This window comes from Microcebus murinus, chromosome 3 (genome assembly GCF_040939455.1).
Source record: "Microcebus murinus isolate Inina chromosome 3, M.murinus_Inina_mat1.0, whole genome shotgun sequence".
In the NCBI taxonomy this organism is placed as follows: Eukaryota; Metazoa; Chordata; class Mammalia; order Primates; family Cheirogaleidae; genus Microcebus; species Microcebus murinus.
In genome coordinates this window covers 74,253,997-74,326,085 of record NC_134106.1, presented here as the reverse complement: position 1 = coordinate 74,326,085, position 72,089 = coordinate 74,253,997, and the positions used below count along the sequence as shown (strand labels likewise).

Genomic DNA, 72,089 nt, shown 5'->3' with positions numbered 1-72,089 from the left:
ACTGTAGGCAACTGTAACACAGTGTTAAATATTTGTATATCTAAACACATCTAAACATAGAAAAAGTACAGTAAAAATATAATACTATGATCTTATGAAACCATCATCATATATGCAGTCCATCATTGGCCAAAACCTCTTTATGCAGCACATGACTATATTTGTCCACCAAGTCCAACATCTAGGCCTCCTCAGGTACAGTTGCTGTTTTTTCCTGGGTATGGAATAACTTTCTTGTTTACTTGTATGTTTCATATATTTTTGCTGATACTAGATATTTGGATTCTGATGTACCCCTCTCCCAGAGGTGGTTATTATTACTGTTTGTTTAGTGATTTGCCTGGATTAATTTTGTAGATTGTATTTCCTCTGCAGTGTTTGACCACAGCTGTCTCTTAGTTGCTTTTTTAAATTTATACTTGCTTTTGTTTTTAAGCCTAGCCTTCAGCAAAGCTTAGTACTAAACAAATGACTGGTTGTGTATTGTGTTTAAACATCTTGAGGCAGCAATGAGACTTCCACATTTTGCTTATGGATTTGTCTGTGGCTTGCAGAATATACACTGAGTTCAGGAAGTTTACAAGTCAGCCCTGTATTCATGAAGTTTCTTATTTAACCAGGGATGCATAGTTCACTAAATGGGAATGGATTAATCATTTCAATCAAAAGACAGAGATTGTCAGGCTAGATAAAAAGGAATGTATATCCTAAATATATAAAGAACTCTTGCAACTCAACAATGAGAGGACAACCTTATTTTAAAATGGGCAAAGGATCTGAATATACATTTCTCCTAAGAAGGTTTACCAATGGCCAATAAGCACATAAAAAGATGCTCAGCATCATTAGTCATTAGGGAAATTCAAATTAAAACTACAATGAGATATCACTTCACACCAACTTGGATGGCTATAATCTAAAAGATAGGCAACAACAAGTGTTGGTAAGAATGTGGAATAAATGGAAGCTTCATACATTGCTGTTATGCACTGAATGTATCCCCTCAAAATTCATATGTTGAAGCCCTAACCCCCACCTTATTTGTATTAGACGAGGCCTCTAAGAAATTAATTAGGGTTAAATGAGGTCATAGGGTGGGCTCTGATCTTACAGGATTAGTGTACTTATAAGAGGAAACTCCAGAGAGCTCCTTTGCGTTCTCTCTCTGCACATGCACAAAGGAGAGGTCATGTGAGCACACGCTGAGAAGGTGGCCATCTACAACCCAAACAGAGAACCCTCACCAGACATCACCCTTGCTGGCACCTTGATCTTGGGGAGTCTCCAGAACTGTAAGAAAACAAATTTCTGTTGTGTAAGCCATTCGGTCTATGGTATTTTTTTTAAGGCAGCTATAGCAAACTAATACAATTGCTGATGGGAATGGTATAGCTGCTTTCAAACTGTTTGGTGGTTCCTCAGAAAGGTAACACAGAATTACCATATGACCCAGCAATTTCCCATCCTAGATACATAGCCAAAAGAATTGAAATATGTGTTCAAACCAAAACTTGAACACAGATGTTCATAGCAGCACAATTCACAATAGCCAAAAGGTGGAAAGAACTAAATGTTCATCAACAGATGAATAAACAAAATGTAGTACATATGTAAAACAGAATATTATTCATCCTTAAGAAGGAAGGAAATTCTGACACAAGTTACAACATGGATAAACCTTGAAGACATTATACTAAGTAAAGAAGCCAGTCACCAAAGGACAAATATATGATTTGACTTATATGAGGTTCCTGGAGAAGTCAGGTTCATAGAGACACAAGGGAGAATGGTAACTGACAGGAGCTGGGGGGGAGGGGGGAGGAGAGAATGGGGAGTTAGTGTTTAATGGATGCAGGGTTTTAGTTGGGGAAAATGAAACAGTTCCAGAGATGGATAGTGTTGATGGTTGTACAACAATGTGAATGTACTTAATGCTATAGAATTTGTACACTTAAAAATGGCTAAAATGATAAATTTTATGTTATGCATATTTTACCACAATAAAAAGTGTTAATTTTATGATATGTGAATTGTATCCCAACTAAGCTATTATAAAAAATAATGAATCATACCATACTAATAGCATAATGGGGGGAAACCCCACATAATTATCTCAGTAGACACAAAAAAAGCATTTGTAAAAATCAACTCATTCATGATAACACTCACAAAACTAAATGTATATAATTTGACAGAGATTTCCCTGAATGCCAGGGGCTGAACCAAACAAATAAAACTCAAACACACAATAAAAAGAGAGAAGCAAAAAAATACAAAACAAAAACAAAACCCCTCCCTCAGTCTTTGCAGGTTGGCTCTGTGCCGGGGCACACTTTCAGCACTTACCAAGGCTCACTGTGAGCCTAACGTCAGCCTGGAGTGAGTGCTTCTCAGATCTATGTCTAATAGACCTGTCTTCTCAGGTCTGTTTTGAGCATGCATTTTGCCTGGGCATGCACATGGCTTTCTAAATTCCTCGGCATACACTTTTGCAAGTCCTAATTTCCCGAAAGATCACCCCAGCATCTTCAGGCCTTTGATGGTCTATTATATGTCTTCATCCTAATGGCTTGCCCCAGGCATCTGTGGGTTGGTATTCACCTTGCATTTTATATGAGTGGAGCCCACCATTTTCCTGCCTGAGTTCCGAGTTAGGAAAAACAGAGAGAAGTACCTTGTGTCACTCCTTCAGTTATACCCCAGGCAGGTTAGAACAGATGTATATAGTAATTTGCAAATAAGGTCTGCTCTGCCCTCTCTGGGTTCAGAGAGACAACTAGGAACCCAGCTTCTGCAGTTTTAAGACCAAGACTGCCATGGTACCAGGATGAGAGTGGGGCAAGGGTAAAATTGCTACAAAACTTTCCAACCCCTTTGAAGATATCTTTTTCTCTGATTGAGCATTTTCTTGGTTACTATTAACTTTGGGCTGTTTTTCAGAGCACCAACAAAGTTGATGCAGACAGTTCCTGCTTGTTTTATCAATGTTCTAGAGGGAGGGACAAGACCTTGGAGCTTCCTAGTCCGCCATTCTGTTGACAGTACTGTCAATTTTGTTTTTCAAAGATATTTCTTCTGGGTATAGAATTCTAGGTTGAAAGACTTTTTCTGTCAGTGCTGTAAAGATGTTCCCCTACTGTCTTGTTTGCTTACATTGTTTTTGGCAAGAAATTGACGTCATACTTATCTTTTTTGCATTATACCTGTCATTCTTTTTCCTGACCCTTTTAGGAGTTTCTCTTTTCATTGATTTGTGCAATTTTACTTATGATGTGCCTTGATGTAGTTTTCTTCATGTTTGGGGGGTTTGCTTGTTTGTTTGTTTGTTTGTTTGTTTGTTTTTAATCAAACTTCTTGGATCTATGGGTTTATAGTTTTCATTAAGCTTGGGAACATTTCAACCATTCTTTCTTCAAATATTTTTTCTGTTCCTCCCCTCTTTTGGGGATCCAATTACAAATGTATTAGACTACTTGAACACTCACAGATAATCCATTAATTTCTTTAATTATTTTTTCCTCCAAGATTTTTGTTATTTTCTATTCTTATGTCTTCAAGTTCACTAATCTTTCCTTCTGCAATAGCCAATCTGGTATTAATCCCATCCAGTGTATTTATCTCAGGCATTGTATTTTTCATCTTTAGAAATTTAGATTTAATTACTTTTTCTATTTTTCATGTCTCCACTTAACTTTTTGAACATATGGGACATAGTTATAATAATTTTGAATACCTTTTCCTGCTCATTCTAACATGTCTGTCAGTTCCAGTCAGTTTCAATTGATTTACTTTCTCTCCTTGCGTCCCACGATATCCTGATTCTTTGCATGTCTGGTAATCCTTGATTGGATGCCAGACACTATAATTTTACTATGTTGGATGTTAGAGATTTTTGTATTCCTATAAATATTTTTGAGCTTTGTTCTAGGACATAGTTAAGTTACTTGGAAACTGTTTGATTCATTTGGGTGTTGCTTTAAAGATTTGTTAGTTGAGACTTGAGCCCTGTTTAGTCTAAAGCTAATTATTCTTCACTATTGAGCCAAGATCTTTTTGGGTATTCTACCCGAGGCCCTCTGTAGGAAGTTTTCTAGGTTAGCCAGAACAGGCACTTTCCCAGCTTTTTGTGGTGCTGTTTCCTCTTATTCTTTTTGCTGACTGTTTCCTTGGTCTCATGTAGTTTCTTCACGTGCAGTGGCTGATAAGTTCTCTGCTGAAGATTTGAGGGATCTCAGGGACTCTCTCACTGTACTCTCACTCTCTCCTCTCCAGCAAACCCTAGCTGCCTTGTCCACGCCGAACCACCACTCTGTCTTTGTAACTCAGGGGATTTGCCAGGCTCTGTGTGGATTCTTCCTCCCTGTGCTGCGGCCTGAAAATTATCTCAAGTCAGTTAAGAGGAGGCAATCACGGTGCTCAACTTTTTTTTCTTCTCTCAGGAAAAACTGTCTTTCATGGCCTGATGTCCAGCGTCCTGAAAACTGTTGTTTCATATATTTGGTTTCATTTTGTGTTGTTGTTTTAGGCAGGAGGGTAAATTTGTTGCCCATCACTCTATCTAGCAGGAGTCTTTCATACATTTATTATAAACTTTTTATTATGGAAAATTTCAAACTTCTAATAGGCAGAATAGTTGTGTGACTGCCCATATATCTAGGCTTTTAAAAAATGACCAACGGAGGACCCATCTTGTTACCTCTATGCCCCCACTCACTTCTCTCCCTCTTCTATTATTTTGAAGCAAATTCCAGACATCATATAAGCTCATCTATAAATATTTCAGGGTGAGTTTCTGCAGGGGTCCCTGTCAGTGCTCGCTCACATCTGCCCTCTCTGTTCACTTCAATATGCCTGAGCTGACTTGCAGCCAGCACCGTCTGCGTATCTTTGCATGAAGACTTTCCTTAAAACTAGGAAGAGCCACCTTGCTTTCTGCTCATAGCAGGCTGGGACTGCCAGTGTAATTGGTGCCTCCCCCAGGGACAGCCCTCTACCTCCCAGCTCCCTCCCCGCTGTGTGAGAGAACTCTGAGGCCTTGGTCCCAGGCCTTTCTCTAAGTTCCTCTATGGGCCTATGTCCATTCGCCCACAGCGGCAGCTGACGAGATAATACCCCTTTACTCTGCCCTCCCTTCCCAGTCACATTGGCTTACTCCCTGGATTAGTTTGCAAGGACTCGGTGCCAAAACAAGGTACCGAGACTGCATGGCTTAGACAGCAGAAATGTATTCCCTCACAGTCCAGGATCAAGGTGTCAGCAGGGTGGTTTTATTCGGAGGCCTCTCTTCTTGGCTTGTAGATAGATGTCTGTCTTCTTGTGTATTCACATACATGATCTTCCCCCTATGTGTGTCTGTGTCCTAGTCTCCTCTTCTTATAAGGACACCAGTCATATTGGATTAGGGTCCACCCTAATGACCTCATTTTACCCCAATTACCTCTTTGAAGGCTCTGTCTCCAAATATAGTTATATTTTGAGTTACTGGGGTTAGGACTTCAACATATGCATTTTGGGAGAGACACAATTCAGCCCATAACACTCACCTGCTGGTGTTTACTGCACCTCCCAAATAAATCACTGCCACTCAAACCCTTATTTCATGGTCTACTTCTGGGGGAATTCAAATGAAGGAAATCTCTAAAAGACAAAGGCTTTGTTGAAAAAAGTAACCACACTACCCCTAAAGCACTCCTAATGTCCACACTTCAGGACTTTACCCATTCTGCCTTGTATTCCTAGCTCTTCCCATGAGTGTCCCTTCATAGCAACGGCAGGGACTATGTTTTATGGATCTTCTTATCTAGGCAGTGCCTTGGACATAGGGGATACCAGATGCTGCTTGACTTGCTTAAGTAAATGATGTTAGTTCTAATCTTCCTTGGAAACTAGTTTATAACAGTATAGAAAAAAATCAAAATAATAAATAGTAGTAATTGCTCCTTAATAATGTAAAATCCCTGCTGAGTCCCTAGCTAGCTGTACAATTGTGCAATATCTAGGCACGCAATGTTTCTGGAATAAATGCTTTAATGGTTTAAATTAGAGGCACTCACTTGTGTGGGACGTTGGTAGTGGGGAGAGTTTGTTAAGGGCAGGAGGTATATGGGAACTCTCTGTACTTTCCGTTCAACTTTGCCATGAACCTAAAACTGCTTGAAAAATAAAACTTATTAATTTAACGATAAATAAATAACTAGATTAGAGATATGTATAGCATTACCAATTGAAGTTAGAAGGTGAAAACTAGATTAAAAAGATCTTTAAGGAAGACACAAGTTTATATAAAATATAGTCGATCTGCTGGTGTCACCTACTGGTGGGAATTGGCTACTGTTCTAGAAACAATTCTATTTCTTAGTGCTCTTGAATTTTGGTGGGGTTATATAACAAGTGTTCTGCATGAAGTATTAGTAAACAGTGAAAATTCAACACAATAGAAAAATAGTTATATATAATTACAAGTTGTATGTGAGGAGGAAATATCAGAGATAAACTTTCAGGTTTATATATACAAAAGCCTCAACTCAAAACCAAAATCAGAAAGTATTGATTTAAAAGGGAAAAAAAGGTTCAGTGAAGGTGTCTGGAAGTATGTGGAAAGGGTGCTTTTTATAATAACCTTTCAAAATTTCTCATATAATCCAAATATTTTAAGTAAAAGCAATAAATCAAACATATAGCCTTTTATGCAAAAATAACACTTTTCATTTTTGGTGTTACCCATACCCTGAGATCTCTCATTAAACAGCATTGAATTTCAGGCTCTCATGATGCTCCATGTTCTCAACTGCCTTTTCATTTCCTCCATAGCAACCTCTGAACTGTGACTCAGTTTTATAACAGCTGCAATAAACTCTCCTAGAGGAAGGGCTGGCCTAACAGTGGGGATCTTTCCGTTCTAGTCTACAGTCAGATATTGACAAACTTTTGTTTATTTGTTCCTTGGACAATTTTTGTTTGTTCCAAGATTTAATTTGATAACTTAAAAAGTATATGGTAGCTAGTTTTTTAAAAAATCCCGTAAGACTCAAAAGAGAATGAGTAAAGCACTTTGATTGACAGTGAATCAATTCATTTTTACCAAGTAATCATAAATATTCCATCCACTGTGGAGAACATCAATTTGGATATCTGTATGGGATTTGGGGGACATAACATACTCGTCTTCTTTTTCAGTTTTGGAAATTTTTATTTTGAAATGATTTCAAAGAAAGAAAAGTTGCTAGAAGAATACAACGGACTCCTGCATACTCCATCCAGATTCCCCAGTGGTGAACACTCACCTCATTGGTTTTTATCAGTGTTCTTGATAGACAGATGGTATATTTTTAATATATATGAAGTTTATATATATGTTAAATATATACATTTTTTTCTGAACTACTGAAGAGTAAGTTCAGACATGATGCCCTTTACCCCTAAATACTGCATTTCCCAAGAATAAGGACACCCTCATAATGTAATAACAGTTGGATGCAAGCCAGCCTAGGGAAGGGTATGGTCTTAGGTGAACTGACTCTGCTCAGCTGAGGTCATTCTTGTAGGAGGCTGAGAGCAATGGCTTTTCCTGCCAGCAGCACTTGCAGTCTTGGGGACAATAAGTCCTCCCTTCCTGAATGGGGTCTGGGCATTAGAGCATACATGACAGCCCCACTCCTGGGTTGAATCAACTACTTTGTAGTAAGTTCTGGGAGCAGATCCTCCAGGATTCTGGTGGGCTTCTCTTCCTGGGGAACACTTAGAAGAGGAAGCTTGGTGAAACCAAATACAACCTCTGCCACTGCAGCTGGTCTCAGAGCCACAAATCATACTCAAAGTTGCCTTCACCCACCCCCCACCCTCTGCTAGCACCTATGCTCTTCTCACTGGCTTACCTGGTAACCTGGCCCAGACACTCATCCGGGAGGGGTTTAAGCCCTTGGTCACTACACCTATCTCAGACCATGGCTGGTGCACTTGAAAATTTACCATCAAAATAAGGCAAAGGAGTATCAAGAGGCACCCAAATGGGTAATCATGGTGCCAAACATATTTTTCCCTGACCCCAAGGTAACAGCAGCCTTGCCTCCTACTGGTGGTTGAGGTCAATTACCTCTGTCTGCCGTGGGTCCCTGATGTGAGGAACCCAATGTGTTCACATGGCAGCCATTGCGTATAGTTCAATATGTCCCCTGGGAGAAGCATTCACCCTCAGAAACGGGACCTTCAACTCACAGAGCCCAGAACTGCTGGGACAGGAAGTACAAATTAATGGATGACTGGGAGGAATGTTATGTGAAGCCCTCGTGCTTCTACATCTTGATTCTCGAACCCTTGTATTCTACCTATTGGGAATGAAGAACCAAACACCAGTCACTGATTTAAAATTTATTCTGTGTTGTTAAGGATGGCACCCCATCCTTGCTAGGCATCTTTCTCAAGGTGGCATTTCTGCAGTGCCTTTGATAGGTCCTTCCATCACTTTAGTAGGCTAGCAGCTTCTGGGTGCTGCGATATGGGATATGACCAGTGGATCCTATGGTCACAGGCCCACTCTCTCTCCTCCTCTTACCTCCTTGGCTGAAAAGTGAGTTCTTGGTCCTATGCAACATTATTTGGGATTCTATGCCAATGATCAAACACTCTGATAGTGGTACTGGCTGAATATGTGTGTATACCCACCAAAATGCATATACCCACGCACCTTTTAGGCTGGAAGAGAATATATTAACAGTTAAGTATCTGGTTAGTTTCCAGCTTGAAGGATGATGTCATATTGGAGACATAAGTGCTGGCGAGTTAGACATTTGTCATTGTAGTAGATACATTATCCTTTGTAAGTGGGAACCTTGTCACTGGGCTCATGCATAGCCTCCATCCTTGGCACCATGGCTACTCCATTCATATTGTCATTCAGCACTGGGAGGGCTTATTAAGAGGCTGGCTCATGTCAACTGACCAACTGTTTCTGTCACCTATTTAGTGCCCTTTCCATTGCAGGTATTCTTTGATGAGCATGGGAAAGGACACAAAGTGGACTCACCCACACACCTTATGCCAGACTTCCTAGTGCCCAGTCTGAGGATCTTTCTCCTTTCAGGTCTCTGACCAGCTGGCTAAGTCCTCAGAAATCCATGTATATTCTAATTTTGCACAGCTTCTCCATCCACAAAAAGTGGATGACCAGATGCCTTTCTTGAAGCTCTGTCCCTTCCCTGGGGACATTGTGAGGACTTCTTCCTCATTTTTGTCTTTTAAAGGCATCGAGTGGGGCTAGACTGCAGCTGCTGTCCATTTTCAGTTTCCATACATACTGAGTTGATCCATCCACCAACCAAGCTCATGCTTCCTCCTTCTCCATCAGCTGGTCCTAAATAGGATCTTTCGTGCAGCCATAGGTGTCAGCTGAGGGAGAGGCACTTGTGCAACTCTGGTGGCTGACAGTGGGGGTTTGGGCTACCTGTTGGTGCAGCTTGCTTGTGCCCTTTGGTTCTGTGTATGACTGATTTTGAAGGAACCACTTCCATTTCCTGACAGATTGTGGCTTGGCAGATAGTTCCATATGACATAGTAGGTCTGACAAACAGAACCTATATTATGATAGTTTCACGGTGACTTGGTGCAGAATTTAATTTCAATCAAAGTCCAGTAGCATGCCCAGAGTCATTTCTCAAAAGTTATATAATTCTTTGACATTTGGCATGGCCATGCTGCAGAATCTTAGGGGTTTGTTTGCATTGTGTTTCTCCCACTGGGGATTGTCATATACTCCTCAGGGCATATTTCCCCTCCACTGATACCTCCGATATCAGAGGATTGCCTGCTTGCACCAAAACCTGACCTGCTACAGAGTCCTTTCTTGATCTTGACTCCACTCAAAACTGGCACCCTTCATGTTACCTGGTATATGGGTTAAAGCTACATTCCCAGGGGTAATACATGCTGCCTCTAGATCCTGGGGAGGTTTAGCAGGCATTCTGCTTGTGTGTGTGTGTGTGTGTGTGTGTGTGTGTGTGTGTGTGTGTGTGTGTGGTAGGAGGTACAAGATATAAGATCCTTTTCTTTCTGGTTCCCACAACCTTCTTGCTTAAAAACCATCATTGCCTTTCCAATATTCTTACACTAAAGGTACCATCTTTCTGACTTCACTTACACATGCCTGCATGTCAGGTACTGTTTAAATATTCCCAGTCTTGCTACTCCCCATCTCACATCAACATCCAGTCACCTGGAAGGTCTTTCCATTCCTCCAGCTCATGCTTAACTAAAACACTTTCAGACCTACCCCTTACTCCCTCAGGTAACTCATCCTTAACTCCTCTTGTAGAGCTTAATTAAACCTTAGCTATTGTTCTCTCCTCTGTCACCTGACTTACTTCATAAACCTCTGGTGGATGTTCCCCTGTAATCCTGTGACAAACAGAACTGATCACACTGCTTGCTGGGAAGAGCACAGATAGACATGCAATGCTATCTCTAGTGTATAGTAGGTCCCCAATAATTACTGGAGAATGATTAGAGGGACTGGGAAAGCAGCCCAGGTCTTTTTGACTAGAATCGATCCTATTTTATGTTAATGACAATATTAATCCAGTATTCTATTCTCCCCGCTGTACATTATTCACATTTGATAATGAATGAGCGAGCGAATTCTCGTTGACAGCAAGACATGACACAGTCGCAAATGTCAGACAAGGTATACGATAGGACAGATCTAAGTCATGCCCTCCTTGAGCTTTAAGCAACCAGGCCAATGTATTTGTTTTGAAAATAAGTATAACTGTCCTATCAACGTTAATCCTCAAAGCACAATACCTTGTGTTCAACTGCCCTGACCTCGAAGCACTTTCTAGGCACTTTTTATGAATTTAAAGAACGATTTGTTACCCCAGAGGTGAGCGGGTCGGGGCAGGGACAGGTGCAGAGAATCCAAGAAATTGAGACACCCAGAGCAGAAGAACTTCAGCTCGCACTCCACTCACAGCTGAATGGGAGCTGAGCTTTACGCTTCGGGAGGGCGCCTCCGCGCCCTGGCCCGGACCCTAGCCCCGCCCCCACACTCCGGCCTGGTCCTGTGCCCCACCTCCACGCTCCGTCCCCGCCTCTAGCTCCACGCCTAAGCCGGGCTCTGAGCCCCGCCTCCACGTCCCGGTCCCAGCTCCACACTTCCGCCTGGCCCCGAGCCCCGCCTCCATTTCCCAGCCCCGCCTCCCCCCGGCTCCACCTCCATCGCTCAGCCCCGCCTCCACGGTAAAGCCTAGTCCTCGGCCCGCCTCCCCAGCCCCACCTCCCTGCATCTCTCGGCCCCGCCTCCCCGTCCGGGCCCACGTCCATCTCCCAGCCCCGCTTTCCCGCCCGGCCCCACCTCCATCTCCCAGCCCCGCTTTCCCGCCCGGCCCCACCTCCATCTCCCAGCCCCGCCTTCGCGCCCGGGTCGACCTCCATCTCCCAGCCCCGCCTTCCGGTCCGGGCCCACTTCCATCTCCCAGCCCCGCCTTCCCGCCCGGCCCCACCTCCATCTCCCAGCCCCGCCTTCCGGTCCGGCCCCACCTCCATCTCCCAGCCCCGCCTTCCCGCCTGGCCCCTTCTGTACACTCGGGCCTGGTTCTCAAGCTCTCTCTTCCATCCCGGGCGCCCTCACACTCCGGCCTGCTCCTGGGCCCCGCCTCCATATTCCGGCGTCCAGCCCTCCCTCCCACGCTCCGTCTCCGCCTCTAGCTCCACGCCCGGGCCGAGCCCTGGGCCCCGCCTCCATGTTCCCGCCCCAACTCCACCTCCCAGCTCCCATCCTTCCCCTCCATGAACTCTACGCTCGCGCCAGTCCCTGAGTCCTGCCTCTCGGTCCTGGCCCAGCTTCCCAGGCCGGCACTGCGCCTGCCCGCCCCGACCCAAGCCCAAACCCCTCCTCCACATCCCGGGCTGAGCCCCTCGTCCGGGACCCCGACACGCCTGCCGGGGCGGAGCCGCGCCAGGTGCGGGGCCCGGGGCGTGGCAGGCGCCTCGGGGCGCCAGGTGCGGCTTCCGCGTCAAGATGGCCGCCGCCCGCCGCGCCGGGGCCGGGCTCCTGCCGCGCCACCGCCGCTGCCTTCCCGCCGGGGCCCCGCTGCTGCGTGTCGCCCTCTGCCTCCTGTGCTGGGCCCCGGCGGCTGTGGGCGCCGTCCCCGAGCTCGGGCTCTGGTTAGAGACAGTCAACGACGTAAGTGGAGTGTCGGGACTGAGGCGTGGCGCGTCTCGGGTCCTTAGGTCCCCATGTGCCGGGCCCCGGGCTTGTTCAGTGGGCCTCGGCCGGGTCAGCCCCAGGTCCCCCAGCACGCTCCCCGAGCCTTTTGTCTGTTATGAGCAGTGGGCCGGAAGCGCCCCCTCTCCCGCTTGTCCTAGGCTGTGGGGAAGAGCAGTCAAGATTGTGCATGGGACTGCTCTCCCTTCTAAGCGCCCTCACTGGGATCACTATCCCCGAAGCCCAGGCCCCTCTGCTCCGACATGTTCTGGCTAGACCAGGCCCTCGTTTATTCAGACCTGCGACTGTAATCTCTCGGCACACCTAGCAGCATCTTTGGGATTCCATCCCTGCTCCTGCCCGATATAGCCACAGGGGTCACACCCGTGAGGCCGCAGGGAGGATTTTCCAGCGCTGCGTTTTAGCTTCAATTTAGAAAGCGCGTATGCCACTTCCATTTTTTTCTTTAAATGAGGAGGGGGACATACAACAGTCATCCCCCCTCTCTTTCTCTTTTCTTGGGTTCCTGAATTTCTCTACAGTTCCCATCACGGTTCCAGGACTGTGTGTTGGTGGGGCGGGATGTGTGATTAAGGAGTGCTGGAAAGGCAAGTCTGGAGGCATGAGTGGGTGGACGCTCTTCCTTTCCAGGACAGGCCATTCCAGGAGTTAGATGAGATGATGTGGTAGGGATACAGGCGTAGAATTATGGATGGAAAGTCTTGCAAAAGAGACAGGAAGTCTGGAAGAGGCATTATCTCCTGCTCTCTAGGGTCAGATGACTCATCCAGCTGTGTTTGGGATGGGTATTTTCCACATGGATTGAAACAAAGTCCAAGTTCTAAAGGTGAGACTTATGTTTTGATTTCCTTAACCAAAAAAAGTAGTACCAAAGGCTACAAGTACTTCCTACAACACAAAAGCTACTCAGAGGAGCAACCCATGTATCTTTCTGGATCTTTAAGACCTAGTGCAGCCATTCCCTCCAGTATTCTCCGTTGGTGATCTATTTTGTGCACCCCTTATATAGTCTGCACACTTCCGCAGCACCTAAAGAACAAACTTGTCTTTTTCATGCAGGAAGCAAAGTCATTCTTCCCCCATGCACTCTGGATTCTCACTATCCAAAGTATACTTGGCAAAGAAAGTAGTCTAACAATGCATGAGGTGATTCACTTCCAATATTGTTATGTTACCCATTCACTATAGTAGCTGCCGGAAACCACGGGTGTAGTTCACTGAGTTTTGCTTTTTCCTGTTCAGAGAAATTCAATAACGGAAGTGTGCAGGCTATATAAGGGGAAGAAGAAGGAGAGGAGTAGAGCAGCAGTGTAGGAAATTCTTGGTGTTGCTGTTATAGGAAGTTCTGGCCGGGGTATTAGAGGGGACTCGGTCACCATAAGCCTTCCATGTCTGTGCATGGCCTTGAGCCTGAGGCCAGGGGCCTGAAACTCAAGGACATGTGCTGACCATGGCAAGTCAAGTCATGTCATTGAGTGGAATGAGCTAGGTTCCATAAGGAAGGAGGTAGTGGGGAATGTGGTATACCACAGATTGCATGCCCTGTCTGAAGAGGGCAGCTGCCATTCAGTTCCAGCTTATTCTATGGGTACTCTGTGGCAGAGTAGGTGCAGGATTGATATGTCATCTTTTTTTTTTAAATAAAGCAGGAATCCATATTTTTATTATGTCAACGAAAAACTTTAAAACAACAACAAAAAAGAAGACCTCTTTTGGGCCTAATAAACCACATTTGTGGGTTGGATTAAACCCCCTTGCTCCTAATAGTTACTTGAGGGTGTGAATGAGGCAACTGTTGAAGGATTTTAGCCAAAAATACTAATCACTTTGGCTGTAATCTAAGGACGAATTATAGGCTAAGGTCTGGAGGCATAAGCTATTGCAGAAGTCTAGGAATTGCTGAGGGCCTGAATTAGGGCAGTGGTGGCAGGAATGGAGAGGAAGAGCTAAATTTGGGAGGTGTTTGTAAGATAAAGTAGGTATACCTTGGGGATTGGGTGATGGAAGCAAGGGATTGGAAGGAGCCATGGCTTGGGTTACTGTAGCTGGTACCATCTTTAATCAAGGTGAACAGTATAGGAAGAGGTGAGCAGAGAGGACTGTGTAGTTCAGGGCAGGTTAGTGTGGTGTGTCTGTTAGACATCACTACATGTGTCCTTTAGGCAGTTGGGTATGTGGATCTGGAGCTCGGAGGAAGGATCCAGGAGGGAATTTTTGTTACTGTTGGGGAGGTGGAGGAGGTTACTGCTTGTCCTGTCAGTGCTTTTATTTTTCCTTTAAATTCTTAATCACTTACTCATTTAATGCAGTCCCTTCTCACAGGATTTTTATTCTTGAGGAGATATTAAATAACTAATCAATTATTGATTGTGGTAATGGTTGCGAAGAAGAACAGGTACTAGAGATTGTGTATAAGAGAGGGTCTGCCCTGGTGTGGGCCACGGTGGAAGAATTCTTAAGGAGGAGGCTTTTGGGTTGCCCTTGAAGGATAAGAAGGATGTAACTAGAGGAAGAAAGAAAGGGAAGGATTTTTAAGTAAATTTTCAGGTTGACCACTAAGATCCCTGAAGGCAGGAAGGAATATGGTTTTCAGGAACTGAAAATAAGTTGCTGGAGAGGTGGAAAAGCCTTAATTATTTGGTGTCATATAGGCTTGTGGGAAGAATTTTGGTCTATTGTAATTGCATTGGTAAACCATGACAATTTGGGGCTCAGGGTAGGGGAGACAATTGTTTATCAAAAGTACATTCATGTTGATACCAAGAGAACAGCATGCAGATACGTGGATAGGTCATGTCATGTCTGAGTGGCACTAATGCACTGGCAGCAGCTTTTACTTATGTGTTGATGGCCCTCAGCTAAGACTGCTAGTGGCAGGAACCCTCCTGCTTCTTACATCAATTGTAGAGAGTAGACAAGTGGGACAAGGTTTTAAGCAAGTGAGTGATGTGATGAGGTTTACATTTTAAAACATACTCAGGTTAGAGGGAGGAGTGTAAGGATTACAGCTCTATATGTTGGAGAGTAGAACTACTCATAAATAATAGAGAAAAAATTTTTAACAAGATTTTTCTGTATTTGTTTTTCATTTTAGAAATCAGGACCTTTGCTATTTAGGAAAACTATGTTTAGCTCAACCGATATCAAATTTTCTGGTAAGTATAATGAAATAGAATACTAATATAAACAAGTAACAATGTGATCTATTATAAAAATGCATTGCTGTAAACTAGTGTAAGAGTTTTATATATATTAAACTGGAAAATGTTTTGCTTTTAAGTGGTTCTGGCATTTTAAGGTTTTCTTTTGTTTCAGTCAGGATTTGGTTATTTGCAAGAATAGACTTTTCTAGTCCTTTTTCAGAAAATGTAATATAAATCATTCTTTTAAAATCATAATAAGAATCTAATAAAGTAGGCCTCAGCAAAATAACATTTGGTTTCTGTGAAATTTAACTTTGAGTCCTAGATTTTAAAACTAGATAAACTTTAAAATGATAAAGTTTAAAGTGATTAACTCTTTATGCTCCTGAAAATTTTCTAAATAGATATAAGATCATAATATGAAATAAAAATTGCTAGATGCTAACATTTTAATTTGAGTTTTAGGGATGTGAAAGTGAAAATATTTGTCTGATGTACCACAGCTACCAAGGGTTTTCAGTATTTTTAATGGGTTTACATTGGATCATATATTCACTGTGTTCTAACTCTTCTTCTAATTTCCAGTAACTTGACCTAGGAAAATTGGTTGCCATAGTTAAAGTGTCAGGATAAGGAGTTTTTCTTTGGGTAGAGCAAGCTGGCTGCCCCAGGATCCAAAGCCATGCCACTTTTCTCTGACACATCATCCTCTGATCATCTTTTGGGGGATTCTACCTGTTGTGGGTCTTTCCTGAGAGAAGTTAGGGCAGCCAGCAGCTAGAAAGCAGAGGTGGTTTAGAGCAGCTCTGTGATATCATAGATCATAGTGGTGATAAGAGCTTGGTAAGAGGAAATTGAATTGCAAAGTGGTTGAGGAAAACATTTTGGCATCTGTTTGCTTTAATGAATTCATGTCTGAAAGTCTAGACAAACTGGATTTAAAAGAACCTCAGAGTGATGTTAACAAAAAGTTATATGGGGGAAAAAAAAGTAATGTGGGCCCCTGAAACACAGAATTTGATTTTAAAAAATCATTACATAATGCCTGAGTTCAGCCTAAGGGTAGACTCCAGTCAAGACAGAGTTATTAACATATCTAAAGAATAGGGCAGTGCAAGGGATTTAAGAGTAAAATCATAACAAAACTAGGGTTTAGTCAGGCAGAAGCTGGCAGCGTGAGACAACACTGCTGGGGAAGAGGTCATCTTGAACCCTTATTACAGCTGTGACATGTGGTTGGCAGGTGTGGATGCAGCGTCCACTTGACCCTCCTTGTTCCAGTGCCACGCTCACCAGGCAACCGTCTCATAACCTTGGGCTTTCGGGGAGGCATGTGGAAGGCAGAGAGTTAGTTGATCATTCAACATCTAGTTTACAGTTTCTGTTCATTGTAAGTCTGTAACAGCGTTCTAATTTATACATCTACATCTATTCTGTGGGGAAAAGTGAAACTGAGTATCTGTCTTACAGAACCAGATTTTAGTGCCTACAGAGCTAAGGACTGATCCCTTGGATATATATGTCCATGTTGTTTGGGGGATCAGATGGTCTGGCTTTCCCTAAGTGACCCCTCTTGCTATCCCATTCAAGATGCAGTCATGTGGAGCCTGTGTTGAAAATCTCTCAATGTAATTCACCATATTAACAGAATCAGAGAAATGCACCATATGATCTTCTCAATATGTACAGAAAAAGCATTTGAGAAAATTCAACACCCATTCAAGATAGAAACACTCAGAAAACTAGAAACAAAAGGAACCTCAACCTGATAAAGAGCATCTGTGAAAAATGTATGGCTAACAACATACTGTCAGTTCTCCCCAGACTGAGCTATAAATTCAATTTAATTTCAGAATCCAGGTAGGCTTTTTGTTTGTTTTGGTTTGGATGGTGGATAGTGTGAATTTTTCATTCTTTTTTTTTAATTGAGGAAGAGTCTCACTTTGTTGCTAGAGTGAGTGCTGTGGCGTCAGCCTCGCTCACAGCAACCTCAAACTCCTGGGCTCAAGCAATCCTCCTCCTGCCTCAGCCTCCCGAGTAGCTGGGACTACAGGCATGTGCTGCCATGCCCGGCTAATTTTTTCTATATATATATTAGTTGGCCAATTAATTTCTTTCTATTTATAGTAGAGACGGGTCTCGCTCTTGCTCAGGCTGGTTTTGAGCTCCTGACCTCAAGTACTCCACCCGCCTCGGCCTTCCAGAGTGCTAGGATTACAGGCGAGAGCCACTGTGCCCGGCCTAATTTTTCATTCTTGAGTGCTGGATGTTATATATCTTTTAACATCTTTGTTCTAGCGGACATTTAGTATCTTATGGGTCGGTTCGATCCTTTCCAGTTTTGTTTTTAAGTTCTTATGGATGGATCTGGAGTAGTCTTTGCTCTAAGGCTAACTTAGCAGTACTTGTGTTGTGTGGTTTCTGTTTACTGAGGCCTCTCCCCTCTGGCTAGTGGCAGGAAATTCACTCGTTTCACAGCTCTGTGTGTAAGCTCTGAGAACTGTTGGGCTTATCCCTCTGTGTGGCCAGGTTGCCCTCAGCCAGATACCCAAACAGATCACTATGCAGATTTCTCTTAACTCTTTTTCTGTGTAGCTTCCATCTCTTGGGTACTCTGCCTCAACCTCTTGAACCTTGAAATTCTATAAGCCTCAACCTCTTGAACTTCATTCTATGAGCTCAGTTTGGATTCCCTCTTTATGGTTACCAGCCTTTAAGATGACTGGCAATGATCCTTGCCTCCTAGTATTCGTGACCTTGTGTCATTTCCTACTACGTTATATCAAAGTTGCTCTCACAGACCCGTAGAATATTGCAGAAATAAAGGCATATCACTTCTGAGACTAGGTTATAAAAGATACTGTGGCCTCTTTGCTCTCTCTCTGATTACTCTTTCTGGGGGAAGCCAGACATGTCCATGTTGCCAGGACATTCCCAACAGAGCTTTCTCTACCTCCAGACTTAACCCCTTTCAGTGTTTCTTACCACGTCACCCTATACCTGGATCATTTGGTGGTACTTTATGATATTTAAAATAAAGGCCAAACTCCTCAGCAGAGCATAAAACCTCTCAGGAATTTTCCTAGGCACCTTTCTCCAGCTTAAACTCTTTCCCCATTCCCCAATCTGAGTTCTAACCATAGCAGACTATTCACACTGTGCTCGCACTAACCCTGGGCGTTTGCATATACTGGCCACCTTCTTTCCCTGGCTAACCCCTGCCTTTCCTTCAAGTTACAGGTTTCCTCTTTCAGCAAGCCCGGCTGGAACCTGTTCTTTGTGGTCTTCTAGGCTGTTAGGTGACCTGCGCAGTGCTCCCTGTTCTCAGTCCCTTAGGCTATTAAAAGTGCTTGTTTAATTGTTAACCACCACCACCTCCCAAATACCTTTTAAGTCATGTACAAGGAACTTGTTTACCATTATATCTCTTCCTGGAACACAGCAGGGAGCTCATTCAGTATATTTTGAATGAATAAGTAAGTGAGAAGAACATTTTAGAGTGAAATAAGCGGTGACCCAGCATATCTGGCTACTCAGTTGATTTTAACATTAGGCTTACAGATGTTATCGCAACTTTTGGTTAACTACAAAAATTAAATGAATTTGTCTGTCTCATTTTACAATGACTTTTTGGAGAAATTAGGTAATGTTTTATTAATTGTTAAATTAAAGTAGCCTGTTTTAATTGCATTCGCAAAACCTCAAGTTTATACTAGTGTATATAATATGTATTATATATAATAATTTAGTATATATTACTAATGTAAAACAAGACATATTTTTTCTAAACAGTTAAGTCATTCAGTTGTTCCGGGCCTGTGAAGTTTACCATAGAGTGGCATTTGAAGTATCATACCTGTCACAATCAATATTCTGATCTGGAAGTAAGTAAAACACAAATCTTTAGTGTATGTAAAGCTATTAAGGAAAACTTATGAGTATAAAGATTTATTAGCTCCTCAGGTAAGGGGGCTAGACATAGAGATTATAGTTTTAGAAGTGCATAGATTAATTTTGGGACTTAAGGCAGTAAATCACAGTATATGTTTTCTGAGAAGACTGCAAGCCTTTTAGTTCTCTTGTGAATATATATTTTTTTAAATGTTAAGTTAATGTTTAAATTGGACACGTAGGAGCCATTGATAAAGGGACTGTACACACAAAAATCAACTTAGTTTGAAAAAGAAATTTAAAGGTTTTACTTCATTAAAAATATTAGTTATAGGAAACCTAGAACTTTAGTGAGTACAAGTAGATCTCAGAAGGAGGTGAAGAGAAGAGAGGAGACGTCTGGGGAAAGGCAGAAAGTGAGAGAAGGAGAAAGTGGCTTATTCTGCCCCGGGCTCTGGTGTGCTGGACGCCTTGTGTCACTCAACAAGGTGTTTCTTTTGATGATTCTCGTGAGGGTTGCTTGGAATTGTCTCTTTTCAGATCCTCTGTTACTTCTCTGGCTATTAGCTTACATAATGTATGGGTTTCCATGTTTTTATTAGTATTATCTATTTGGAGTGAAAGATGCCATTTTATTTGAATTGCCTTTTTGATTTTATCCTAAAATATTTTACCTCTTCACACTGAATACTTCAATGTGTATTTCCTAAGAACAGAGATATTCACTTATATGACACAGTACAACTACCAAATGTAGGAAATTTAGCATTGATATAATATTATTACCTGATATACAAACTTTATTATAATTTTGCCAGTGTCTCAGTAGTATCTTTTATAGCAGTTTTGGTGGGTTTTCCCCCCCTGGTAGAGACACCAATCCTGGATCACATTACATTCTCCTTTCTTATTTTGTTTTCTTGTTTTTATTTGCTTATATCTGGAATTTTTTTTTCCTCCTTTTTGGTCTGTCATGACATTTGATATTTTTGAAGGGTACAAACCATTTATTTTTATAAAATAATCCTCAGTGTGAGTATTTCTGATGTTTACTGATGATCAGATTCAGGTTATACGTTTTTGGCTGGAATACCACAGAATACTGGTTTGTTCCATTTGGGACATGGATGTTCATTGGATCTGTTGGTCAGGGAAGTATCTGCCAGGTTTCTCCACTGCACAGTTATCACCTTTCTCTTTGTTATTAACAGCTTTTGTGAGGAAATACTTTTGAAACTATGTAAATATCCTGTTTTTTCCATCAGACCTTCCTCCATGTGTTTTAGCATCCTTTCATTATTATTCTTGCCTGACCGAGTCAATTTAATAACTGTGATGATTGCTAAATGGTGATTTCCTAATCCCATATTCTCTTTTACATTTGTTAACATTCTACTGTAAGGATGAGCTCTCCCTTTTCCTCTGTTTTGTCTGTTGTCAATCATCAGATTGGACTCATTGATTTTTACTGTTGTATAGGTTATAATCTATTACTATTTTTATTTATTTTGTTCAAATTGTCACATGTTTGTCTGTGAGAGCCAGCTTACCTTTTTCTGATGACTGGAGCTGCATTAAGAGCCTGGTTTATTCATCCATTCTAGGATGTGAGGAACTTCAGGTGGTGGATGTGTAAATGAGTGAGAATCTCCCCTTACACTCAGTTGGGTTAGCTACCTTTGCTCTATGTTATTGTTTGGTTTCTCTTTCTTTGTAGTTAAATCCTACTTTGTTTCTCTGAAATCTCTTACACATGGGATGAAATAGAAGTATGTTTTATTCCCAAGATAAAGTATGTTTTATTTCTCTGGGAACTATTTTCTTGTGGTAGTAGCTTAGTCACTTTTCTTACTATAAGATTATGCTTATGTGTTACTGTATCTGAACACACTAGAGTGGCTAAAAGGGTATAATTATCTCAGTTATCCTTAAAATTACATTGAAAACATTTTTTCTTTGGTATTTTATTCTATTGCATATTTTTAAGTATTCTAAACTGAATAAACATTTGGTAATATTTAGATATTAAGTTTTATTTATCTTCTAGGATAAGAAGTATGGAAATAAATTATAACATAGAATTTTACCTTGGGTAGGACCTGTTTCAAAAACATGAACTTGGTGTTGATGAAGACTTTTGTGGCCATTATTTCAAGAACACTGACTGTTGGAAAACAAAAACTGAAAACTTAGATTGCAACAGTGATTTACAGGTGTTTCCCTCACTGAATGTGAGTACCCTTCTTGTCCTGTTAAAATAGTTTATTTTATTCCCAGTGAACACAAGTACCAATGGAAATAATGTTTTATCAATATTTTGATGAAGAAAGGTGTTTAATTTGTTTATTTTGTATGTGTGTGTAGCAGTGTATAATTAAGATTTTGACATTATTGTTCCATTTCTTTGTACCCCATTGCAGCAACGTCCTTGCAAGACTCTTTTATGATCCACTGTCTCCAGTTCATCTCTTTTTCTCTCTTCTATCCACTGCAGTCACATCTTTGCTTCCATCTTCCCATAAAAACAGCTCTAGTCAGAGTCACCAGTGACCTCTATGTTGTTAAACCAGTGAATGATCTGTTACTCTTCCGAAGGTCCTTACCTATCAGCATTTAACACACCTGCAACTCCCTCCTCCTCTAACCTCTTTCTCCCTTCCGATTTGAGAGATTAAGTTCTAAAATGGTTACAGCAGTCATCCCTGGGTAGTGAAGTTATGGGCACTTTAACTTATTTTTTGTTCTTCTGTAAATTCTGAAATGAAAATATGTCTTCAGTAAAAGTTTTAAAAGAGCTCCTTTTTAAGATATGTTAAAGTGTAATAAACTTACAGAAAAGTAAATATAAGTATACACCTCAATGAATTTTTAAAAACTGAGCACAATTGTGTAGACTCAGATCAATTATAGAACATTTTAGCACCTAGGGCCCCTTTTGGTTCCTGACACTTCCTCATGAATGGTAACCCTTATCCTCATTAAGGAAGTAATTTTTCAAAAGCAAAATTTTGTTGCTCATGTTCAGTATACAATGAGATTTATTCTCTGATATTCAGCTTTCAGTTATTTTTTCTAACACATTTTATAAATTATTAAAACAGTTTTTCCTCATAGAAGTGTAGCAATATAAAATGAAATTATTTACTCTTTTTTTCTAGAATAAGGAATTAATAACAAATAGCAGAAATGTTTCAAACCAGGAAGAATCAGTGGTAAGCCATCTTATTTGTCTTTCAATCAAATATACACAAGTTGTAGTAAGAATGAAAAAAATCTGATGGATAGATATTTGGAGAGTTATAAGTTATAAAATTGCAAAAGAAAGAACCATTGTTTAATATGTTTTCTTCTATATGCCTGTGAATTTTGTATATACTATTTCTTTGTTTAAAAATCTCTTTACAGTTGTGATTTAAGATTAATGTCTGTGCAGCCTTTCTTTAAAAAATATAATTTCACTTCTAAATGTACAAGACAGCATAACAATGGGATGCTGTTGTCATTAAAGATTTAAAGAAATAGAAACCATTAATGTAGCACAGGAGGGAAGTCAATTTTTGTATTTTGGGGAATTACTAAAAGTCAGAAGATTAAGAGGTGAAGAGGGTTAGAATGAGTTAAAAGTAGGGACTGAAACCAGGTTTGGGAGATCTTAATGTTTGCTTTTTTACTGTGACTCTTCATGTTTTCTCTTCAACCATCTTAAAGAAAAGTCTGATAATGGAAAGACATTCACTCTGCAATGGCTGGAACAAACTCTGCATGAAATCTGTTTCAGGTGGAGGAGCAGGAAATGAAGGGATAGGAAATATTCAGGAAGGTGGACTATGAAAAGTCTTTGTCGGTTGTGTTGAGGGCATTGGAAGATTCATAGGCATTATAGTAGGTGGTTTTATTCCTTAGTGGGACTGCTAGTAACATAGTATCTTAAGGAATTTGAATCATTTAGCCTACATATTTAATCCGAATTATTTCTGACAATGTTATCTGACTTCCTCCTCCCTCAATTCAATTTTAAAAACCACACATATTTAATTAAAACTAAATGCTTGATAATATTAGGATAAAGTATGAGAAGAGTAATATTAGAAAAATATTTGAATGATAATATTAAACAATACATAGGATAGTACTATTAGGTGGAACCTATAGAAATACAAAAGGTAGAAAACATTGAAGAGTGAGAAAAACTTTTTTATTTCTTCACCTTTTGGTTCAGGGAAGATGCTGGTTAAAAAATTAGGGAAATGTCTGTCTTTCCACTGCCTACCATTCCTTTTCTCTCTTTTGTTTGTGTTTTTAAAAGTAACCCAATTCAGTTACCAAAAGTTGTTTTAAAATATGGTGAAAAATTGCTTAGCTATCTTTTATACCAGTAGCAATTTGTTTAAAAAAAAAAAAAAAAAGGATTTTTTCCCCTCTATTTCAGGATGTTGTGGCCAGAACACAGAGAGATGGTTTTCATATCTTTATTGTTTCTATTAAAACGGAGAAAACAGATGCAAGCTGGAATTTGAATGGTACAGTTAAACTGCATGCATGTTTACTGCCTGCATTTTCTGTATTCTATATTTTTTGTCACTGACCTGAGTCAACATTTTCTGTTACTAACACATTATTCAAAAATGAGGGCAGGTGTAGGTGGTGTGCACGTGTAGTCCTACTGCTTGAGAGGCTGAGACGGGACGATCACTTGAGCCTACAAGTTTGAGATTACTATACTGTTATTGTACCACTGCACTGTAGCCTGGGTGACAGGGTGAGACCTTGTCTCTAAAAAATTTTTTTTAAAAAGTAAACATAAAAAACAAAAATGAATTTCTGTTAATCACACATTTATTTGGGGGACTTAAAACTTTATGCTTATCTTAACGCTAATATTTATTTTCTTAATAGATTGAAAATTTTATTCTTCATTTAAGGTACATCTTTGAGGCCAGGCATGGTGGTTCACACCTGTAATCCCAGCACTCTGGGAGGCCGAGGTGGAAGGATTACTTGAAGCCAGTAGTTTGAGCCAGGCTGAACAAGAGTGAGACCCTATTTCTACAAAAAATAGAAAAAGTAGCCAGGCGTGGTGGCACGTGCTTGTAGTCCAGTTACTCAGGAGGCTAAGGCAAGAGGATTGCTTGAGCCCAAGAGTTTGAGGTTACTGTGAGTTCTGATGACACCAGTGTAACCTGGGTGACAGAGACCCTGTCTCAAAAAATAAATAAATAATAAATTTTTAAAATTGTGAACTTCACAGTGGGATATAAATTCTCTATCCTTTCAGATTAAAAACATTTTTTTAACATGTAGAAATGGGTAGGCAGCATATTAATTGTATTTGAAGTAGACTATATTCTCTATTTCTTTGAAATGGCCATCATCAGGGTTTTAAAATTTTTATTATTTGACAAATTTTATTTTAAAGGATCTGTCTAGTCTAGGAGTAGAAGTAGCATGTCTGCCAGCTGTGGCTTCCACAGTCTGCAAGGCACCCCCACAACCCTGACCTTCTGTGCCTCATTAAGCTGTAGTTTCTTAATGCCACGAGAGTGGGCTCACAATAAGCAATTTTTAAGGGAATGATTGCTGTCACATGTTCAAGAATGACTTTGGTTGATGTTTTCCTGAGTGGGATTATCTGCTGGGCCAACAGTCAAACAGCACGTGAAGGTCCTGGGTGTTTGCATGTTGCTCTCATTCATCTGCTGGGGATACAGAGGTAAAGCCAAAACTTGTCTCTGAAGAGCGCCCAGTCCAGTGGAGGAGGACGCAGAGACCAGTGAGGCCACATAGACATTGCTGCAGAGGAGGCACAAGGCTGGTGTACGGCCTGTCCCGTGGAGGGAAATTGGTGCTGGTGGCTTTGGAAGAATGTGAAGTAGGGCTTCTTCCTGGAGATGGCATCATGCATGGGCCAGACATTGCCAAATAAAGGGAGGAGGGGCCTTCATACCATTCATCTGTTGCTGGAGACTTAGGTTGATTCCATAACTTGGCTATTGTGAATAGTGCTGCAGTTAACATGGGAGTGCAGACATCTCTTCAACAGACTGATTTCAAATCTTTTGGGTAAATACTCAGAGGTGTGATTGCTGGTTCATAGGATATTTCTATTTTTAGTATTTTTGGGATCTTCCATACTGTTTTCGATAATGGCTGTACTCATTTACATTTCTACCAACAGTGTGCAAGTTCCCTTTTCTCCACTTGCTCGCTAACACTTGTAATCTTTCATCTTTTTGATAAGAGCCATTCTGACAGGTGTGAGATGATATCTCATTGTTGTTTCAATTTGCATTTTCCTAATGATTAGTGATGTTGAGCATTTTTTATATATCTGCTGGCCATTTATATGTCTTCTTTTGAGAAATGTCTTTGCAAGTCTCTTGCTCATTTTTTAATTGGGTTTTTTGTTTTTTTGCTATTGAGTTATTTGAACTTCTTGTCTATTTTGGACATTAACTCCTTATTGGATGTATGACTTGCAGATATTAGCTCCCAATCTGTAGATTGTTTGTGTACGCCGTTAATTGTTTCCTTTGCTGTACAAAAGCTTTTTAGTTTGATGTCCCATTTGTCTATTTTTGCTATTGTTGCCTGCGCTTTTGGGATCAAATCCAAAAAATTATTGCTCAGACCAATGTTGTATAGTTTTTCCCCTATGTTTTCTTCTAGTAGTTTTAGAGTTTTTGATCTTTATAGTAAAAGGTATCTATAAGATTACATAATCAAACAGTTGTTAATTGTCTAATACCTTGTGTGTGCTAGGTAAAAATTCAGCATTTGTTAGTGTGGTTTGTATTCTTGAAGACTTCTGGAAAATGAACTTACATTTTAAAGACTTAAGACTAATTTAACTCTTTTATTTCTTCTCTGTCCCTACTGTCAATGTTACAACCAGTTTCTCTTTCTATGATTGGGCCTCATGGATATATCTCTGCATCAGATTGGCCTCTAATGATTGTAAGTATTTCTCATCAATTGTTCCTTTTTTAAAAATGGATTTTATATCCTAATTGGAAAACTTTAAAGTTTTATAAATAAGAGCTTGGTGGCTAATGAGCAGCCACCAACTGGTGCTTAGTAGCTACTGCTTAGACATATTCTGTATTTCTGGTTCCAGAGTGACTGGAAAATGAACGATTGGATATTTGAATGTAGCAATGCCAACTTTCAAATGATCAAAAGGCTTAACTGACTAAAACTGCTTCTCTTCCTACAGTTTTACATGGTGATGTGTATTGTTTATATACTGTATGGCATACTCTGGCTGATGTGGTCTGCCTGTTACTGGAAAGATATACTAAGAATCCAGTTCTGGATTGCAGCCGTTATTTTCCTAGGAATGCTTGAAAAAGCAGTTTTTTATTCCGAATACCAAAACATCAACAGCACTGGACTGTCGAGTAAGTTTTGGCTGTCTCCGTAAATATTAGTATGACCTAAGAGTTTCCTAGCATTGTGATGAGAGCTGTGGGAGGCCACAGCCCGCTATACAGTGGTTTGGAAATTGCCATATTGTGGATGAAGAGGGGGGAAGCCAAGAAGAGAGTGTCAGAGTAGGACTCCTATCTGGGCTAGCATGTGTGTTCTCTTCATTTTCTATCTTCCTTCTTGCCAACTTTCTCTTCAGTTTTTTCCTGGGAAAAAGAAAATTTCCATCCCTAAGGTTCAGCTTGGATTAAAACAACACAAAGTTCTGGATATGGGGACTATAATCCTTATATCATATTTCTCCTTTTCTCTTCCTATCTTCTTTTTCCTTCTCCTAAAAAGAAAAGAAAGGAAATTTGATCACAGGGAGTAAAACCAGTGATACTGGAATGGATAGTGCCTGCAACCTTCTTGCGTTCTCCCCACCTCTTCCATCTTGCAAAGATCTTCATGTCACCAGTGGGGGCACCATCATAGTTTATGCAATAGAATGTATAAAGTAGGGAAGGCATAGAGTTGGGCATCCTCAGATGTGTCCTAGACTTCTAGAAGGTGGATTTCAAGAAGGCCAGAGAAGTAAAGGTACAACTCCACCACTGAACCTTTGGAAAGGAAGATAGCTTAAAAGGGTTGAAAGTGCCCAAGAGTGTATATCTGAGTGAATAGTTACAAATGATCTTGGTGCAGATTTTCAAAGGACATGGTTGTGTCTGCTAGTTATTTTAAGTTATTCCAGAAAAAAAAGTGAATTGCAATATAGAAACAAATTTGGCATAATGTTGATAATTATTGAAGCTGAGTGATAGATACATTGAAGTTCATTATACTGCTTTCTCTGTTAGGGAATATTTGAAATTTCCCAAGATCAAAAGTTTAAAAGGACATATACGAAAGAATAAAGAAAAGGTAAACATCCAGGGATGCACATTAATTATTATTAATATTAACACATTAATAATACATTACACTGTAAGAATTTTTTATGGTTTTTATGTGTGCATTGCATGTACTTGGAACCATATAATGGAGGGTAGGTCTGCTGCTTAGGATTGAAGCATTCTTGGAAGTCAGAGAAGACAGTTCAGCTCCTTTGCTGTTAGTGGTAGTGATCTCTTGTCTAGTGAGGGTAAAGGATGGCATAAACTTTAGTGAGGAGCAGCAAAAACCTGAGATCCATGAAGAGATGATAGGCCATTTGCCATCCTCCAGGGAATCCAAGTCCCCTGTCTGATGGCACTAGAGGGCTTGGAAGAGATACCTGGGCTGCTGCCATTGTCTTTAAGGAGTCCTTTCCAATGGGAGAGGTGCTGGAAGACTGGCCATGAGCTGATGGCCTTTCTGATCTTCCCAAGTGGGAATTCTGTGACATGGGCTCTCTTGCTCAGCATTGGTTCTGGAAGGATTGAATTTAGAAAAATTATTAAAGAGATGAGAAGCAGTGATTTTAGGATCTAACACGGGTACATTAAGAATAGATAATGTCAGACCTATTTCTTTCTTCTGGGCTGCTGGATTGGCAGTTAGGAAGATGTAGTAAACTTAGTATACCTGGACTTTTTAAAGGCATTTGACAAAGACTCTTGTGATGTCTTATGGAAAAGGTGGAGAAGTATAAGCTGAAAACTGGCATGCAACCATATCTAAAGAGTTCATGCAGGTCTCTGCCTATCAGTCTTGTCAGTCTAGAGCTGACAAGTGTAGTGGTAGCTACAAGCCACATCTGGCTATTTAAGTAAAATAAAAAATTTAGTTTCTCAGTTCTACTAGCTGCATCTCAAATGCTCAGTAGCCACATGTGACCGGGGGTTACTGTATTGAACAGCACAGATGTAGACCATTTCCATCATCACCGACAGTTCTATTGCACTGGTCTGGAGCAATGGTTCTCATCCCCGGTTGCACAGTAGCATCACTTGAAGAACTTTAAAATGGTGCCAGAGATTCTGATTGGGGTAGGCCTAGGAATCGGGTCTATTTAGAAGCTTCCCAGGTGATTCTAATGTGTGTCTAGGATTGAGAACCATGGTCTAGAAGGAAATTTTGAATGGTTTCTGTCTCACAGATTTTAGACCTTGTTGCCATTTTATTCTTGTTGTGAAACCTGTTGGTTTGTTCAACTAACATTTATTGTGCCACTATATGTTAGTGGAGAGCATTCCTTAAAATTTTATAGGGGATATGAAGCTGTTAGGAGTTGTAAATACTTAGGAACATGGAGAATCATTTTAGATAGACCTTTTATTCATCTGAAGATACATGGTGGGAGGCAAAGAGATTTGACATCCTGAACAGAAATCAGTGGGTGAAATTTAATGCATAAGATCTCGAACTTGGGGTCGAAGTACAAATTGCAAAAACATAGAGGTAAAGTGTGGGGCGCGGTGTTAACGCCATTGCAAGATGGCGCCGACTTCCTGGTCACACCCATACCACAAGACTGATAAACAGGGTGAACCGCGCATGTGTAGGGGCTTTTTCCTGTCTCTCAGCAAGTATGCTAATGAGGGCTCTTGCGTGAGCCAATCAGATTCTGCCTAATGTACTTAGTGCCTATATAAGCCCGCTCCGAGAGCTCCTCGGGGTCTTCCGCTTTAGTTATCTTCAGATTCCCCAATAAAGCGCTGTCAGAAGAACTCCGGTTGCCGCGTCTTCCTTGCTGGTGAGGCGGGCGCGACAGTAAAGTTTTGAAAAGAATTTAGAACTTGAAGCTGATGGAAAATGAATTCAGCATAGGCGATTATAAGATGCTTGCCTCTCACAAGGTCCCACAACTTTGGATTGCAGCAGAAGCAGGAACCGTGAAGGAGTTGAGAATCCCACTTTGCAGGTCATGCAGTACCAGAAAGGTTGTATTCACATTGCTTCAAGAGAGATATAGACAGTTCAGACTGAGCAGCTCATAGAGTGATTGAAAACACTCCCATCCTTAAACATCTGTGATCCGAAACCCTGTCTTCACGTTCGGTACTCTCTTGGAGAGCCCATCTATTGTTTTCCTCCTAAAGCTTTATCTTCTGTGGAGTCACCTACTAAACATCTTCTGAATTCCTTTGCAGACTTTTCAATCTCCTTAAGGTAGAAATGGGCCTCATCTTTCCCCAAGCTTGCTGCTCTGCCAGATGTTCCTCTCCCTGGATGGCACTGCCAATAGTCCTCACGCCATCCTTCTTGCCCTCTTCCTCTAGTTCCAGATCTATCCTCAAGGCATTTGACAGGATCTCTTGTGATTTCTTGCAGAAAAGATGGAGCTGAAAACAATGTGAACTGAAAATATTAGGTAGATTCACAACTGGTTTTGCTACCATATCTGTTTTCTGTACTCTGATCATCTCTTACCTAGATTTCCGGAATAGCTTCCTGAGCATTTTTCTTGCCTGCAGTCTTGTTCCTCTCTAAGCCATCGTAGGTAGCTCAATCCTGATAAAATGAAGCCACCATTTTATTCCAGCACTGAGCAGATTTTTTTTGCAAAGGCTGTATAGTAAATGTTTTTGATTTTGCAGGCTGTATGGTGTCTGTTGTAACTACTCGGCTCTGCCATTGCAGCATAAAAGCAGCCACAGGCAACATGTAAGCACATGGACATGGCTGTGCTCCAGTAGAACTTTTGTCCCAAAACAGCTGTAGGGCCAGGTTGGGCCCATGGGTTGTAGTTTACCAATCCCTCTTTTACTGCCCTGTTTACCATGATTGACTTCCCACTGCCCTTGGCATCATCAAGTCCAGACTCCATAATAGAGCCCCAAGCCCCAAGATTGGTCCCTGCCTTTAGCACTAGACTCTTTCCTTACATCTGCCATCACACTCTCTGCTGCAGACATGTTGAACTTTTACTTCTTGCAACATATTTTGCTTTTCCTCTTGTCTCCTCCATGCCTTTGCATGTGCCATTTTCTTTGCTTTTTCCCTTCCACCCCTGCAAATACTTAACTCCTACTTAGCCTTCAAGTCCTGATTTAGATGTCACTTTTTTGAGCTTTTCTGGACTCACTTCTTTTTTTTTTTTTTTGAGACAGAGTCTCGCTTTGTTGCCTAGGCTAGAGTGAGTGCCGTGGCGTCAGCCTCGTAGCTGGGACTACAGGCATGCGCCACCATGCCCGGCTAATTTTTTCTATATATATTAGTTGGCCAATTAATTTCTTTCTATTTATAGTAGAGACGGGGTCTAGCTCTTGCTCAGGCTGGTTTCGAACTCCTGACCTTGAGCAATCCACCCGCCTCGGCCTCCCAGAGAGCTAGGATTACAGGCGTGAGCCACCACGCCCAGCCTGGACTCACTTCTACCTCCCCCAAGTGTAAATGAGATTGTCAGCCTTTTTAGTCCCTTGAATACTATGTTATGTCTAGCACTTAAATTCTATTAACCATGCTAAATTCTATGTACTTGACCTAATCAGAGTACAAGCTTCATGAGTGAGGGATCAAGGTATCTCTTTTACTGTTACAGCCACACAGTAGGAGCGTAACAGATATATTTTAAGTGAGTAAATGAAGAGGGCATCCTGGAGAAAACAGAACTCTAGAGGATGTTATGTTTTTCACATATTTACAGGACAAGGGGAGAGAGTGTTCTGAGTAGCCTCAGGGGAAGAAACAAGAACAAGCTCAGGGAGATAGGTTTCAGGTTGATATAAGAAAACTGCCCAAGCCGGGCGCGGTGGCTCAAGCCTGTAATCCTAGCACTCTGGGAGGCTGAGGCGGGCGGATTGCTCGAGGTCAGGAGTTCGAAACCAGCCTGAGCAAGAGCAAGACCCCGTCTCTACTATAAATAGAAAGAAATTAATTGGCCAACTAATATATATAGAAAATTAGCCGGGCATGGTGGCGCATGCCTGTAGTCCCAGCTACTCGGGAGGCTGAGGCAGGAGGATTGCTTGAGTCCAGGAGTTTGAGGTTGCTGTGAGCTGGGCTGACGCCACGGCACTCACTCTAGCCTGGTCAACAAGTGAGACTCTGTCTCAAAAGAAAAAAAAAAAAAAAGAAAACTGCCCAGTAGAGTTGATCAGATGGATATGGACTGAATTCATCAGAAGGTAGTGAATTCCTTTTCACTGAGGTTTTAAAACATCAGTTGGATTAGATGATTCTTAAATCAAATATGGCCAATTAGTCTGAGGTCAGAATGTGGTTGTATACAGTGCATGTTTAGAATCTTGGTTGGCTAGCTTCCAGATGTGCACAAAGTGAAGTTTTTCTTTTTCCTCCTCAGCCCAAAGTTTATTGATATTTGCGGAGTTGATATCTGCAAGTAAGAGGACGTTGGCTCGCCTCCTTGTGATCATCGTGAGCTTGGGTTATGGCATCGTAAAGTAAGTACTGATGGTATCGAAAAGTACTGAGTCTCCAGTCCAGCGATTCAGTCTGTCTGTTAATATGTTATGACCTTGTGAAAATGGAAACTTCTCAGTATCATAATGCAAGTCCCTTAGGGAAAAATATATAAGAAGATGTTAAAAGATTTTCACATACTGGCTATTTTATGTTATCTTCAAATAAAGACCCTGAATTTGAATTCCAGCAACTTTTTATAGTTAAATGAATAAATAATCAACTTTAAGGATAATGAAAATGTAAAATGATTCTTGAAGTTTAAATCACTTTCTGTTTTCTAGACATACAGTTAAGCTTTTTTTGATCATATTTGAGTGTTGTGAGAGAGAGTGGAGGAAACACCAAGTCAGCAACATTTCTAACTGGCACCTGTCCGTCCCTGAGGGCCCTACTTCTTCTGGGCAGCTCTCTTCCTCCTCACACCTGTGACTCACTGTCGTCTTTATCCTCATTGCTTTTTTTTTTAGATCTTTGTTGTTCCTTCTTCCCTAAAACCTCTGATTCCCAGAAGCTCAAGCCTTCAGACTGGATTGCCTTCTGCGTCTTATGGCAGTCACCCATGAGCTTTCAGATTTCTTCCTCGTCCCTTAACTCTGAGCACCTGCTTCACTGTCTTCCCCCTTGACATCGGAATTCCCTGCAATGTCAGCAGCCGTGTATGCCCTTCAAGTAACCCGATCTCACCTCTTCACCTCTCCTGTTCTTGCCCTTCACCTCATTTCAGCTACTGAGTCCCATGGTCATTTTCTAGACCTGATTATTGCATATAACTGCACCCTCTACATAACCTCAGTTTTAAGCAATCTGTTTTTTAGCTACTCTCTCTAATTTGTCAGTTTCATTTTTGACTCCAGTATAGTCTCTGGCCTTTTAACCCTAGCATGTTCCACTGTCCCTCCCCATCTTGTGGCCTCTCCTTCTGCCTTTAGCTTAGAGTCCTTGGCCCAGCAGGGCACTGGCACCTGAAGCCCACTGCCTTGCTCTTTGTCAGGCTTCTTGACAAAATTCCAGCCTGGATAAATCCAGCTTTCCGTCTGCTTTCAGGCTCATGCTTGAGCAGGGGAGTTTGCCCAAAGTGAACAGTGGGCTACACTGCTAGGCTCACTTTCAATTGATGACGCTGAACTTCAAGTGTGACTTTAGTGCTGCTGGCAATTATACTAGATTCCCTGGCCACTTGCTTTTCTCACACCCATCTCTGCAGATGACCATTCATCCCTTCTCTCTCCTCAAACCTCCTATACCCTATTCCCATCCCTCTCAGCTTGAATCCTTTCTCGCTGAGGACCTAGAAGCCCTCAGAAGGGGCTTCTGCTGCGTCCCTGTCCTCAGATGTTGTTATTCTCCATATGTCTGGACCATATGCAACAATTTCTTCCTCTTGAAGGCACAGACCCTCCCTGCTCTGTGCCTGCTCGTCTGTCAGAGAAACTGCTCCAGCAGTCGGCTCTGTTTCCTCCTGCGTCGTCAGTTTTTCTCTTTGGTGGGTCATTCCCATCACCATTTTGTTATTTCCACCATCTTTAAAAGCAGAGCTCTCCATCGGCTCCACGTGCCCCTGTCCTCTGCTTCTACCTTGCTTCTCTTCATTCTGTGCAGCCTAACTTTTCTAGCGAGTTGTCTGCTCCTGCCACCTCAACCTCCCTCATTCTCTTTTGAAAACACCCTGGTGAGGGTTTGCCGCATTGATCTGTTGAGACTGCTCTTGTCAAGGTCACATGGCCTCTCCCTGCCAGGTCACGTGGCCCCACCCCACCCTACTCTAGTGACCCTGTGGGCAGCTTCAGTTGAAGCAACCTGGTGCTGCTTCATATCAAGAGTTCGTTTTCTGTCCGCTCATATCCTCAGCTGCTCCTTCCTGGTCTCTGCTGGACTTTCCTGTGTCCCTGAGCTCCAGCATGGCAGTGCCTCAGACCTTTGTCCTATGGTCTGCGCCCCTGGGCCTCTCATCCAGTTCTGTGGCTCTATCTTCAGAGCACATCCAGAATGAGCCCTTCCTGTCCCTTCCAGGGCTGTCATACTGGTCACACCACCGTGTCTCCTTTCTGGGCCATTCAGTAGGCCCCTCACTAGTTTCCCTGCTTCTGCCCTTGCCATTCTTCCTGCAGTACAGCAGCAGCCGAAATGATCCTTTTAAAACGTACCTCAGATCTTGTTAATTCACTGCTGCTTTTACTTGGTAAAATCCAAATTCCCTTCTGCGGCTTTTCCAAAGTGGTGCCCATCTGTTTCTCTGACTTCATCTCCTGCCCTTCTCCGTTTTGAACACTCTGCTCCGTCCTGCTGACTTTTTTGTTGTTCCTGTTACTGAGACACAGCAGACGCTCCCGCACAGTGCAGTAAACGCCGCTGCCTGTGAGCCTCTCCCCCGATCCCAGGCATGGTCTGCTTCCTCACTTCTCTCCGGTCTCTGTCCCACTGCCACCTACCAGGGAGGATGGCCCTGTCAGGACTACTAACAGCACATGCCATCTGCCACCCCGTCCCCTCATCCTTTTTATAAGGCCACTTGATGAATATATTAGTATTTATTGTCTGTCCCCCCTCTCAATGTGAGTCCCAGGGAGTAGGGGCTTTGCCTTTTGTGTCTTGACCTCAAGGCCCCAGTGCAGTCCCCGCACGTGGCAGGCCCTCAGTGAATGTACATCGAATGCTTGCGTGTGTGCTTGTGAGCTTGGGGCTGGTGCAGGTAGCAGGATTTTAGCCAAGAAACCTTTTTTTCATTGTACTTTTATTGAGACTCCTTCTCAGATGCTTTTTGTGGTCTTAGTACAGTGTAGAGAACACAGAGACCTCTTGCTGGGGGATCTTGTACCTTACAGTTCTGGTTATGAACATCAGGCACCAATGGGTGCAGTGTTGTTGCTGGGAAGGGAATAGGAGGTTGAGCTAATGGGTAAGGGCACAAGCCCTTTTTGAATGAATCCCTTCACTGTTACTAACAGCTTGTTCAACTCTTATAAAGTGAGAGCAGTAATAATTCTGGCCATTTGGAGGTTCTGGTCAGCTGGTTATAATGAATCAGAATTTAGATTCATTAAGTAAATAGTCTTGAATATGAGCTATGCCATTAGTTTAATTTTTACTTAGATTTTGTTTTAAAATGACTATCTTAAATATTTTTTCAAAACCAGTTTTTTTTCCTAATTACTCTGAGGGTTTTTGAGTATCCTAAAATGTATGTGCAATAAATTTTGATTTGCCTATGTCATGAAATTTTTATTCAATTTTCAAATTATTGTAAAATCTTGCATTTTCCCAACTCATTTATATTTTTATTATTTTTCAATTTTTTTATTTCAAAATATTAAGGGGGTACAAATGTTTTTAATACCTGGCTTGATTCAGGGCTATAAATATGCCCATCACCTGAATAGTGTTCATTGTACCCGTTAGATGGGTTTTTGCTGCTCTCCTTTGCCCCCCTCCTCTTGCTTTATTTGCTATGAGTTTTACTTCCCTCTTGCACTCTGTGCCCATTAATTAGTTCCAATTTATTAGAGAGTACATGTGGTATTTGTTTTTCCATTCTTGAGATACTTCCCATTCATATTTTTAAAGAGTCAAAAATGTTATTTTAACTCTTTCAAGTTTAAAGAATGAAAACTAAATTCTATTAGCATTCTTGTTCTGGTTATTGAGAGGCAATGATCAGAAGAGAGCTAGTAGAGTTCCTTCTCCTAATATCCTGCTCTTTCTCTGTCTAAGTCATAAGGTAAGTGGATTGTCTCTATCAAGACATATTTTAGAATGGTTTGCAATTAATGTTAGTGAGAGAATGAAATTATAATCTCCGCCAGTGGCATGCAGAAGTGGGCAGTTACTTTCCTAGGTTTCATCAACCTACTCTTCCATTCTATAGAAATAGTACCTGGATTATGTTTATTATATTGCTTGGATTTCAGCAGCAAACTCTTCTGGCATCTTTGTGACCTCAAAATGCTGCTTCATGGACATCAGTACAGCTTCAGGTCCTAGAGGAAGAGACCCTTTTTTCCCAGGTCTGTTTCTGATATGTCATAGGAAATAATCACAAATGATTATAGATTATAGGAAATAATCACTCTTTCCTGAAATAAAGTACCTCATGGGCTGGATCAGACTGATTAGATTAGATAGTGACTTCTCTGGTATTGGAAATAGCACCAGTTACTGTATTCCGATGCAATGTACTTACCCATGTTTTTTTCTTTTTCTTTTTTTCTGTTTCTTCTTCCTAATTCCAGGCCTCGTTTAGGAACAGTTATGCACCGGGTGATTGGACTGGGGCTTCTTTACTTTATCTTCGCAGCTATTGAAGGAGTGATGAGAGTCATTGGGGTAAAAACTACATACATTATTCCACTACCCTTTTTGGTTGTTGCTGTAAAATGTGATTTTACTTTTTGTATCTCTTGAGATGAATTTTTAAAGATAGAAATTTGCAAAAAAGGCCCAATTTGAGTGTTTTTCAACACTTTTAGAAGGAAAAGGCTAAACAGAATACTGCTAGAAATGATATGATTGATTGTGAAGGTACAATTTGAAGTCATGCCAGGAATTAGCTCCATCCCAGAAATGTTCATGGTTATTCTTTATAAAGAAAATTTGTCTTTCTCATTATACATTTGATAGACATTAATATATCCTTGACCCTTGATGCATTTTTAAATGCAGCCAGTGAACAAAAAGTTAATTATGCCTTTCAGGCGAACACTACATTTCATCACTCTAAGTCTCATTTGGTTATCAGTTCTCTCTGACTGGTATGGCCTTGCTATTTTGGGGATTCAGTAGAACCCACTGTTGGGAGAACCAGGAAGAAGTAGTGTTCAAAGGGGAGATGACTCTGGCCATGTGCCTAGCAGCACTTTAGAGAACTGTTAATATCTTGTCTGCAAAGACTTCTAGATTTCTAGCTTCAGTTTTTCTTAATAAATAGTTGAGGACTGAGTGATTAAGAAGCTTATGTTATCTTACCTGATTTAAAGAACTTGTCATTTTACCCAAAATACCTTTTGGATTAGATGTATAAATCATTTAACTGTGCACAGAGTAGTTAATCTGTATGTTGCCACATTAGTTTACTTCACATATTTTGATCTCACCCTTAAAATAGGACATTTGTTCAATAATGTTAAAAAGCCTCATTTTTCTTTGTATTGTCTTTGATACATCTATAGTCTATATTAGGTATGCCTGCTCTTTTAATCTTAGGGTGTATTTATTTTTACCTTTACATAATCATGAATAATTCTGCATTTGTATATATAATTTGCAGGAAATTAATCTTTGCTAGAAAAAAATAGAAAAGATAAATATACCACATATAAGTATAGTATATGCATTGTATTTCTTTAAAATTTTACATAGTCAACATCTTAGTGACTGTTCTAAATATGATTAGTCAGAGCAAATATCTAATTTACAGTTTGTTTATACTTTTCCACATGGTTTCCTTGTGTCCTTCCCTTATTTTAGTTTTTTTTTTTTTTTTTTTCCCTTTGGTGTCCCTTTACAACATAATCAGGCAAGATCAGGAGTCCGTTTCATTAATAGCCCTAGCTATAGGTTTGGTATGGAGAGGAGAGGGAGTGAAGTGGTTGATCTTAGTGAAATTGGGGACATGGTGCTTTTCATTCACCATTGCACAATCCAGTTTTATGTTCCTATCATCAAATAAGTTGATGACACATGAGCATTTGTTGCTGCCAAAACAGATGATTTCCCTTACAAATAAATGATTCTCTTAGTATATAAAATATTTTATATGGCTTTGTAAAGTAATGAGGTAAGCTAAATTTTTCTGCATCAGATGGTAATTGCTATAATGTAATGAAACTTTTACATTCAGGTTTTTTCCCCTATTTTTATCTTTCAGGGTTCTAACCATTTAGCTGTTCTTTTGGGTGACATTATTTTAGCAGTTATTGACTCCATTTTTATATGGTACATATCCTTTACTATGTCCTTCCATAATAGTTTGTCATATTATTAAAATAAGATTACTTTTAATTTGTAATAATGATAGAATTATAGTTATATATTATTGTTACCTCAATATAGAGTTTATGGGGGTGACAGGGAGAGGAGAGTGGTCAGTAGTGGCTAAGCTGCAGAGAGATAGCCCCATAAGGCACTCCAGCTTTGGTCACTCCAGAGGTGGGAATTTAGGGGGTTCTGACAAGGTGAAGGGGCTGAAGCCTCATTACAGCAGAAGTTTTAGGAGCATTGGGAACCGGATCCTTGAGGGTCGTCCTCTTTGATTCAGTGACTCAAGTTGAGCCTGAGAAATCCCTGTTTTTTCTCCTCCGTGGCAGCACTTATGGAAATGAGAGGAATTCTAGAGAAAATATGACATGGGTAGAGCAGAATGCAGGGGTATGTGTATCCCAGAACATATTATTTTTCCCTATTTCTATTACATCTATGTCCTCTTTGGAATACTTTCCTGTTAGATAGGTTTCATTTTTACCAAATTCTTTTTGTTTCCATTGTCTTTGTTACTTATGTCTTTTAGCTTTTTTACATAAGGGTTTTTTTTCTTGTTTACCTTGTATTTCTTTCCATTTTACCATCTGTCATATAGGAAGGCCCAGAGGGCTCAAATTTCCCTCTGTGTCTCTTCTCTATAAGGAAGGTCTCCCTTTCTGCAGGGATACTAGCAAATGTAGCACTGTTAATAGGCTTTTCTGAGTCCCTTGTGGGTTGTTTTATAAGCCTTGTCTACCTGTTCTTTAAATTCCCTATTTGAATTCGCAGTATACTTCCAAGTTAAAAATACAAACAAAAAACTTTAAATTTATTGTCTTTACTCTTCAAAACAGTGTTTCTCAATCTTGTTCAAGAAATGGAGATGCCTTGGAAAATCTAATTAAAGCTGTGGAGCCTCTTATTGCAGAATATAGACATACCTCACACGGAAGTTTGTTGGTTTTTTTTTTTAATTTTTTTTCAGACAGAGGGTCTCGCTATGTTGCCCAGGCTGGAATATAGTGGCATCACCATAGCTCATTGCACCGGAAACTCCTGGGCTCAAGTGATTCACCTGCCTCGGCCTCCTGAGTAGCTGAGACTACAGGCACATGCCACCGTGCCTGGCTAATTTTTTTTTTTTTTTGTAGAGATGGGGTCTCTCTTGTTGCCCAGGCAGACCTTGAACTCCTGGCCTCAAGTGATCCTTCTGCCTCCACCTCCCAAAGTGCTGAGATGACAGGCATGAACAAGCACACTTGGCCAGCACTGGAGTTTTGTATACAGTGAGGCAGTTAAAAACCTCCTAAATTATATCCATGGACTCCTTCTAGGTGTTTGAGATCCTAATTAAGAAATAATAACTGATTTAAAGAGTTGTTTCTGACTAAATGTGCCTAAAAATGGTGTATACTTTGTTTATAGCTACTATTAATAGTTTAGAATCTAAGTTTATTGAATAAAATGATAGTTAAATCTTATCTTCTCAGAGTGATATAAATATCTTCCTCTAGTGGTTTTTTTGTATATTCTATGTTGAGAAACTTTTAAAGACATTCAGTTGCTAAAAACATGACGAGTATTCCTTAGTTCTGCTTGCGAACAGTGTTCTAGCAGAACACTAGCAGTTCTAAGAGAACTCACCCCCAAGGCCATAGGTCCTGCTCTGCTGCAGCTTCAGCGGGTCACTTGTCCTCACCTGTTTTGAGAATGGGCGGGAAGTGTAAACCTACCTGGAATTGGGATAGGCAGCATTGCAGTACAGAGGAACCGAGCTATTGGCCTCAGCATCACTATCTTTAGATTTTAGTCATTGTGCGTTTGGAAAATGGGCTTAAGATACCTATTCAATTTGGAATTGTCTTATTTCTAAAATTGTGTATGCTTGGAGCTTTAACAAGTTAGAGAGTATGTCCATTCAATTAATTGAGCTATAGATTGCTGATTTACAGACAATGTATTTCAAAGATTTCTTGTTCTTAACTATCCATATGGTAGTTCATTGGGAAAAATAGTAATGCAACTTGGCAGAAAATTCCAAAGAAAAGCTACTCTAAAGGCTCTAATCCACCTAGGTTTGAATAAGGGTAATTTATCTATCACCTTTACAGACCGCATTAACTTTGGTACATCCCAAAACATGAGCCATATTGGGGTAAGGAGATAAGGAAAACAAGATGAAAGATCTAGTTTGCTTAATTATTAATATTTATAATAAAAACATTTGAGGAAATAGTCAAAGAAATCCAGAAATTAAAGGGATCTTGGTTAGTGTTTCATGATGAAAGAAAGGAAATACAGTATCTGTTTCTGCTTGAACCTAAATTTGTGAAGTTTGCTTTCAGACTGCTGTTTAGTAACTTTCATTGCTAAATTGCAAAGTCTGTTTTCTCTGTATGAAAGTGGATTTCTGAATGATTACAAAGACAAGCACAAGTAGAACTAGATACATGTAAAATTGAGTGCTTTGGATAATGACCCTGCGTCCTTTGATTTTGGTGAACTTAGTATAGCTAATCCTATAAGAATCTAATTCTGAAGTAATAGAAAACAAATAACCTGACACAGTCAAAAGCCATAGCCTATAGCCTCTCCCCCTCTTTTTCTGCTTGCTTGTTTATTTTATTTTATTTCTTTGCTGTTTTGCTGCAGGCGAATGATTCTGATCTTGTTCTTCTGGCCAGCCTCCCTCTTTCTCTCCTTGACTCTGGCTTGTGCTGGTGGATATCCTTTTCCTACCGCAGCAGCTTGCTCATGTGATTCTCACTGTGGGATGATGAAGCCTGTTTGCTCTCTTACTAGTTTCCTTTCATGGGAGGAGTGATTTTAGCTTTACCTAAATTTAACAGTGTCTTGGTAAGTGGAGGCTTAGGCATTTAGAATTTGCTTTCGATCTTTTTATTCCCTGGCTTTTAAAAAACATTTTTGAATTATTAAACAATACTAGGATTTTTAACCTAGAAAACTGGTTTTAGTCCAGAATTTTAAAAAGTATTGGTTTTGATATGTTTAAGGAATAAAGTATACTTGCATTTTTAAAGTTCTGATAGTAGCCTTAATTGGTGAGGTTGTGTTACCCTAAAAATTGATTTTCTTTTGTAACTTATTGGTCATTTAGAAAGATTGAAAAGTAGCTTTAGTACTAAAGTGAAGTTTTTGATTAATGATGTATTTAGGGTTTTAAAAATTTACCACTTCCATTGTTTTGTTCAACTCCGTTATTTTCAGTGTTTGGTTCATAAGCAAAGCTTGTTGGTCTTCTCCAGAGGAAGGAATTCACATGTAAGAGCAGAGCAATCTAGCTTGAATTCTAGCTTCTCTGTTGAGGAGTCAGTGGAAAAGTCCCTTTCTGTTTCTTCCTACTTGACAGTGTTGAACTGTACCTGAGCCCCATGCTCCTGGAAAACAGCCAAGGTTAAGAAAACCCCCCCACCATTTGTGTGGCAGGAAAAGGCTTACTGCAAAGAACCCCTCTGCCATAGGACTTAATAAGACTGGAGGACCCCTTGTTTACCTATGACAAGGCCAGGCACAGACCCTCCAATTTCCCATTCTTTGCCTCATGAATGATTAGCTGAACTCTTTATACTCACTGGTCAATCTGGACAAAATACTTACTGGACCAGACTTTTAGCATTCTCTCTCCTTGCCCCAGGCCCTAAATTTTGACCCATCATCAGCCTGAGCTAGCACAGAGCCTTCCTTAAGGGCCCCTGCTGAGAGTCTGCCTGATTAGCGTGTCCGTCCCCCACACCTGCTTCTTTCTAGCCTTGCCTACTCCTTTCTATAAAAGAAAAACCCTTTTTTGCCTGACCTTTGAGACTCCTACAGATCTTATAGTTGTAGTATTCTCTCCATTGCAATAATCCTCCCGCATTGTAGTAAATCTTTCAAATAAGGTCTCTCCTTACCTGAGTCCAGATTTATTTGACATATTTTAGTTTTTTAATTTGTAAAATGGAATTGATAGATGACCTAACTTCTTAATTTTGATCAGAGCACAAAACGAGAATAGACTAAAAAGAATAAAATAAGAAAGAAACAGCTAGAAAAAGCACAAGGCAAATGGCATGTCATAATGTCAAGAGTGTCTGATTTGTGGGGGACTCAGATTTTGGTGTGTGCACTGCCGTATCCTGTGTTGCAGCAGTGTGGTATTGGAGGAGCACATCCTGGGTCTTGTTTATGTTTTTTCCCTTGAAATTTGTTTATATAGTCAGACAGTGGTAACTGATAAGACAAAAATCTGTGGTAAAAGTCAGTATCAGATTGTACAATATTGGCTAAGATAACATTTTCTGTGTTTTTATCAGCTTCAAATTTTAGGAACTATATTCAGTATTGATTTTAGAAATGTAGAAGATTCTTTTTTTAAATGTATCTAGTACTGTTGGAAATGTTTTTCCTTAATTCTTTTCACATTTTTATAAGTTTGGCACAAACCATGAAGACTCTAAGGCTAAGAAAGAACACAGTAAAATTTTCATTATATAGGCACTTCACAAATACTCTGATCTTTGCTGTGCTAGGTAAGCTATTTAATTTTTCTTATTATAATAAATTATCTTAGTATTGTATGTTCCTTCAAAGGTGACTTTGTATGTGTGTTTCAGCTTCCGTAGTGTTTATGGTATGGACAACTAAGACATTTAGAATTGCAAAATGCCAATCTGTAAGTATAATCTTCCTATTTAAACAGTTGTCATTTTTAATTATAGTATTTTATTTTGTGGAATTTTGAAGAATTTAGTTTATGCTTATAAATAGAGGTAATTTTAGTGGAGATTTTCTATTTACTTTGAACTATTTTTTTATAGAATTATAAAAATGTTTGCCTCCTTGAAATGAATTTGTAAAAATTCCGCCTACATCTCCTTTTCCTATTCTGCCCTTTTCTCAACTTCTTTTATATATTTTGAGAAAGAATTCTCTTCCTGTATAGTTTAAAGTAACAGGAAGTCTTTTTTTTTTCTCCTGCACATCTTGAAATTGAGTGGTTTTGTATCTAAATGGAACTGGAAACCCTAAGTGTGGCATCCTAGGATGGTATCCTCAGTACAGACATGCAGGAGATGTTCTCCGTGGGTCCTCTAGTTGAAAGAAGGTATATTTTGTAGACTTAGAATATAAAAGGCCTTCTTTGGGGTTTATTTTTTTCTTTTTGAGATTTGGAGGTAGTCTCTAATTCTATGTAAATGATCACAAGGAGCCCTTTGAAAATCCTGAGTTTCTGTTGCCTTAGAGGTAATTTACTGAGAAGAGGCTGAACCTTCTGAAATTTGTGTTTTCTCACCTTGAAGTTTTTTTCCACTTGAAGTTCTAAGTATATGTTTTGGATTTTTTATTTTGTAAATCTTTCTGTTAACCCTAACATTTTAGGAAGGGAAATGTCTATAATGTTAAACAGCCCTTTAGAAACATTTCGAACAAAATAGGTTTCTTGAAAAAATATGTACTTATTTATTTGGAGGACTTATTGGTTGGAAAATTTTCATTAGTGCTTTTCAGTGTACACTATTTGAACGGGAAACCTGTATGTATATCAGAAAATTAACTTTTTGTGTTTGAATTGTCCTTATTTTAGGATTGGATGGAACGCTGGGTTGAAGATGCATTTTGGAGCTTCCTCTTTTCACTTATCCTTATTGTAATAATGTTTTTGTGGAGGCCATCAGCAAACAATCAGAGGTATATAACGTAGGAAAATTCAAGTTGGCAAGCATTTATTTGTTAATTCACCTTCTATAGTGTCAAAAACATATATATGGCAACTGTGGGGACATAGTCCTTACTTTTAAGAAGCAATACAGTCGAGTAAGGAAACAAGCAGAACACTATGCAAGATAGTGAAAAAAGAGGTGTATAAACTTACCCAGAGAAAGATGGACAAGGGATGAGGAAGACTCCATGAAACAGCAGCATTTATGTTATACCTTGAGGAAGGGAGTAGGACAGTGAAAGACTGAGCTGGTAAAGAATGTGAATGTACATTTTCTGGGGTGGTGGGAACAACAGAGTATACTTTGAAGGTCAGCAAGGCATACAGATTGGTTAATACTATGTATTTACATTGGAGGGAGATAAATCTGGAAAGGAAGGGCGGCGGTACCGAAATGGTAAAAGGCCATGTAAATCCAGATAGTAAGCTGAAAATTGAATAAGTTTAAACATGCTAGTAAAACTACTTTTTTTTTTAATATAGATACGCTTTCATGCCCTTAATAGATGATTCTGATGATGAAATTGAAGAATTCATGGTAACATCTGAAAATTTAAGTGAGTGATATATTTTCTTTTTAAGTGGCAATTGTACATATTGTAACAGATATATTGTACTTTTAGTTGTGCTACAAAGTTATAGATACTGTTTTTTTCTATAAAATATTTTAAAAGCTTATCTTCATAAACCTCTATTATGATAGTAATAAGAAGAATAGTAAATGATGAAATTTTCAGGAGAATTAATGTAGTTTGAACTTTTGTTACTTGTTTGAGCTTTTGCTACTCATTTGTTCTTAAAGTATTAAAGTAGGTACACTGTTTTTCACAGGAATGTTTTGATATACACAGTTCTTAGCTCCTGAATAATATTCATCTTTTTTTTTTCTTTTGAGAAAAAGTCTCACTCTGTCGCCTGGGTTAGAGTGCCGTGGCGTCAGCCTAGCTCACATCAACCTCCAACTCCTGGGCTCAAGCGATCCTCCTGCCTCAGCCTCCTGAGTAGCCAGGACTACAGGCATCGCCACCATGCCCAGCTAATTTTTTCTATATATTTTTAGTTGGCCAACTAATTTCTTTCTATTTTTAGTAGAGACAGGGTCTCGCTGTTGCTCAGGCTGGTTTTGAATTCCTGACCTTGAGAGATCCATCTGCCTCGGCCTCCCAGAGTGCTGGGATTACAGGCGTGAGCCACTGTGTCCGGCCAATATTCATCTTCTTAATGATGATGACTTAGTTTCTTGAGTTGCCTCTTCTTTTTTAAAAGTATGCACGTCTATAATTTCTGGTTATGCCCAGAGCATTTCTAATAATGGTTTCAGTGCTATTTTCATTCTTTCTGTTAATTTATATATAACATTTTATCATTTTACTAATTTTATCATAATATTCTAATTAAGCATTTGGTATGGCAACATCAATAAGTAAGATGTTGAGGATAATTTTATTTTTGTTTCATTTTGCCTTCTCTTATTTTAGTTTCTCTCATTAGTAAGTAACACTCTTTTTCACAATTTTTTTTGTTTTCTAATTATGTAAAATACTGTGAAAGTTTTATAGTCTACAATCAGCAAAAATTGCAACATAATCAATGTGTCTTCAGTGTCCCCACCTCCTTTTACCTCTTCTCATCTTACTCGCATCTACAACTAATTCTTTTCATGTTTTTTCTGATTCTTCTATTCAGAAAAGAAACCTGAAAAACGTATTCACAGCTAAGATTTTAAAATTCAGTGTGTTGAGGTTCGGCTTCCAGTAATGATGGGTTCAGTTGTATTGGACTGATCTTCCTGCTAATAGCCAGTATAAATACAGGACAGCATACTGGAAAAAAGAAAACTATGTGAAAACACTGGAGAGCAACAACAAAAACGTAGGCAGAAACCAGAGAGTATTTGACAGTTGCAGGAAGGGAACCACGCTCGTCTTCGGTTCTGTACTTACAGAGCCTTTGGCCTAAGTGTGTTTTCAGTCGGTGTGACAGTGCAGTGACTAGGACTTATGGAGATAGTGCATCTTTACTGTTGTAAGGAGTCAGAGGGTAGAGTTTGGGGCTGCAAGAATGCCTGGAAATTGAGAAGAGAAATTTAGGAAGGAGAGAGCCACAAAAGGGAAACTCCAGAATATATATAAAGTCTCTCATATCTTAGCTGATGCCTGAGCTGGACATGAGCAAAATGAGATTTCCAAGAAGCCAAGGGGAAAACAATAGTCACTAGGCTAAAAAGCAGAACAGAGATTAAATAGTTGCCTATGTAGAGTTTGAAATTCAAGTCTCAGCAAGTTAAAAGGGCATAGGTAAACATCTTGGGCTTTCCATGGAAACTCCAAAAGGGCCACTTCTTAGTAGCGAAGACAACATTCTAGGACCACTGCGATTCATCATAGAATGAAAGCTTAGCTGAAACAAAGACATTCTAATAAAATCGAAAAGCAAGCCTCTACAAGATCAAGGTGATCCATCCATAATTTAAATGCCTATTAGAACTAAATGCAGTACTCCTCAGAGGAATAGAATCCAGAGTCTGTATGGTACTATCTTCATTGTCCATTACACAATAATAAATGACTAGACATAGAAAGAAACTGGAAACTATGATTCATAGTTAATGGAAAAATCAGTCAATAGAGATCTAGAGGTGACCCAAATGTTACAACAAGTAAAAATGATTTAAAAAAATGATTATTAATATGTTAAAGAATCTACAGGAAAAGATTGGTAAAGATAAGGAAAATTTCAGGAGAGATATGGAAACTATTAAAAAATGAAATACTAAAACTAAAAAACAATATGTGAAATAAATTCATTCGATCAGATTAATAGTAGATAAATAGATTGGCTACAACAGAATAAAAATGAACACTTGGAGACAAATCAAAAAGTTTTACAAACTGAAAACTAGAAACAAAAGATTGGAAACAAAGTAAATATAACTTCAGTTACCTGTGGGACAATATTAAATAATCTAACATATGCATAATTAAGCTCCAGAAGAAGAGGGAATGGGAAATAAGAAAATATTTGCAAAAATATGGGCTAAACAATTTCCAAAATTGATCAAGAACACCACCCCACAGATCAAAGAATCTCAGTGGATCCAAAACAGAAATACAAAGCAAGGCACACTTAAGACATCATAGTCAATCTCCTGAAACCCAAAGACAAAGAAAGATTTAAAAAAGAAGTCAGAGAAGGAAGATACATTAGACTTAGGAGACCAATGACAGCAGATTTTTCAGAAGCAGTGGAGTCCTGAAGATAATGGAATGATATTTTTAAAGTATTAAAAGAAAAAAACTTATCTACCTGGACTTCGGTATCCAGCAAAACTATTTCTCAAAAATGAAGGTGAAATAAAGAGATTTTCAGGCAGACCAAAGCTCCGAGGATTGGTCATTAGCAGACCTGGAATAGGAAAATGCTAACAGAAATTCTTTAGACTGAAGAGAAATGCTATCTAGTTTGAAATCCAGCTATAAAGGAAGCTGAAGGAGGAGCACTGAAAATTGTACATAATGGGTAAATATAAAAGACTTTGGATGAGGTAATTTCTTAGGTTGGACACAAAATGTAGTAACCATTAAAAAAATAAGTAAATTTCATCAAAATTAAATACATACTCATGAAGAGAAATTTAAGAAAATAAAAAGGCTAGCCACAGCATCGGATAAAATATTCTCAGTAGACATGTCTGACAAAGGACTTATGTCCAGAATGTAAGTGGAATTCCTATAAATCAGTAAAAGATAACCCACATTGTAAAAAATAAACAGAAGACTTTATAGACACTTCACCAAAGAAACCATAGGGACGACCTATAAGCACATTAATACGTGCTCAATGTAACTGGTCATCAAGGAAACGCAAATTAAGACCATAGTGAGATCACGAGTACACATCCGCTAGAAGGGTTAAAATTTAAAAGGCTGATAGCATGAAATGTTGGAGAGGATGTGAAACAGCTGGGTTTCTCATACACTATTGGAAGGAATGTAAAGTAGTAAGACCTGTTTAGAACACAGTTTGACAATTTCTTAAAAAGCTAAATATATACCTACCATACAATCCAATCATCCCACTCCATGGTTTTCACTCTGAAGAAATGAAGCAGATGATCACAGACCTAATGTTTACAGCATCTTTATTCTTAATAGTCCAAAACTGGGAGTAATACACATGTCCAGCAACAGGTGAAAAGATAAATTGTGGTATAGCTATGCACCAAAATACTTTTCAGTCATACAAAGTAACCAAGACTCTACAACGTGAATAAATCTCAAAAATTTTATGTTGTATTCCACAAGTATGTGGGATCCATATATTATGGTTCTGTAAATGATGTACTAGAACAGGCAAAAAGCTATGATGATTATCTAAATCAGAATAGTGGTTGCTTCTGGTAGGGTGGGGATTGACTGGAAAAGGAATTTAAAGAACCTTCTGTGATGATGGAAATGTTAACTATCTTGATTGGGATGGGAGTTACACTATATGTACACACTAATGTATATATTTGTCACTTAAAATTTGTATATACTTACTGTATATAAGTATTATTTTTAAAAATCAGTATATTGTCTCTCTAAGAGAAATGTTGGGATTTCAAATGCCTCATAGAAACATTTTTAGATTGAACAACCTCATTTTGGTTTATTATTATATCAACTTATGCTATAATTATCCTAGATTATGGAGAAGCAATATTTGCAAATTAGTGTAATAACAAAAGTGATTACATCCTGGGCATAATGTGTCAGGCACTTTATATTTGCTAACTTGTTTAATGCTCACCAGAACTCTAGGAGATAGATAATATTATTATCCCCATTTTATAGTTAGAAACACTGAGTGGAAAGTTAATTGCTTTGCCTGAGATTCCAAGTGATGAGGCAGTACCATTCCAGAATGTAAGCTCTTAACCTTTGCTCCACTGAAACTGCCAACATACAGAAGAACCTGTGTCAAATATAAAGAAAGTCATTTTCTTCCTTATTTATACTGTAAACACATTTCAACAATTTATACATCAAGGAGGTGAAAGCATACCCAAAGATGTGTTTTATTCTTAAAGATGATACTATGAATCCTAAAGATTTTTAAGTCCATGAACTTTAAAATTATTTTGAAACTAAAGAAATATGTATGTGTGTATGTTTGTTTGTTCAAACTCCCCTAAAACTAGGATTCGAACTAGCAGCTTGAAACCCTGGTTGTTCTGACAAACAGTTGTTAAAATCTATTAATGTTTTCCAAACCTCATTTCTGTGTTTTCAAATGGCAGAGACAGCACCCTGCCCAAAGTTTCCACTATTAACTCTCCTTTAGAAATATAGTATTTCTTCTTATTGTGTTTATTAAATGTGGTTGTTAAATTTCTAAAGGGAAATGTTATTTTATAATTTTTTATATGTAAACGTCTAATGTTTCTCATTGTAGCTGAAGGAATAAAATTAAGAGTCTCAAAATCAGTTTCCAATGGAACAGCTAAACCTACTTCTGATAACTTTGTGAGTATAGTGTGTATTTAATAGAATCTTAGTGTTTAATACTTTAGAAGTCTATGAGTGTCATATTCATTGACTGTCAGGAGAACAGTTTTTAATTAAGGTCTTTTTGTCATAAAAATAACTGTTACCAAGTAGTGAAAGTAGTTAAGTACCATAACTGTAGTATATTTGTTAAAGATTCTCACTTCTTTTTTTTTTTTTTTTTTTACACCCACTGCTACAGTAGATTCTCACTTCTTAACTGCTGTTCTTAGACCAGCAGTGTGAGCATCTTCTGGGGACTTGTTAGAAATGGAGAATCTGAGTCTGCTTTGAAAGATTCCATAGATGATTCATATGTTCATTAAAAGATTGAGAATCTTTGTAATAATAAAAGCTTCTGTTAACTTTTCAGCATATTAAAGTGATTTTGAAACCATTTTATTCTATTTTATTTTTTTTGGAGACAGGGTCTTACTCTGTCACCTAGGCTAGAGTGCAGTGGCATAATCCTTGCTCACTGCAGCCTCCAACTCCTGGGTTCGAGCCATCCTCCTGCCTCAGCCTCCTGAGTAGCTGGGACTACAGGCGCATGCCACCATGCCCGGCTAATTTTTCTTAGTTTTTATAGAGATGAGGTCTCACTATGTTGCCCAGGCTGGTTTCGAACGCTTGGGCTCAAGTGATCCTCCTACCTCAGTCTCCCAAAGTGCTGGGGTTGGGTGTGAGCCACACACCCAACCCTTCATACCATTTTAAATAACATTTGGTATCTGTTGGGAAGAGGACTTATGTGTTACCTATGCAGTTATCAAAATTTAACAGATTTTTTTTTGAATCATGGAATCTTGAATAAAATGATAAAATATCAAGCAGAGATGATTTTTAAAATATGCATACATATTATTTATGCATAAAAGTGACAATTATGAAGAAAATGGAAATGTCTATTGTACAGTTTTATACTTTGCTTTCCTATAATTACATATGCTATGATTAAATTAAACACTGTGTAAAAATTTAGGTATGCATATATAAGTTCTACCAGGACAGATGATATATGAAAACATTTTTATCTGTTGGATTGGGTAAATTCTCTAATTTTTATTTTTGATAAGGCAATAATTCTTTAAAATGTGTTCTTTGAGCAGTTTTATGGTACTCTAATTAAACTGTTAAAAAGTTACAACAATTTAATCATCTGGTGGTAGAGCTATTACACTTTCAGTTTGCTAGGTATTTTCCTGTTATTTTACAGGAAAGCTCAGTTTATTTTAAAGCTCAGTATTTACAGATATGTCAAGGGAATACTTTTTCATGTCTCTAAAGTAAATGCAGTCAGCTTTTGATCAGAAATTAGGAATCTTATCTCATTGATTTATTTCTACCTGAGACCCACTCAGAGAATTGGGGTTCCTTTTAATACTGACTTAGTTGCTTTGTTTCTCTCTAGATAAGCAAAATGTAATTAATACTAGAACCAGACCATTCCATTTAGCCAGGTAGACAAGAAAGAAAATTTTTTATTTATTTTACATTATAAACCAAAATATCAGTCTATCTTTTATTTTTCTTTCTCCCAGTGAAATAACTATTATTAGGTTTTCTGTTAGAAACAGGTTAAGTGTTAGATAGATACTCCAACTGACCCACTTCCCTCTTTTTGTCTCGTAAAGGAAGGTAAAAGTAAACACAAGTGATACAAATAAATAGGCTTTTCTAAAGTTAGAGTATTTATACCATCATGTTTTTCTGTTGAAAAGTTATAAACTCATGATATAAAAACTTGAACAAATTAGGAGGCATAATGAGTACGAGAAAGCAAAAAATCAAATCAATATTCTTGCTATTTTCTATTGTATAAATCAACTCTTCGTTGTTTCTTGGGGCAAAAAATAACACCTATACAATCTAACTAAAACCAAGAGGAAGTGCAAAAGTCTGAAATCCAATTTGTTTGCCTATTTAAAAAACATTGGCATAATTTCTGTGGGCAATAAGTGCCAACTTCCTAGGATATTTGTAGAAACTAAAAGAATGTCAAGTATTTAAATTTAAATACTTAAATTTTACATACATTCTGTTGAAAAATTCTGCTTTCAGGTGATATCAAGCAAATACTAAATAGAAACATTTATGTCTACAGGATGAAGATTTGAAGTGGGTGGAAGAAAATATTCCCTCTTCATTCACAGATGTGTAAGTATCCTCTGTTAAAGTTTAAATCTAAATTTTAGGCTATAGTTTTAAAAGGATAGTTTTGTTGTGTGCTTTTCAAACCTCACACTTCTATATGTTTTTATAGGCCCCCATCACCAGGGTTTGATTTTGTCCATGCTTTTTCTGAATCCTCCTGCACTCTACTATTTTTCACACAGTCTCTCAACCCTCTCTTTCCCCACTCTGCACCCAGAGCTTACAGTGCCAGCAAGAAATCTGTTGGAATTTGGTGTTTATTTCTCTGCTTACATGCAATTTCAAGTTTGTGGCGTTTTTCTCGTAATGCTAAAGATATGGGTCTTGTGTGGTTTTGTTTGCAGTCCTTAGTAATTTTATGGTTTTTTGAGCAAGGATATGTGGAGAGATTCAAATTAAGTGGCCACCATTATTTTCCAGATTTGGAAACTCATGACTAAGTATTTTAGAAGGAAATCATTTAAGCAGGCTCACCCTGTACTGTGCCACCACTTTTTGGTGGAAAGCAATAAGGCTCCTGGGTGGTTCTCTTTGTATGTGAGAAAGTCATCATTCTGTACTCTTTCTTTCTGTGTTTAGAAATATCTGTGTTTAGAAATTCCTTTGATATATAGAAGATTAAAATGTTTTGATATTCTCATGAACCATTTATATGAAATGAGTATAGTAGTATAATCCAAGATAGTCTCCAAAATTTTAGATTCTTGGGAACCCTTGTGTGTTCACTTGAGAAAACTTTAATATAAAAAATTTAGCACAGTGCTATCCACAATTGACATACAAGTTAAGTAGCAAGTTTAGTATTTAGACTTCATATGCAGAGAAAAATATTCATACTTCTATGAAAATGGAACAAAAACTTTGTAAGACTGAGGACAATTTAAACAGATCATGAATAACCATCTGATATAGTGTATTATGAGATATTCTGTGCTATTCACTGTGAATTTCCTCATCTCTGATAAACCAGATTAGCACAGCTCACCTCCCTTTTCAATGCCCTGAATAGGTCTTTATAAGATTTAAGTGGTTATTAACCTCACAGCAGGAATCATTGTTGCTAAGGCTAGTGCTTTTTTCTAACCAAGGTGCCAAGCACCTAGCAGACTGTCTTCTGGGCCTCTAAGGTTCACCTTTCCCCTAACGTTGTCTTCTCCTCAGATTTTCCTTGATAATGTCATTCCACACATCCGCCTTGATGACTTTCTCACATCTAGTTAGTCTCACAGCTCTCTTTCTTCTGCCTTTACCATGGACTGCACTGTAATAGCATCCTCTGGAGTTGTGCATGCTCTATGTTGTTTCTGTGACTTTCATGTTGTAATTTTGGTAGGTGGACTTTTCCTTCAGGCTCTTTCCCTCAAAGCTCTATTGCACATTGAGGCTAGATTAAGCTTACTGAATACTTTCTTTTTTAATCTATATTATCTTTCCTGAGGAGCAAAGGTTAAGTTGTCTGTCTGTTTCTCTCTCTCTCTCTCTCTTTCTCTCTCTAATACCTTTCACTGGTAGACATCCAGGCACTGATGATAATTACACAAGAGTTAGGCAAATACTTGATTCTATAAATAAATATCAGTTGTGTTTGGAATAACTCATTTGTATGTTTTTAGTCATTGATATTTCTCCAACATCTTAGGCTTTAGGATTGCTAAACTTGCTGTTTTTGTTGTTTTCATTTTGAAGTTTATTGAAATCTTTCAGTTAACTTTTTTTTTTTCTTTTTTCTTTTTTTTTTTTTTTTTGAGACAGAGTCTCACTTTGTTGCCCAGGCTAGAGTGAGTGCCGTGGCGTCAGCCTGGCTCACAGCAACCTCAATCTCCGGGGCTCAGTGATCCTACTGCCTCAGCCTCCCGAGTAGCTGGGACTACAGGCATGCGCCACCATGCCCGGCTAATTTTTTGTATATATATTTTTAGTTGGTCAATTAATTTATTTCTATTTTTGGTAGAGACGGGGTTTTGCTCAGGCTGGTTTCGAACTCCTGACCTTGAGCAATCCGCCCGCCTCGGCCTCCCAAAGTGCTAGGATTACAGGCGTGAGCCACCACGCCCGGCCTTTCAGTTAACTTTTAACTGAGCATTTTTTGAAGCAACACATATTCTGGAAAATGCACAAATCCTAAGTATATGGGTCAGTAAAATTTTTTTAATGAGCACATTTGTATAATCAGCCCCCAGATCAAAAAACAGAATATTGCTAGTACCCTAAAAACTCCATTTCCCTTCTAAATCAGGAGCTCACTTTCCCAGAGGTCCTGCTGTCCTGACATCTATAACTGTAGATTACTTGTGTGAATTTTTAAAATTTTATCACTTAACAGATTATCCATTTGCTTTTCTGCATTATATTCCATGTGTGAATACACTACAATTTACCCAATTCTGTTATTTTGAGTTTAGAGCCATTGAGAATACCACTACTGTGAAAATTATTTTCCATGTCATCGTGCCTAGGTGCTCCCTTGTCTCAGCTGTTTGTCTCCAGGGAGGAGAATTGGTGGGCCATAGAATACGCCTATGTTAAGTTTTTGTGGGTATGCTGGCCTTACTTTTAATAACATTATCACAACTCCCCCCCTTTTATTTCAGAGCTCTTCCAGTGTTAGTGGATTCCGATGAGGTAAAATATATATTTTGCTTGTTTCCTCTGAGCTATTTTCACAAAGTAGAAATGTATTTCAGAAAGAGATTCCAAAAGTTACTCTTTAAAATGATTATAAATTGAGCAGATGGAAAGATACTATGAATTGATTTGTGGGTAAAGTTTGAAGGATTTATGGGTAAAGTTCTTGTTTCAAACAAGAGCAAGATCAGTGCTTATTGGTATGAAAGAAGGGAGGTATTGTTTTGATTTGCTAAGATCTTGTATATAGATAAGAGTTTAGAAGATTTTAAGATAGTGGTTTCTCTAAATTAATCTCTGATACTTGTAGATGTTTCACTGGAGTATTTAAAGTTTCTATCTCATTTTCATTTACTAAGCAGGAAATTTGAATAGAGGATATGGATTTAGGAAAGTTTTTTGGGGAAAAATTATTTATGGATTCTGGACATTAAAGCATGGCCCAAGGCAGGAAGAAGTCTGAAGTGTAAGAATTAAAGGACGGACATTAGATTATATAAAGGAACAGTAGACAGAAATTTGTGGTAGTTAAGTAGTAATTTATGTAGTGGCTGTAGAACATGAGAGGAGGAGCCAGAACTCTATTTGTTGAAAGATCAGAGAAATGATTTTGGCATCAGTGTGTTGATTTGACTGCAGCAGGATGGGAGTGTTTGAGAAGGCCTTACAGTTAAATTTCAAAATGTTTAACAGTTAAATTTCAAAACGTATAACTCCACAGAAAGTTGTACCATAGAATTACTTTTAAAGGGGTGTTTAAGGTATTTATTTAGTAAATAATTCATGTATAATTTTAAAAATACATTAATTCAGTTGAGTGAGGCAGATCGCTCAATGAGCTATGCCTAAGCAATCCATTTGTGCTCCATTCCTGCTCTCCCTGGAGATTTTGAACTCGACATGTTTTCTAGCTAGCAGGAAGTTAGTAGTTTTCTTCTCAGCAGATAATTGACTATGCATTATTAAAGGGGATGGATTATGTGGTTTTTATTTTCTATATCTGATATTTCCATGTCTATCATGGATTGTGGCTGTTGAAAAGATTAAATTGTGACTATTGAAAGATTAGGACATTTTGTTACGGTTTTGGAAGCAGCATTAACATTTTGATACCTATCTTCTTTTTTTTTTCCTTCTTCAGGAAATCATGACCAGATCTGACATGGCTGAAAAAATGTTCTCTTCAGAAAAGATAATGTGATTGGAACCCATGTGAATGAAACCTAGTTATCCACGAAGGACTATCCTTCTTTAAGACTGAAGGAGGGCTTTGTTTTGATATAGCATAATGTTTTTCTTGTATTATTTTGGAAATCTGTGTGTTAAAATGAAGAATTCAGGTGATAGGAGGGTTCTGTAACCCTTTTATAGCTGACTCTTGAATGTCAGTTGAATGTTCATTAAATTTCCTGGAATTGGAAATAATCTTAGAGAAGTATTATGATAAAGGTATCTGCACTAATTAGCCTTTGGCTGATGGGTGTTAGTCATGTGGATTTTGGTTCCTTCTCCTTTCTTAAAAAAATTTTTGTATCACAATGACTGCCACACTAGAAAAAAAATTTTTCTTTTTTGGGGCCATGGTGTTTTAATATGAAAATGGAGTAAAAACTTCAAAAACAAAACAATCCTTTCTAATTTAATGAAAACTGTTATTTTTTGTTGTTTTCTGTGCGTGAGTTATATGCAACTTGAAAAACAGTTCCCGCGGCTTCCAAAGTGAAGAGATGTGTGAGTTACATATGCTTCAGGAGGCCCCGGGCTCAAAACTAGCATGAGTTAAATACAACTTACATGGCAGTTAATATGTTAAACAGTCCTGCTATTTCCACCCATCTTGAGATAGATAATGTGATTCTTCTGAAGTGTAGTGTATCAGTGTCTCCATGTCTTGAGTTTACTAGATGTTATAATAATTTTCTTTGACTTTTACATGGAAGTGGTTTGGTAGTAAGTAAAAACTTGGTTAACATTGGAACATAGGCATGTTTATATGTTTAATTTTATCTTCTTTTTTTTTTTGTCTGCACAAAGCCCTTGCTTGTAAGTATCACTGTGCACATCAAATCATGGAGTGAGGTCTTCTCTGAGCTCAGGGGAACACAGTGCACAGAGAGAAGTCTCTAGAGTCACGTCCAAAGGTTTGCTCTGCCATTGCCCCCTCACTCAGGCCATGTGTACATGTGCTGCTGCTGACTATGCCAGGGCAGGTGATGGACACCTGGCCACATGGCTCCCTTAGAGCACTTTCTGCCCGGCAAGCCCAAGGACCTTGGGGGAACTAGAACTGTACCTTTTACATAACCTTGACATATTCCGTTTCATAATAAAAACGTATGTTTATTGCAAGGTACATCACTGTTAATCTTGTAAGTAATTTCTTAACTGTCAACCATGTTTTATACCTTATTTTGTTACATTATACATTTGTAACATGTAATTTGAAATCTTTTACTGTCTTTTTTAAAAATGTGGAATGTTCTAAACGTGAAAGGCAATTGAATGTAGTATGATGAAATGTGAATGTTTTGCTGCTTTCATGACCAAAGATTCAGGGCTAGTGGATAATTAGAATAATAACTAAAGGCCAGGTGTAGTGGCTCACACCTGTAATCCCAGCTCTCTGGGAGGCTGAGCTGGGAGGATTGTTTGAGCTTAGGAGTTTGAGACCAGCGTGAGCAAATGCAAGACCCCATCTCTACCAAAAAAAACCACAGAAAACAAAAATTAGCTAGCTGTGTTGGTGCACACAGGTAGTCCCAGCTACTGGGGAGGCTGAGGCAGGAGGATGGCTTGAGCCCAGGAATTTGAGGTTGCTGTGAGCTACGATGATGCGATGCCACTCTAGCTGGGGCAGTCGTAAGAGTCTGTCTCCAAAAAACAAACAAACAAACAAAAAACAAGAATAGTAATTAAAATTAGAGTGTTGTATGTCTTTTCTTTGGAGGAGTTCTAACCCTATGAATTGAGAATGACTTCAAAGAATTTTGATTAGGAAAACATTAACCAGTACAAACACTTAAATAAAACCTCTAATATTTTTCACCTTGAAGCCACAAAGCAGAATTTTCTTTTTCTTTCAAAAGTCAACCTTCTGAATTTATTTCTTGTTTACTCATTTCAGATATTAGGAAGATATATTTTTGGTAGTAATGTCTCTTGAAAGATGTTGGCAAATGTGTTTTCAGTAGTGAACATGTGGAATGTGAAGAGTGTTGGCAAACATTACTGAGAAGGCATGGTTTTCAAGATGCCATTGCTTTGGGACATCCTTCCTCGGAAAAGGATGTCTAATTTAACAGTTGTGGATTCCACTCCTTATTTCAGTTTCTGCCACAATAACAGACTCCCACCCGCCACATTTCCTAGCACTTAAGTTCATTCTGGTGTCGGTGTATTCTTAGACCCTTAGCCCAGTTATTTCAGAGCTGCCGGTGACCACTGCCTTCTTGTTGTTAAGCTTTTTATCTAATACTACATCCCCTAAAGTTTTGAGGCAGGTTGACACCCCACCCCCACACCCCCCCCACCCCCCCCACCCCGCTCATCATCTGGCTCTGTTTGAATTTCAAAATGCAGAATACTGGGCTTATAGCCAATAGGACCTACACATGTAGTGGGGTGGGAGTGGAGAGCTGATGGTAGGTGTGTTAAGGGAAACTGCCTCTGACGGAACCTCAATAGTGTTTATACAAACATGTCTTTCTGCAGCTGGGAAGATAAATGATGCTGCCTATGTAGGTCAGCCATAGGCTGCAATGCAAACTTTTTTCCCATCCAGAGAAAGCAGGATTCCCTCCTAATAATCTCATCAGAAGTGTTATTGCTAGAAGAGCATGTGCTGTGTCTGTCACTTTCGGTGATAATTGTGCCGTTTGTTGATGTTTGATGACCCAAATTGAGTATTTTTCTGGAGGGCCATCTTAGCCCCCTCTCATACACAGGAGGGGGTGCTGCAGGAAGGACACTGAGGACAAGTTACACCCAGGGACAGTGCACAGCTCATCGTCCCTGCTTCTGCATGAAGTTTCCAGAAACTGGTCATAGAGGCCTTTGAGCTGCTCACATCAGTTTTCTCTTAGGATGCCATCAGAATGGTCTCCCTGTTAACGAGGGGATCTGAAGATACGGGTTCAGTTTCATGTATTTCCAGGAACAATGCTTAAGTATTCTTTTTATGCAATTCATGTTAGGTTTAAATGATGTGTAAAATGTGCTTAAAAGGGAATTTTCATGATTTGAGTTAGATTAGTATTTAAACATCTGCTTTAAATGATAGTTAATTTAGTTTATTTCAAAAATAAGGAAAAATAGGTGAATGTTTAATTTTTTTAAACCTGAGAGATGATAGGATGTTCCCATACTCTTCTTGTAAAGAAAATCATTTTTTAACTCTTTCCCATAGAAAATACTGACTCTCCCCCTGTATTACGGTACAATGTTTACACTACCATATTGTCAAGACTGAAAATATAAAAAATGTACATATAAGGTTGATTTATATCTTCTCTTTTTAAAAAAGAGGGTTGAGTCTGTTGCACTAGATTATACACGATTAAAGTTGAGAGATGGCTTTGCTAGATTTATAAATCTGTAAATAATTTATAAGTCACTAGTTCTAGCACTTGTGTCTTTGTATGGCCAATAGCATGTAATAAGCAATACAAAACACCAAGCCTTAGAGAAGTTTAACATATTGGTTAAGGTTCTAAATGTATTAAATGTATATAAGTTACAAAGCTAGATTTTTAAGGAAGTGGACTTTATAACACCAGAGCTCAATACTGCATGAAGAAACATCTTTAGAACTAGGAAAACATTCACTTAATTGGGGAGAAAGTTTAGTGGTTTAAGAAGTTGTATTTTTCTATTTAAAAAGGTTAAATTATTGTATAATTTGGAAGAAGTTTTCTTCAAATGTGGGATATAACTATTTGAAGGATTTTTGTTTGAAAAATTTATGTATTTTTGTGCCTTAATATTTGTTCTTTTAATAAAAATGCTTTCTGAAATTTTGGATGATTGATTTTTGATAGTATTTATTATTGCTAGATTATGTGGAATCCAGTAGATGACAGGACACAAAATTCTTAAAAGAGTACATAATCAAACATGGAAAAGTGTTCAATCTCAGTAGTATAAAGAAATGCAAAATAAAAGCTAAGGGATATTTTTAAAAATCAAATTAACCTAAGTTTACATCCCTTTGTTTTCAAAGTCTGATGAAATGAACACACTCATTTAATGATGGTACTGTAATTGATTCAGTCTTTTGGAAGGTTCCAAAGTGTGTTTATAACCTTCGAATAATGTCAATTCTGGTGATGTTTTTACAAATGATTCAAAATATAGAATAAGGTTTCTGCACAAAAATCTTTATTACGGCATTATTTAAAGTAGAGGTAAAATTAAATGCCAACAATATAAATGTTAAGTGAATTATGGTTTAATCAGCTACTTTGAGATGCTGTACAGCCATTAAACTATTATGAAGGATTTATGATAGGAAAATGCAGGAATGAAGATGCAAAGGTACATATGTGAATGCTTAGCTGTGTAAAGGTAGAGAAAGGACTGAGTGGAAATCTGTCAAAGTGGCATGGTTAGCATTGATGCTCAGCGAGGCTGTGGTCACAACTTGATTCCAATCTTCCAGAAGGTCAAGACAACGCATGTATTTTTTGCTCACGTAACAGTTGTGGAGTGGGTGTGGAGGTGGGGAGGGCACCCTTCCTCCATGTGGTCCCTCAGAGACCTGAACTGTATTTCCATCTTGGCCTGCCATCTCCCTGGGGCCTGTCATCTGTACCCAGCCAAGCACAGCGGTAGAGGTTTGGGGGGCTAGAGCTGAAAGTGGTGCACATCTCTTCTGAGCATATTCCATGGGCAAAAACTTAGTCACATGGCCACACCAGACTGCCAGTTAGGCTGGGAAATGTCAGTAGCCATGTGCCCGCCTACTATTCTAGTTCTATGGAAAGTGGATTTGGGTGGACGACAACTGCCTCTGCCAGATTATTTTTGGGCAATGAACTATGGGAAGCGTAAAAACCTTTCTTCTGCCTTTCTGTTTTCCTAATTTACTAAGGTAAACGTATTGGAAAATAAATACGTAAAAAATGAGAGTGCCTTAATTAGGTGATATAATATTATTAATAGAAAATCTAGAGAAGTGTAGTCTCAGGTCACAGCTTAATCCATTAATAAAAAAGTCCATCCTGCCACAGTATTAATAGATGGAACATAGAGAGTTTTCTTCATGAACATTCTCCCAGCCTTCGGGGCTGAGGGGGACAAGATGGGTAGTCTCAGAGGAAAGCCTGGGGCTGCTGTAATGGCAGTGGTGACAATTTAGGGAGTGTTGGGAGTATTGCCAGTGCCAGGCTTTGTTAGCCACCATGTTCTCACAGCGGCCAATGAGGCAGGTGCTTTCCAAGGTGTATAGATAAAACTGAGCAAGAGGTTAAGCAACTTGCCAAAGTTCATCCTTCTGGCAAGTGGGAAGGCTGCTATAGTATAATACTGGCAGGAATCATCCTTGAAGGGTAGTCCTCTAAGTACTGGTGGGGGCGGGGGGGTGGGGTGGGAATTTCATTTAATAAAGCCATGTTTGCTTGCTAGAGGGTTAAGTAAGATAACGTATCTAAAGTGCCTGGTGCATGGGATCAGCCTTCAGAAGGCAGCTGAGGTTAATGAGAAAGATGCAGCAGTCAGCTGAAACAAACTGCATATGCAATTCAAACACTTTCTGAGCCTCTGCAGTGGCTCATGCCTGTAATCCCACTTGGGAGGCCGAGGCAGTAAGATCCTCACTTGAGCCCAGGAGTTTAAGACCAGAGTTTGAGACCAGCCTGGGTAACATGTGAGACCTAGTCTGCTATCCCTACAAAAAATAATTTACCCAGGTGTGTTGGCACGCTCCTGTAGTCTGAGCTATTCAGGAGGCTGAGGAAGGAGAATCCCGTGGGCCCAAAAGGTTGAGGCTCCAGTGAGCTATAATCATGCCACTGCACTCCAACCTGGGAAACAAAGCAAGACCCTGTCTCAAAGGAAAAAAAACAAAATAAAATTCAAACACATTATAAGATTGATTTGCTCGTCCGCAGGGCACGTTCTATGCCCCTTAAGTGATAGTGAATTGACAACTACATTCTATTGATAGAGGCCAGCCTGATACTGAATTCAGATGTAAATAATTTTGACAATATTTCCGTAGGATTGCCTTGGAGAAGTAATAAGAGGCTGCAATGAAAGTTTATGTACTCGGTGAGGGTAGGGGGAAAAAAAAAAGTTTATGTACAGGAAAAAAGCTGTCCAGCAGGTGGTGCCAAAGTAATGTCTCTGAAAGTTCTAATTCCTAATCTCAGCACTTTTTGTCTCTAATTGTTTTTTTTAATTTATAATCTCCCTTTTCTTACCAAATCTCTAAAAATTTTGGAGATAAAAGAAAAGAACTTTTAAAAAGTTTACATAGTATGCCACTGTCCTGGCAAAAGAGTTATCTTTGGTATATTTTTAGTTGTCCTCAGAATTAAAGCATTAAGGCTTGGAATCGGCCTCTGAGATCTCTTTACAGATGAGGAAGAGGACCAGCAACGTGTCACTGGCCACAGTTCCCTCAGGCCAGAGTTGAAGCCTGTTTCCTGGTTTGTTTTTCTACACTGTGACCCTCTGGGGTCAGAGGGAGAGCGATGTCACAGGGGGGTTGAACTACATACATATCAAAACTTGAAATGCATAGTCATAATTCTGATTCTCTCCTTAATTTGATAAGTGGAGATTTCCTTGCGGTATAATGCATTCCAGAGAGTTAGTAACAGTCTGTGTCTGCATTTTATTTCAGCACTACTGATAAAACTGAAAATAAAATATTCTATTTCATAACTTTATCTTCCTTTTATAAAAAAGAAAGTTTGGGCATTAATATATCCGCATCCAAAGAATTATGTTAGACATTTATAGTAAGAGGAGAATAAACAAGTTGGCCTTTTCACCTGCTATAAACTTGTTCTTTTAATAATGAATTTACTCTTATAAAATATAATTGTGGATTCCAGGTTCTGATAATGGAGAAATACCTTTTATTGGGCCAACCCTTCCCACAGATGACAACTCTGGACAAAATTATAGAATAACAATACCTGAAGACATTTAAGAGAGACAAAAAGCAGGGAGATTGGAGGGAACTCAATGCTTGGAGGGAAAAAACTGCACATGATAAATTTCCCATTTATGTGGCTTTTACACTGATAGCAGCTCACAGTTTGTGTCAAGTGGGGAGATTAAACCCAGATATAAAACCTGCTATTTTACTGGTTTAAAACTGGAAGACAGAGCTCAAAACAAGCACAGCAACTGGAAAGTAAAAGAAAAATTACTGAGGAAGAATACTATGGGCTGAATATTTGTGGTTCCCCAAACTCACATGTTGAAATCCTAATCCCCAATATGATGGTATTAGGAGGTAGGGATTTGGGAATGTGATTAGGTTGTGAGGACAGTGCCCTCACGAATAGGATTAGTGCCATTATAAAAGAGACTGCCAAAAGCTCTCTTTCTCCCTCTGCTATGTGAGGACACACTGAGAAGACAGTTATCTATGAACTAGAAAGCAGGCCCTCACCAGAGACCAAATCTGCCAGTGTCTTGATCTTGAACTTCCAACCTCCAGAACTGTGAGAAATAAATGTTTGATTTTAAGCCATCGACTAATGGTATTTTTGTTATAGCAGCCAAAGTGGACAGAGAGAACCAAAGAAGGTGAGCACAAAATTCTGTATATAGACTTCCAAAGTTACTGGCTTACCCTGAACTATGCATGTATGAGGCAGAGGCAACCCATCTAAAGCTAAAAAAGAAGAACTGAGAGTTCTGCTAACACATAAAGTTTGGAACTTGATTGCCACCACGTAAATTGTCAGCTTGAAAAAAAAAAAACAAGTAATAAGGGAGTGGCATCAGAGAAAAATGGCAGAATAAGGACCTCTGAAAGCTTGACCATTCATTTAAAAAAAAAAATAATGAAAAATCTGGTAGAACTTTCAGAATCAACTTTTTCAGAACTTTGGAATCAACCAGCCTTATAGTAACCCAACGAGTATTTATTCAAGGAAAATGGCTGAATATCACTAAGAATAGCAAACATTGTAGTGGTTTGCTTTCTCCTGCCTCCATACTCTGCTCCCCAGCTCAGCAGTAGTCTTGAAAAATAATAGGCCACATTCCCAGAACTGGAGGGAGCAGGATGGAGTTGGAGATTTTTCAAAACTTCACTTCCAAAAATTGTCATTATTTGACTTGTCTGGTTGTTCCCTAGAAGACCCGTTTAAAAGATTTGTCTTTATTTGACGTGAGTCATAGCTTTCCCAATGCTAAAAGTTTCTTTTCAGAGGATGCTTGTTTAAAACATTCGTAGGCACATGTTTTAATGTTGCAGCTGCCTGAAGCAATAAATAACAATCAAAGGAAACAATAGACTGACCAATGGCCTGGCATAGTGGCTCATGCCTGTAATCCTAGCACTTTGGGAGCCCGAGGCAGGAAAATCACTTGAGCTCAGGAGTTCTAGACCAGCCTGAGCAAGAGCAAACCCCTATCTCTACTAAAAATACAAAAAAAATTAGCCAGCATGGTGGTGAATGCCTGTAGTCCCAGCAACTCAGGAGGCTGAGGTAGGAGGATTGCTGGAGCCCAGGAGTTTGAGGTTGCTAAGAGCTAGTCTGACACCACGGCACTCTAGCCAGAGCAACAGCCTGAGACTCTGTCTCAAAAAAAAAAAAGACTGACCAGAAACCTTAAAAGGAAAAACTGAAGAACAAGATGGCTATAGAGCCATTAAAAATCTCCAACATATTTCTGAGAATCTAAAAGGTCACATGCATGCATGGGGTTCTGTGCATGCTCAGCATAAACAATAAGCAGGAAGTGAAGGCTAAGGTAGAGTTGTAAACTGCCTGCATGCATGTCAGAGATGTGCCCCACCATACATACAAACACCTTGGCAAAGACTGGGAGATTTACTAGTTTCATGTAGGGGTGAGGAACCTGAAGCCTTCTGATTTCAAGATTATTCTTTTTTAAGCACCAAAGTAGGCAAGAAATTCTTCATTTTTCTCTGCAGCACCCCTGTTAATAAAAGAATTTGTTCTGTAAAAATTGGATTCAGTCAAAAGGCTGTACTTAAAGACCTAGAAGGCCACATGTGGCCTTAAGGCTGCAGGTTCCCCACATCTCGAAGGAAATCTCTGACCACTTCATAACTAAGTAGAGACTTCAGTGGCCATATGTTACAAAAATATAGGCTTCACAGAATTAGTTTAGAGAATTCACTAAACAAGCTACTACCATAACAAGTAGCAACACAAAAAAAAAACCCTGGAAAGGGGGAGGAATCTGAGTTTCAGAATTAACACATTATATTACTTAAAATATCAATTTTCACCAAAAAAGTATGATACAAGAAAGAAAAAACTATGGTCCATACAAAGGGAAAAAAAGACCAATCAAAGCAAAATGTTCCTGAGCAAGACCAGATGTTTCTCTTACTAGGCAAGGACTTTAAATAAGCTATTTTAAACATGTTCAATGAGCTAAAGTAAATCAGTCTAAAGAACTAAAGTATGAGAACAATGACCAAATATCAATAAGGAGATAGCAATTATAAAAATGAACCAAATGAAAATTATGGTGTTGGAAAGTACAATAACTGAAACAAAATTTATTAGAAGTTGCTCAAGAGCATATTTGAGTAGGCAGAAGAAAGAATCAGTAAATCTGAATATAGGTCAATTGAGATTATCCAGTCTGGGAACAGAATGAAAATAGAATGAAGAAAAATGGAAAGAGTGTCAGAGACCTGTGGAACAATATCAAGCATACAAACATGAAGGAATGGGGACTGACTGATAATGGGTACAAGGTTTCTTTTTATTATTATTATTTGAGAATATTATGGTGGTATAAATGTTTTGGTTGCATGGATTACTTTTGTACTGTTGAGTCAAAGTTATAAATGTGCCCATCACAAGTGTACATTATACCCATTAGGTATACTTTCATCTATCCCCTTGTCCCCCGTCCCACTTGCTTGATTTCTGCTGAGTTTTACTTCCATCTGTGCACATGAGTGCTGATTGGTTAGCTCCAATCAAATAGTGAGTACATGTGGTCCTTGTTTTTCCATTCTTGCAATACTTCACTTAAGAGAATGGTCTCCAGTTCTACTCACATTGTTGCAAAAGGTATTAATTCATTTTTTAATGACTAAGTCATACCCCATGGTATACATATACTAAATTTTATTTAATCTATACTGTACATATATCTATATCTGTACATACACTAATCTATATCTGTACATATACTACATTTAATCTACTTATGAATCGATGGGCACTTGGGTTGATTCCACATCTTTGCAATTATGAATTGTGCTGCAATAAACATTTGAGTGCAAGTGTCTTTTTGATAAAAATGACTTTTTTTCCATTGGGTAAATACCCAGTAGTGGGATTTCTGGATCAAATGATAGGTCCACTTTTAGTTCTTTGAGAAATCTCTATACTGTTTTCCATAGAGGTTGTACTAGTTTGCAGTCCCACCAATAGTGTATACATATTCCTTTCTCTCCACCTCCACACCAAGCATCTATTGTTTTGGGACTGTTTGATAAAAGCCATCTCACTGGAATTAGGTGATATCTCATTGTGGTTTTGATTTGCATTTCCCTGATAATTAGTGATGTAGAGCATTTTTTTATATGTTTATTGGCCATTAGTTTACTTCTTTCAAAAAGCTTCTGTTCATGCTTTTTGTCCACTTTTTAATGGGGTTGTTTAATTTTTTTTTTGCTTGCTGATTTCATTGAGTTCTTTGTAGATTCTAGCTATTAGCCCTGTCTCAGACATATAGCATGTGAATATGCTCTCCTTTTCTGTAGATTGTCTATTTGTCTGTTAATTGTTTCCTTGGCTGTGCAGAAGGCTTTTAGTTTAATCAAATCCCATTTGTTAATTTTTGTTTTTAATGTAATTGCCTTTGGGGTCTTCATCATAAATTCTTTGCCTACGCTGGTATCTATTAGAGTTTTTTCAACATTTTCTTCTAGAAGTCTTATGGTTTCGTGTCTTAGGTTTAAGTCTGTTATCCATCTTGAATTAATTTTTGTGAGTGGTGAGACATGTGGATCCTGTTTCAATCTTCTGCATGTGACTATCCAATTATCCCAGCACCATTTATTAAATAGACACTCTTTTCCACAGTGTATGTTTTTGTCTGCTTTGTCAAAGGTCAGATGGCAATATGAGGTTGGTTTTATATCTGGGTTCTCAGTTCTGTTCCATCCGTCTATGTCTCTGTTCTTGTGCCAATAACATGCTGTTTTGGTTACTGTAGCCTTGTAGTATAGCTTGAAGTCTGGTAAAGTGATGCCTCCAGATTTGTTCTTTTTGCTTAAGGTTTCTTTGGCTATTTGGGCACTTTTCTGGTTCCAAATGAAGTGTAGAATTATTTTTTTCTAGATATGGGAAGAATGGTGTTGGTATTATGATGCGGATTGCACTGAATCTGTAAATCACTTTGGGTAGTATGGACATTTTAACAATGTTGATTCTGTCAATCCATGAGCATGATATGTTTTTTTCATTTGTCTGCATCATATGCAAATTTCCTTCCTCGGTTATTAGTAGTTCTCTTTGTAGAGCTCTTTCACCTCTTTGGTTAAATATATTCCTAGGTATTTTATTTCCTTTGTAGCTATTGTGAAAGGTATTGAGTTTTTACTTTATTCTCAGCTTGACTGCCATTGGTGTATAGGAATGCTACTGATTTGTGTACATTGATTTTGTAACCTGAGACTTTGCTGAATTTATTAATCAGTTCCAGGACTCTCTTGGCAGAAATGTTTGGGGTTTTCCAAATATAAGATCATATCATCAGCAAAGAGCAATAGTTTGACCTCCTCTTCCTCTTTTAGGTACTCTTAATTTCCTTCTCTTGCCTGATTGCTCTGGCTAGGACTTCCACCACTATGTTGAATAGAAGTGGTGACAGTGGGCATCTTTATCTTGTTCCAGTTCTAAGTAGGAATGTTTTTAACTTTTCCCCATTGAGTATGTTGTTGGCTGTGGGTTGGACATGTATGGCTTTTATAGTTTTGAGATAAGTTCCATCTATGCCTATTTTGTTAGGAGTTCTTATCATAAAAGTGTGCTGAATTTTGTTGAATGTTTTTTCTGCATCTATTGAGATGATCATATGATCTTTGTTTTTCCTTCTATTTATGTGGTGAATCACATTTATGGATTTACCTATGTTGAACCATCCTTGCATCCCTGGGATGAAGCCTACTTGGTTGTGGTGGATTATTTTTTTTTGATGTGCTGCTGAATTCAGTTTGCTAGACTTTTAATTGAGAGTTTTTGCATCTATATTCATAAGGGATATTGGTCTGTAGTTTTCTTTTCTTGTGCCCTTTCCTGGCTTTGGTATCAAGGTAATACTGGCTTTGTAGAATGAGTTGGGGAGGATTCCTTTCTTCTCAATGTTATGAAATAATTTCTACAGTATGGTTCCCAATTCTTTGTAGGTCTGATAAAATTTGGCTGTGAAACCATCTGATCCAGGACTCTTTTTTGTTGGAAGATTTTATTGCTGCTTCAATTTCGTTGCTCGTTATTGATCTGTTTGGAGTTCTTTGTCTTCTTGATTGAGCCTTGGGGGGTTGTGTGTTTCCAGGAATTTTTCCATTTCCTCAATGTTTTTGAGTTTATGTATATAAATATTTTCATAATATTCACAGATGATATTTTATATTTTTGTGGTATTAGTTGTAATAACTCCTTTATCATTTCTGATTGTGCTTATTTGGGTATTTTCTTTTCTATTTCTGGTTAGTATAGCAAGAGATCTATCAATTTTGTTTCTTTTTTCAAATAACCAACTTTTGTTTCATTAACATTCTGTATTATTTTTTTGTTTTTGATTTTGATTTTATTTTTTGTTTTTGATTTCAATTAGTTCTGCTATGAACTTAGTTTCTTTTCTTCTGTTGGGTTTGGGTTTCATTTGCTCTTCCTTTTCTATTTCCTTGAAATGATTCATTAGGTTGTTATCTTTCTGTCTTTTTGATCTAGGCATTTAAGGCTATGAATTTTCCCCTTAGGACTGTTTTTGCTGAATCCCACAGAGTTTGATAACTTGTGTCCCCTTTGTTATTTAGTTCAAAGAATTTCTGGTTTCCATCTTGATTTCCTCCTTGGCCCAATAATCATTCAGTAGTAAGTTGTTTAATTTCCATGACTTTGTGAAGAACTGATTGTTTCTGCTGGAGTAAATTTCTAATTTTATTCCACTGTGGTCTGAGAAGATACATGTTATAATTTCTTTTTTTTTTTTTAATTTATTGGGAAATGTTTTGTAGCCTAAGATGTGATCAATCATAGACAATGTTCCACATGCTGATGAGAAGGAAGTATATTCAGTAGTTTTTGGATAAAATGTTCTATAAATGTCTGTTAGGTCGATTTGCTCCAGGGTCTTATTTAAGGCCATTGTTTCTTTGTTTATGTTCCTCTTGGATGATCTGTCCCATTATGTCAGTGGGGTGTTGAAGTTCCCAGCTATTACAATGCTTCTGTTTATCACTTTGTTCAGATTTGGGAGAGTTTGCTTTATGAATCCAGGCATGCCTGTGTTAGGTGCATAAATATTTAGGATTGTTATATCTTCTTGTTGAATTGCTCCCTTTACTATTATATAATGACCATCTTTGTCTTTCTTTACTATTGTTGATTTGAAGTCTATGTTATCTGATGTGAGAATGGCTACACCAGCTTTCTTTTCATTTCCATTTGCATTGAATATTTTTTTTCCATCCCTTCACCTTGAGTCTGACTGAGTCCTTGTGGGTTAGATGTGTTTCCTGGAGACAGCAGATACTTGGTTTGCATATTTTTTTTTTTATCCATTCTGCCAGCCTATGTCTTTTGAGTGGGGAATTCAAGCCGCTTATGTTCATTGAAAGAATTGATAAGTGGGATGCATTTCTGTTCATTCTGTTGGGTAGGACCTTATTGCTTTGTTTTACTTCTTGAGCCATTATTTTATATGAGCTCTGAGCTTTCACTTTTAGGTGATTTTACACTGATGGTGTCTATTGTGCTGATTGATATATAATGCAGATCTGAGTACTTTCTTCAGGACAGGTCTGGTCTTGACAAATTCTCTCAGTGTTTGCTTATCTGAAAAACTATTTCTCCCTCATATAAGAAACTTACTCTTGCAGGATACAAAATTCTAGGCTAGCCATTATTCTGTTTAAGAGACTAAGAATGGGGCACCAAGCCATTCTGGCTTGTAATGTCTCAGTTGAGAAGTCAGCAGTTAACCTAATAGGATGTCCTTTGTAAGTTACCTGATGCTTTCATCTTATGGCTTGCAGGAGTTCCTTTTTCGTGTTGATGTTAGCCAGTATTATGACTATGTGTCACAACGATTGCCTCTTTGTGATGAATATCCCAGGTGTTTGTTGAGCTTCTTGTACCCAGATATCTAAATTTCTAGCAAGACTGGGGAAGTTTTACTCAATTATTCCCTGAAGTAGTTTTTTCAACCCTTGTATATTTTCTTCTTCACCCTCGGGGATACCTATAATTCTTGTGTTTGGTCGCTACATAATCCCATATTTCTTATAGGTTTTGTTCATTCCTCTTATTTCTCTCTTGTTTATTTTTGACTGACTTGTTTAATTCAAAGGTGATGTCTTCAAGCTCTGAAATTCTTTCTCCTGCTTGGTATAGTCTATTTATTAAACTTTCCACTGTGTTTTGTAATTCCTTGAATGACCTTTCACTTCCAGAAGTTCTATTTGATCTATTTGCTTTTTTAAAAAATAATTTGATTTTTTTAGTGAATTTTTCATTCATTTCCTGTATTGTTTTTGTGGTTTCTTCATGTTATTTTCTTTCGTATTTCACCGAGCATCCTTATAATCCATATTTGGAATTCTTTATCTGTCATTTCAGTATGTTCATTTTGGTTGATATCCATTGGGAAAGAGTTGTTGTTTCCTTTTGGGGGTGTTCCTTTTGCTCTGATTTTCTATATTTCTGGAGTTCTTTTGCTGATTCCTTCTCATCTGGCCTCACAATTGAGTCCTGGGTGTACTAGGGCCTGGCTTGCAGGCCTGTCCCTGGGTCCCTGAAGATCAGTTCCTGACCATGCCAGGAAGAATAGTGCTGGTCTCAAGTTGCCTATGGGGTGTTTGAAGAGGTTTGATGATCCTCTTGTGTTGCCTCTGTCCTACTATCTTCACCTTTTCCCAGCAGTGTGAATTGTGTTGGGTCCCCCAGCTTAAGCTCCATGATGGTGGGTGGTACTTGTGAGCACAAATCAGCTACATACTGTGTGCTTGAGTACGAAGATGCTATGATGAGCTATAGAGTTGTTCTCCTGGTCATTGGTTGATATTTGTGTGAAAGAGCCAGCTGCAGACATGTTCTTTTGTGCCCATGGTAGACTTTGGTCCCCCAGGTGGAGTATTTGAGTGCCCCAAGCTTTAAGAGGAACCCTATAGCTCTCAGGGGATTGCTTGATCTCTACCACCACTGAGGCGGAAGGAAGAGCAAGGCAGTTCATGGGTAGGTTGCAGGAGTCTGAAAGGCTTTGAATAGCTTCAGTGAGACTCAGAAGTTGCTTTCCTGGCTACTAGGGGCAGCTGCTGATAGGAGGGTCAAGACAAGCTCTCCAAACCTAAAAGGATGTTCATAGAGGGGGAGCCTAAATGCTTGAGTGCTAAGGGCCTGGATTGGGATCTTTCTACCCTCATCCAGTAGCACAGTTTTTCTGCGGGGAAGGATGGGCACTCTCCCAAATCAATGGTCCTTGGACCCCCACAGAACACTCCCATCAGTTCAGTCCACGTGTATTCCTTCACCATCTGAGTCCAGCTTTCAAACCTCCCCCAGTCTGTGTGTCTGATCCACTAGCATGCATCTCTGCAAAATGCCAGCAGGCAGGGAGTTCCCAAATTGTGCAACCCTGTTACACTATAAGTCCTTAAAGGAAGAGGTGTAGGCCCCTCTATTTGTGGGAACCTCCGGCAGGAGCACATGTCCACTGGAGAAGAGTGACTGCTTGTGAACTGCTCTCCCTATTGTGATGAGTGGGGGAAGGGGCCACAGCACCCCATCAGCCGGTGTACCTGATCCCAAGGTGTTTGGTTACCATGGAGGCAGGGGCTAGGCTAGTCCTCTTGAAATGCCACATCCTTATTCAATATGGTGGTTCGGGGGGGGGGGAATGGGCATGATCACAGATCCCTGTTCCTCAGCCCTCCACCACAACCTCCCATGGGATATGTTCACACAGGCTTCCTTGCCACTGGAGTCCAGCTCCCATGCCTCTCTCTGCATCCCCTTGCACCCCTTTCATGTCCGAGGGGTGCTGGGACCAGCTTGCTTATCTGAGCTGCTGGTGTGTGACTCCATGACATGCCAGTGGGCAGGGAGTTCCCAAATTGTGCACCCTGTTTCACCATGAGTCCTCAAGGAAAGAGGAGTGGGCCCCACTCGTTGTGGAGACCTCAGCCTGGAGTATATGCCCACCAGAGAGAAGATGCTGTTTGAGAAATTCTTGGCTCAAAGTACTCTCATGGTTGAAATGGATGGGGACGGGGCCACAGCCCCCGTCAGCCTGAGCTCAGACTGCTTTCTTGGTTGCAGTAGTCAGGGGAGGTGCGGGGAGGAAGTGTCTGGATGGAGAAAAGCCGACACTCCGGTCTCTCATGGCACTCTCCCAGGAGGAGCCCCTCACTCACAGACTGCCCAAACCCCTGGGGCTCGCTAGTTCACCTCACTGTTCCTTACTTGCTGTTGTGCCTTGGCTTGTGGAGGGTGGAAAAGCCTTCCATAAACTCGTGGCCTGCTGTTCACCAAAAGCACGTCGAAGAAGGAGGGGAATCCCCCCTTTCCCTTCCACTGGGCTCTGAACCTCTCTGCGTTTGATCCTCACCAATATCTTCTCCTCTTTATCTTCTTTTTTCTCAGCTTTGCAATTTTTCTCCCCAGGATCCACAGCCCTCTCTGTTCTCTCTCTCTATGATCCAT

At 39.1% G+C, this 72,089-nt stretch overlaps 1 protein-coding gene across 2 annotated transcripts; it reads left to right on the top strand.

The window, feature by feature from the left end:
• Nucleotides 1-11,755: 11,755 nt before the first annotated feature.
• Nucleotides 11,756-59,002, top strand: TMEM87B (transmembrane protein 87B). Of its 2 annotated transcripts, none has more exons than XM_012742816.3 (19): nucleotides 11,756-12,175; nucleotides 15,312-15,372; nucleotides 19,153-19,244; nucleotides 21,348-21,482; nucleotides 22,410-22,463; nucleotides 23,681-23,771; nucleotides 26,144-26,205; nucleotides 26,465-26,648; nucleotides 31,886-31,985; nucleotides 36,234-36,327; nucleotides 40,612-40,683; nucleotides 42,380-42,488; nucleotides 42,573-42,631; nucleotides 43,544-43,647; nucleotides 44,162-44,235; nucleotides 49,115-49,185; nucleotides 51,311-51,363; nucleotides 53,952-53,982; nucleotides 55,127-59,002. In XM_012742816.3, the coding sequence occupies exons 1-19, from the start codon at nucleotides 12,011-12,013 to the stop codon at nucleotides 55,184-55,186; spliced, it is 1,671 nt and encodes a 556-aa protein (XP_012598270.1). In that variant the 5' UTR covers nucleotides 11,756-12,010; the 3' UTR covers nucleotides 55,187-59,002. The 2 variants fall into 2 exon arrangements, with proteins under 2 accessions (XP_012598270.1, XP_075857090.1); XM_076000975.1 differs by lacking the exon at nucleotides 40,612-40,683 and adding an exon at nucleotides 37,868-37,941 and having other exon boundaries at nucleotides 42,382-42,488.
• Nucleotides 59,003-72,089: the final 13,087 nt, after the last annotated feature.

Coding starts and splice junctions, on each gene's coding strand:
- TMEM87B (XM_012742816.3), top strand. CDS start 12,011: ATGGCCGCCGCCCGCCGCGCCGGGGCCGGGCTCCTGCCGCGCCACCGC. Junction 12,176..15,311: donor GGTTAGAGACAGTCAACGAC/GTAAGTGGAGTG, acceptor TTTTCATTTTAG/AAATCAGGACCTTTGCTATT. Junction 21,483..22,409: donor AGGTGTTTCCCTCACTGAAT/GTGAGTACCCTT, acceptor CTTTTTTTCTAG/AATAAGGAATTAATAACAAA.